General features: G+C 36.5%; 2 protein-coding genes and 1 pseudogene across 2 annotated transcripts; 1 reads left to right on the top strand and 2 right to left on the bottom strand.

Moving 5' to 3' along the window:
• Nucleotides 1-1,243: 1,243 nt before the first annotated feature.
• LOC118709361 (submaxillary gland androgen-regulated protein 3A) lies at nt 1,244-11,643 on the bottom strand. Its single transcript, XM_036421436.2, has 3 exons — nt 11,559-11,643; nt 8,488-8,555; nt 1,244-1,915 (listed from the first exon to the last, which is right to left on the bottom strand). Exons 2-3 carry the CDS (start codon nt 8,539-8,541, stop codon nt 1,328-1,330), a joined length of 642 nt encoding a protein of 213 aa, XP_036277329.1. The 5' UTR covers nt 8,542-8,555; nt 11,559-11,643; the 3' UTR covers nt 1,244-1,327.
• Nucleotides 11,644-29,675: 18,032 nt separating this feature from the next.
• On the top strand, nt 29,676-30,996 carry LOC118705628 (annotated as a pseudogene).
• Nucleotides 30,997-40,080: 9,084 nt separating this feature from the next.
• On the bottom strand, nt 40,081-41,304 carry CABS1 (calcium binding protein, spermatid associated 1). Its single transcript, XM_036421534.2, has one exon. The coding sequence runs from the start codon at nt 41,263-41,265 to the stop codon at nt 40,081-40,083; it is 1,185 nt and encodes a 394-aa protein (XP_036277427.1). The 5' UTR covers nt 41,266-41,304.
• Nucleotides 41,305-72,089: the final 30,785 nt, after the last annotated feature.

The following is a 72,089-nucleotide window of genomic DNA, read 5'->3' on the forward strand; positions in this document are numbered from 1 at the left end:
GGAAACTTAGAAAGCACAACCATCAGTCTGTTATTATTAATGTCTGAAGCCATTATCTTTTCTTTAGCTTGGAAAATGATTTTTTTCATATCAAATTCCAAGGTTTGAACTTCATATCTCATTTAGATATTTAGATTGGCTAAAAAGGCATTTCTGCTCTGGAGTTAAACAGATTGTATGAAAGCCAATCCTATATAGTAAAAACCTAGGTGGTGTCACGCAACATCGTCACAAGATGATTGCTGAAAGATGGCCACCACAAGATGGCTGCCACAAGTTGGTCACCACAAGATGGCTAGCAAAGGAGGACAGTTGTGAGTGATCAGGCCAGCAGGGGAGGGCAGTTGGGGGGCACCAGGCTGGCAGAGGGGGTGAGATCAATTCTGCAGAGGAGGGCAGTTGGGGATGACCAAGCGAGCAGGGGAGGGCAGTTGGGGGTGACCAGGCCAGCAGGGGAGGGCAGTTGGGGGTGACCAGGCCAGCAGGGGAGGGCAGTTGGAGGCAATGGGGCCAGCAGGGGAGGGCAGTTGGGGGCAATTAGGCCTGCAGGATAGGGCAGTTGGGGGGCACCAGGCTATCAGAGGAAGTCAGTTGGGGTGAGATCAGTTCTGCAGAGGAGGGCAGTTGAGGGTGACTTGGCCAGCAGGGGAAGGCAGTTGGGGGTGACCAGGCCTTTAGGGCAAGGCAGTTGGAGGTGATCAGGTTGGGAGGGGAGGGCAGTTGTGGGCAATCAGACTGGTAGACCAAAGCAGTTAGGGGCAATCAGGCAGGCAGGCAGGCAGGGGAGTGGTTAGAAGCCAACAGTTTGGGATTGTGAGAGGGATGATCAGCAGTTGGACATCCCCCAAGGGGTCCCAGATTGGAGAGGGTGCAGGCCGGGCTGAGGGACAGGGCCCCTCCCCCCTTTCCTAGTGTATGGTTTTCATGCACCAGGCCTCTAGTTTATAAGTAATGATCATGCAGTCCTCAAGAATTTTTCAGAGGACATATTGTGGGGAGAGCTTAATTTTATTATGAACTAAAATGTTATTTCATGTTTTGTAATTGTATGATGGATTTTGGTACTCAAGAGGGCACTCAAGTTCAGGTGTCTCACTTATTTTCCATAATTACATCTTTGGCCTCATAGCACAAGGCTAGGTTTCTGGCAGCATTACTCTTCATTTAGGAAGCATACCGGGGGACAATCAGATGGCTCTCATCACAACACTGACAATTTCACATTTATTGCTCAACTCTTTAATTTCAAGTTGTTTGCCTAATGTTGTTTTGGTTTCTTTCTAAGATAATTTCTCCCCACAGCTCAGAGCTATAGGAAATCTCATCCTTATCCCCAAATGTTTGCTACTTTATCAAAAAATCCCTTGGAAGTAGTAGTAGTTTCAGCTTTGGTAGTAGGAGTAGTAGTTGTAGAGCTGGTGGAGTCTGTTTTGGTGGTGGTGGGGTTTTCTTTGGTTGTAGTGGGGTTTTCTTTGGTTGTAGTGGGGTTTTCTTTGGTTGCAGTGGTGCTTGTTGTAGTAGCTTGTATTTCGGATGCAGGGGTAACGTAGGAAGGATATACTGGAGGGTATCCAGGGTTCACTGCAGGTTCGGGTACATATGGATTTGGTTGGAAAGGTGGATATGGATAACGTGGGTCATAAGGTGGAGGAGGAGGAATTCTCCCTGGGCCAAAAGGGGGAGGAGGAGGAGGAGGAGGAATTCTCCCTGGGCCAAAAGGGGGAGGAGGAGGAGGTGGAGGAATTCCCATTGGGCCAAAAGGGGGAGGTGGTGGAATTCTCCCCGGGCCAAAAGGGGGAGGAGGTGGAGGAGGTGGTGGACCAAATCTTGGGTCAAAAGGCTGTGGAGGATAAGGAGGCGGCATCTGCGGATACGGTGGATATGGTCCTCGGGGCCCTCTATGGCTCTCCCCAGGCTGTGGGGAAAAAGAAGTAAACAATTTGGAATTAAACATTTTAATGTCAAGCATAGGAATTTATACTCTCTGTGTCAGGAAGCATGCTAAGATGGCTCCCAAGATTCCTGTTTCCCGCTGGCACATCCTCGTCTAACCATATAGATTCTATAAGTCAGAGACAGAAATCAGTAAGATTTGTAGCTGCAGCAAACGCTCTTCTCTTGGCTTGGGAGCAAAGAGCCATGTTGGGGAAAGGACCACATGGAAGTAAATGGTCGATGGGTAGGAGGAGGTGGGGATATCACCTGGTGACTAGGCAGTGAGAAAATAAGGATCTCAGTCCCCCCAAACAAGGGACCCAATTCTGCCAAAAATCATGCAAATTTGAGAGGATCCTGGGTTCCAGAAAGGAACACGGTCCTTGGCAACACTCTTTCAGCCTTGCCAGGTTCTGAGCAGAAAATACAACCAAGCCAAGGCCAGAATTTTACCAAAGAATCAGTGAGATAAAAATAAAAAAAATGGATTGTTAAAACTGATTTGTAGAAATTTGTTATGCAGCAAGAGAAAACTATTATGCCGCTAAGCCACAGTCTGAAAGACAATATCAGAGCAGAGAGAATTTTTCTTTCTTTCTTTTCCCTCTGAATGCCAAGGCCAGTGGTCAGCAAACTCATTAGTCAACAGAGCCAAATATCAATGGTACAATGATTGAATTTTTTTTTTTGAGAGCCAATTTTTTTAAACTTAAATTTCTTCTAATACCACTTCCTCAAAATAGACTCGTCCAGGCCATGGTATTTTGTGGAAGAGCCACACTCAAGGGGCCAAAGAGCCGCATGTGGCTTTCGACCCGCAGTTTGCCGACCACAGGCTTAGGCTTTCAATGAAAGCTGAGATAATATTAAATGGAAAAAAAAAAGATTGTTGGTTCCGAAACCGGTTTGGCTCAGTGGTGGAACACTGGTCTGCGGACTGAAGGGTCCCAGGTTTGATTCCGGTCAAGGGCATGTACATTGGTTGTGGGCACATCTCCGGTAGGGGGTGTGCAGGAGGCAGCTGGTCGATGTTTCTCTCCCATCAACATTTCTAGCTCTTTATCTCTCTCTCTTCCTCTCTGTAAAAAAATCAATAAGATATATTAAAAAATATTGTTGGTAAAATTATATTCTTTTTTTAAATTTTTTTTTTATTGGGATGGTGTTTTTATTTTATTTTTTTAAAAAATTATCTTTATTTTTGAAACTATTACAGATGTCTCCTTTTTCCCCTAGTGGCCCCCTTCTCCTGATCCTGCTCTCTCCTCCTCCAATGCCTTCACTGCATTATTGTCTATATCCATTGGTTATGCATATATGTTCTTTGGTTCATCTCTTTTCCACAGCCTCTCCCGCCTTCCCTCTGAAATTCCTGTCTGTTTGCATGCTTCAATGTCTCTGAATCTATTTTGTTTGTCAGTTATTTTGTTCATTAGATTCCACATAGGAGTGCCATCTTTTCTCTGATAGGCTTATTTTGCTTAGCATAATACTCGCCAGGTTCTTTCATTTTGACTCAAAGGGTAAGATATCCTTCTTTTTTTATACAGAATGCCAAAAGACAGATGAAAAGATACTCAAAAATCCTCAGAAAAATGAAAATTAAAACCACAATGAGCTATCATCCCTCACCTGTCAGAATGGCTACCATCAATAAATCAACAAACAAGTTCTGATGAAGATGTGGAGAAAGGGGAGCCCTGGTGCACTATTAGGAATGTAGACTGGCGCAGCTACAGTGGAAGACAGTATAAGGTTTCCTATAAAAATTAAAAATGAAACTGCTGTTTGACTCAGTGATTCCTTTTCTAGGAATATATCCTAAGAATCCCAGAACACCAATCAGAAATCATAACCTTTGCTTATAGTACAGCCTGTCACGGGAATCAATTTCAAATGGGGAAAATGTCTCTTATAGTTCAGGATTGTTCAACTGCTTGAAAACGAATTAATTATCAAGCATACTATTGAGCACCTACTTTGTGAAATATGCTGAAGTAGGAGCTATGGGAGTGCCACCTGTGAGTCTGCAGATCAAGTAGCCACAATACTAGAAGGTCCAAAAATTACCTAACGGGAGGTAGAATGATAGTCTTTATAGTTTCCTGCCTCCGTTATGTAGAGGTTGTGTGAATGTGAAATCCTTTTTGAGATGCTTTCTTACCTCATCTGGAAAATTATGTTCTTAAAAGTGCCCATGTCCAAGGGTCATTGTCAGATTTGTGAAACATTACTAGTAGAGTGCTTAGGGGGGTGCTTGGCTCAGGTACAGTGCTCACTAAACGTTTCGTTATGTTAACATCTAGGAGAGTGGTTGCCATTTTTGGAAATAAAAATAGTCAAAAATAGTGCAGGAAACAAATACATTGGAGAATTAGAGTTATTAGTTTTGGGGAGAGGAAAGATAGTCTCACAGAGGAGACAGCCTTTGAAGGGAGGATTAGGTATTATAAACTGGGGAGAGGGCATGTCAAATGGAGGGGAAGTATGTAAGTGCTCCAGGGTAGGAAAGCACAAGTCTTCGTCTCCAGTGGGTTCATATAGGACCTACAACTGCCTTCCCTTATTATTTAAAAAAAATATATTTTATTGATTTTTTTACAGTGAGAAAGGGAGAGGAATAGAGAGTTAGAAACATCAATGAGAGAGAAACATCAATCAGCTGCCTCTTGCACACCCCCTACTGGGAATGTGCCCTGAACCCAGGTACATGCCCTTGACCTGAATCGAACTTGGAACCTTTCAGTCCCCAGGCTGATGCTCTATCCACTGAGCCAAACCGGTTTTGGCTGCCTTCCCTTCTTGTTCTCAGGTCTTTCACGTGTTTTCTGACATTGCCAATTCCAAACTGTATGGTCCCCCGGCCTAAATCATCCCTTTTCTTTATTCCTAGTTACAGGTCTTTAACCAGTGGTGGCAGATGTCAAAAGCCCTGACCCCTGACAAAAACCTGGTTCTTCAGCACTGCCCTGCATTTTTCTCAAGTGCCTTCAAATTATGTCACCACATGTCCTATAATTTCCCAAGTTGATGCCAATCGCATTAAAGCTCTCTACCTATTCTTTAGGCCTCATCCACCAAGTATTATAATACAGGCAATTCAAAATGAACTTTATCGTTTTACTGGCCACATACTATCAAGTCATAGCTATCTGGCTATTTTGTTTTTTTCTTGCAGGCATTTTCTCAGGGCTCTGTCAGCTTTCCTTTTTTATTCCTGAACTTCAATATGTGCCTTTTAACTGGCTTTGTTTCCTCAGAATAATAGCTGTCACCTACGTTATACCTTTAAACAAGTCTGCTTTCAACCATGCATTTCCTTGTTATCACACTCCCTTCACCTCTTTCCTTTCAGCAAAGCTCTATGAAAGTTTGCTGAGTGAACCCCCTGCTCATATGCTAGTCACTAGTCACCTGGCTTCCGCTCCCAGTATGCCAGTAAAACACTTTTTTTGTGTGTGTCACAATGAAACTAAATATGCCAAGGCACAGCTATGGAACTAGTCCTCAATTTGGCCCTCTCTAGCTAGTGTTAGCTTATGGAATTATGGAGGGCATTTGACCCAAGGGCTGACAATCCAAAGGCTAGGCCAAGGCGTTTGAAAAGTTCAGGACTTGATTTTTAATTGGCAAGATAAATCCAGAGTAGGAAAATATTTCACTTTTTTTTTTTTCATGTTGAGACAATGAATTCACTGAAAGTTGTCTGTTTTCTAAAGGCAGCCTGATACTGATCTAAAAATTATGTCTATTGAAAAAAATGTTCATAGTAAACATTTGTTATTTTTCTAATCTCTTAACCCAACGAAAGTGATTCATTAACTGCAACTGGACAGTGGTAATCAACTTGGTAAAAATAATGAAAATACTGTGTTAGAAATAAAAATTATCTTCTCAGTGGGGTATAATTGGAGCTAATCTCCTGTATCACTTGGTTTAAGAATAACCCAGCCAAGATATGGATACTTAGGCTTTCTTTGAGGATTAATTGTGATATTGCTGGAAAGCAGTCAGAAAATTACCCATAACAGAATAAACACTCAAAAGATGACTGGATCAATAGTACTACTTACCTGCCCATATTATTAACAATTAATCGTCATGAATCTCATATAATAAAGTTAGAAAAAAAGGCTTATTTCTACTTAAACTGCTTATGTTAAGCTGCTTATATTATTGGAATTCTCAAATTTATTTTGTAAAAAAAAATCATTTTCAGGTAATCAATACCTGATGCTTTAAAATAAGAAAGTGTTTTTCTCTTATAGTCTGGACATAGAAATGTTGAATATCAGCTTTAAGGTCAGATAAGTAAGATAAAATATGATCTTTAAAACATGTCAATATGTTTTATTGGTGTATCAAAAATCATATCACATCTCTAATGCACATAGTAATATGGCCAAGGCCTGGTTGCTTGAGAGACATAGGGAATGGCCTCCTTTTGTTCAAGTTTTAGAGAGTAGATAGATTGTTTTAGAGATTAGTAGAAGAAGAATGATTTTATGTTTCAGAATGATATAACTTTATGTTGCCTATTTGTGTAAGTCCTAGTCTCTTCTGAAAAAGGTTTTTATCTTTTTCACTTGATATATTTTATAGTTCTTTGGTAAAAATTACTCTGGAATTAATCTCCTTTTTCCAAAATTGGAATTAATCTATCACTACTTGAAATGAATTATTATTTTATTACTTAAAACACAAAAACTTGCGGCTTTTTTAAAAAAAATCCCTTGAAACTTTGAATAGTTAAAAGTGTCCGTGGTACTTAATGCAGTCCTATATACCCAGAAGGTGTTGATTGATAAAAATGTTTGTATTTTATCAAAAGTTACCCGAGTCCTTGGTAAAATATTACCAGGTCCTACTCTCAAACACTCATTTGTTCTGGGAAGAGGTTTGGCAAAAAAAAAATAATAATAATAAAAATTATATATATATATATATATATATATATATATATATATATATTCTCACTCAAGGGTATTTTCATTGATTTTTAGAGAGAGAGTGGAAGTCAAAGGGAGGGAGTGAGACAGAGAGAAACATCATGTGAGAGAGACACATGGATTGGTTGTCTCCCACATGCGCCCCAACCAGGGCTGGGCATCTAGCCTGCAACCCAGATAGGTGCCCAGGACTGGAATTGAACCTGGGCCTTCAGTCCAAGGGCCAATGCTCTATATCACATGTGTCAAACACAAGGCCCGCGGGCCAAATCCGTCCTGCCAGGCCTTGCAATGTGGCCCGCACCGCGCTGTCATCACTGCACTCCGCTGCGTTTCCATCACAATGACAGTTTATAACTGTTCAGTAAACCATTCGGCCCGAGATTTAGGCTGGATTTTAGATTTTGGCCCCTTCTCTGATTGAGTTCGACACCCCTACTCTATATTCTCTGAGCCAAATCAGCTAGAGAGGCTTACTATATTTTTAATAAGTGAATCAGGTTCTTTAGATATAGATTATCCCTGAATCCTATGTTGATAAGAAATTGTTCTATTTTAACTATCCTATATATAGATGAAGAAACACTCCTAATAAAATTAAAGAACATGCCCTAGTTGGTTTGGCTCAGTGGATAGAGCGTCAGCCTGTGGACCAAAGGGTCCCAGATTTGATTCAGCCAACATGCCTGTGTTGCAGGCTCGATCTCCAATTGGGGGTGTGTAGGAGGCAGCGGATCAATGATTCTCTCTGATTGTTGATATTTCTTTCTCTCTCTCCCCCTTCCTCTCTGAAATAAATTAAAATATTAAAAAAATTGCCGAAGCCGGTTTGGCTCAGTGGTAGAGCATCGGTCTGCGGACTGAAAGGTCCCAGGTTCTATTCCGGTCAAGGGAATGTACCTGGGTTGTGGGCACATCCCCGGTGGGGGGGTGTGCAAGAGGCAGCTGGTTGGTGTTTCTCTCTCATCGACGTTTCTAGCTCTCTATCTCTCTCCCTTCCTCTCTGTAAAAAATCAATGAAATATATTAAAAATATTAAAAAAATTAAAGAACATATTCAAATATATTTAAAAAAGTGTCATTAAGTATACTGGATAAAAAATGTACAATAAATTTGTTTAACCTACTTGTGAAATTGCTAATGTATGGGTACCCACATTTATACATGTTTGTATAATGCAGTCTGATATTATAGATTTTAACAGTTAAACATGTAAGCCATGAGCCATATGTGGAAATTTAAATTAGATTTATAATTTGTTTTTTAATATACTTTTATTTCAGAGAAGAAGGAAGAGGGAGAGAGAGATTAGAAACATCAATTATGAGAGAGAATCATTGATCAGTTACCTCATGCATGACCCCCACTGTGGATCGAGTTTGAAATCTGGGCATGTACCCTTGACCAGAATCAAACCTGGGACTCTTTAGTCCACAGTCTGATGCTCTATCCACTGAGCCAAACTGGCTAGGGCTAGATTTATAATTTAAATTAAAATTACAGCAGTAGACCAGTATTTCATCAATGATTGATAGCTACTAATACTAATGTGAAAAATGAGACTAGTCATGAGAAAAAGATAATGTGACTAATGAGACTTACCGAGAAACAGGCTTCAAGGGCCAAAAGGCCCAAGATGAAACACAGTGGTTTCATCCTTATGGTTACTCCTGAAAATAAGCACAATGGTTGGTTAATATTCCTCTTTTTACAAAAAGTGTCCTGACCAATGACAGCTATTAGTGCAGGAATAGTACTGTACCATTTTAAGAAACTTGTCTAATTTTATTTTGGACTCAATATTACAATGGAGAAATAATATTAGTCTTACTACATGTAACTATGATATGATGGAACTAGTTTTCATTTTTGACTTGGAAACTAACACTGGAAATAATGTATAATGGCAAAGATTTGTTCATAATATGTTTTATGTGATAGAAGTTTTATGAGTAGGTTTTTACTTACAAAAGTAACTACTGTATCTAGTAAGCTGATTTTTTTCTCCTTTTTTTAATTATTGAGATGTCCCTCAAATAAAATTTAAGACATATAATTTAGTTATAAGATTAATATATCAAATACAAATTTGCATAAATCTATAAATAAATGTAGTCATTATTATAAAATATTAAGATGCTCAAATTCAAATGTATCCATTTCAAAGGACAGTTGACACTTGAACAAAACAGGTTTGAATTGTGTGTCCATTTCTATATCAATTTTTTCCAGTAATTACACAGTAGGCCCTCCATATCCTCAGGTTTTGCAGAGACAATCAACTGCAGATTTAAAAGTATTTTTGATTCTCTTCTCTGTGGGTGCAGTGAGCCAACTTTATTTTATTTAAAATAATATATATTTTATTGATTTTCACAGAGAGGAAGGGAGAGGGATAGAGAGCTAGAAAATTTGATGAGAGAGAAACATCGATCAGCTGCCTCCTGCACACCCCCTGCCAGGGATGTGCCACAAGCAATGTATATGCCCTTGACCAGAATCAAACCTGGGACCTTTCAGTCCACAGACCGACACTATCCATTGAGCCAAACTGATTTCGACATTGTGGGCTAACTTTATACATTGTTCTACACTATTACTAATAAGAGATTTTAGCATCCACAGATTTTGGTATCCATGGGGGTCCTGAAACCAATTCTCCTTGTGGATACTGAAGGACAACTTGTGAGTCAAAAGTTATACTCACAAATTATAACTGTGGAGGGTCAATACCCCTACCCCCTGCATTGTTGAAGGGTCAACTGTAGTTTGAAGAAAAATTATCACATAATATATGTCCTAGTTTTAACAATATTCTACAAAGTTATTTTATTTTATGATAAGTGGTCTAAAACTATTTCAAAAAATCCATATAATATACATCAAAGACCAGGGCAGAGAAAAGAGAGATGCTTAGGGCTTATGGCTTATACTCTCAATTGGCTTTGATTTTATAGTATATTCCATTCCACCCCTTGCCCATTTTTTGGTTAACCTCACCCAAAGATATTTTCCATTGATGTTTAAAGAGAGAGAGAGGGAGAGAGAGAGAGAGAGAGAGAGAGAGAGAGAGAGAGAGAGAGAGAGAGAGAGAGAGAGAGAGAGAGAAAATGACATGTGGGAGAGACACATCAATTGGTTGCCCCCTTACACAACAAAGCAGCATGGTACTGGCATAAAAACATATAAATCAATGGAATAGAATAGAGAGTCCAGAAATAAACCCATGACTTTATAGTCAATTAATATTTGACAAAGGAGGCAAGAGCATACAATGAGGTAAACATAGTCTAGTCAATACATTTTGTTGGAAAAATTGGACAGAAATGTGCAAAAATGTATTAGACCACTTTCTTATACTATACACTTGACTAAACTAAAAATAGATTAAAGATTTAAAATAAGACACAAAACCATAAAATGATAGAAGAAAATATAGGCAGTAAGACCTTTAACATTTCTCATAGCAATATTTTTCTGATGTATCTCCTTAGGAAACAAAAGAAAAAATAAGCAAATGGGACTACATCTACCAAAAAAGATTTTTCACAGCAAAGGAAACCATCAACAAAATGAAAAAACACTCCACCGAATGTGAAAACATACTCATCAATGATACATCTGATGAGTTATTATCCTAAATTTATTAAGAACCTATAAAACTCAAAACCAAGAAAATAATCCAATTAAAAATGTACAGAGGCCCTTCTCCAAAGAGGACATAGAGAGGGCCAATAGACATGAAAAGGTGCTCAGTGTCACTAATCATCAGACAAATGCAAATTAAAATCTCAATCAGATACCTCACTTTACCCCTGTCAGAATAGTTATCATCAATAAATCAACAAATGATATGTGATAGCCAAGATGTGGCCAGGACTGATAGTGAAAATGCAGACTGGTGCAGCCACAGTGGAAAATAGTTTTGTGTTTTCTCAAAAAATAAAAATGGAACTGCCAATGACCCCACAGGTCCACTTCTGGGTCAATATCTGTAAAAACCAAAAATGAGTACCCCTATGCTCATTGTCAAGATTTGGAGTGAGTCAAAGTGCCTTCAGTAGATGAATTGGTCAGAAAGCTGTGGTACATTTGCACAATGGAATACTACTCAGCTGTAAGAAAGAAGGACATCCTATATTTTGCAACAGCATGAATGGAACTAGAATATTGTGTTAAGTGAAATAAACCAGTCAGAGAAAGACAAATACCAAATGATTTCACGCTATATTTAACCTAACGAACAAAATAAGAAACAAAATAGGAACAGGCTCAGAGATACAGAGAACAGAGAACAGACTGATAGGTGTTAAAGGAGAGAGACATTGTGGGACTGGCTTAAAAAAGTGAAGGGCTAAGCAAAAATTGATAACAACAAAAAAACAACAACACAACAACTTATAGACACGATAACAGTATAATGATTACCAGAGAGAAAGAGGGGTGAAACAAGGAAGAAGAAGGTAAATGGGGGATGAATGGTGACAAAAGGAGACTTGACTTTGAGTGGTGAACATACAATACAATATATAGATGATGTATTATAGAATTATATACCTGAAACCTATATAATTATGTTAACCAATGTCACTCCAATAAAAATAAAAATAAAATGAAAGTCCCAGAGAATTAGTATTTAAAGTAAAAACGCTTCAGTTTATATTTCCATGTACCTATCTTTGTGTGAGGATCCTTTTCAGAGCTGAGTAGTCTGCTGATCAGAATGTCTCCAGCCAGTTACCTTCCAAAGATGACAAGTGAAGGTGAGAAAGAATAATAAATCTCAGCTCTTATATATGTTGCAGTGGATTTCTAGTGATACTAAGGAAAGGCGAGTTGGAAGATACAAACTTCTAGGTTGATGCTCTTTAAACAAAGATAAGTGTTGCCAATTTGGCAATCTTTTTCCACAGTTTTTTTTTGTTTGTTTGTTTTTTTAATTTCTGAGGAGCTTTGACCCATTCAATATTTGGTGTTTCCTGAGGGAACATATATTATACAATGTCCTTTTGTCTCAGTAAAGTAATCTGGAGCTTTATTTTAAAGAAAAAGCTCAAGATGTTTTATTTCAAGTAATTTTAATGGTCCTCTTTTATTATATGTTACTATCACCATATTTTCTATTTTATCTAAAAGTTAAATACATTATACAGGAACTTAAAATGTCAAATTATTTTTAAATTGAATTCAAACACAATATAGAGACAATTTGTGGGGCTAAAACCTAGAATTCAAACTAGAAGTCATTATTAAATCAGTGTTTTTCAACCCCATGCACAGGGTAACATGGCCAGTTATGTACAGAGTATGTCATATATATATTATTATACTTGAGTTTGGACTACTGTTCTATATCTTTTGGGTTTCATGTTTCTATTCTTTTTTTTCAGTTGAAACAATGAAATTATATTATTATTTTATTATTTATTATTTTTTAAATATTTTTTATTGATTTTACACAGAGAGGAATTGAGAGGGACAGAGAGTTAAAAACGTTGATGAGAGAGGAACATCAACCAGCTGCCTCTTGCACATCCCCCACTGGGGATGTGCCCGCAACCAAGGTACATGCCCTTGACCAGAATCGAACCCGGGACCCTTCAGTCCGCAGGCTGACGCTGTATCCACTGAGCCAAACCGGTCCCGGCTATTATTTTATTCTTATGTATTTCTACATATCTGATCATACATTATGTCTCTCATTTATATAATGTTGACATAGTTGAGTAAATGTTTTTGATAAAAATGAGTGTTTGGATGAAGATTTTGACCTAAGTTTTGGAGCTAGCAAGAAAGAAAAACCTAGTGTTAGAAGAGGGAGGAGAGTCAGAAAATCCATGCAGTTTCTAAATTTTAACAATGTTTGAATTTTCTGTGTCTGTGATTGTTATAAGATATTTAGATTACTTAAGAGATACTTAAATGGACATTTAAAAAAAAAAGGAGTTTACTTTTGCCAATGCAAAACTAAAATAGTGGTATGAGATTATGTTTAAAAGTCACTTGCAGATTGCCAAAATTAACTTTAGAAATATAATTAAAGAAAAAAGGGATCATGTAAAGTTTTTAATTATTGGGACATTATATAAATATATTTTTACTTTGAAGTGAATATCTATGGGAAAGTCAGTTTTATATTTTTGATAAACTTGGGATTTGAGAGTTTCCCTATCCTAGATGATTGTATAATCTCTACTTTTTACTAAGTATTAGTAAATTAGTATATTAAGTATAATAATAATTGCTACTATTTAAAAAGCTTTCATATAACAAGATGAAGTGAGTTCTATTATCCTTGTCTAAGGAGTTTAATTATCATCATTCATTCATTCACTCATTGGTCATCTATTTTATGTTGAATGAATGTCAGACATAGTGCTAGTTGTCAGAGTCACAGAATATTTAAATGTTTGGTTTGTTAAATGCCTTTTGGGAGTCATAGGTGGTATACAATAAAGAAGCCATATTTTGAGAGTTGATCTTAATTTTAAAGTACTGTACCTAATTTCATTGGCTTTGTCGCATTTTGCTGCTTTAAAAAAATTTCTGATGACATAATCAGGTGTAATAAATTGTTTGACTAGTTTGTCAACCTTAGGCCCCAATTAATTATTTAACAATTATATGCCCTAACAGTGAAGGTGATTCTATTTTTAAGGTAGCATGCTAAGTTCAATAAAACACTCTCTTCTCCCAGAATAATTGAGGTTACCAAAAGGGGAGTATCTCTTCTTTCTGAGGATGCCAACACATTTTTCAACCAAGTGTTTTAAACTCAGGTACAATCTGCATTGTAATGGATCACTGACTCTGAAGGACTTGGGATGAACATTGGCAAAACTGAAAGATAATTTCTGAGTGACTTGTGACCAAAAAGGGATTTAGAACAACATAAGCCAACGGGAAGCCCATGTCTATTGGGAAACAGTCACTCAAGTTAATCTTTAATTAATTCATGGCTTTAAAAGATCCTGAATGAATACTGTCTAGTGTAGACCTAAACAAACTAATGCCTCCTAGTCACAGCAAGTTCAAGGTGACAGGGGCATTACACTACTGTTAGTTCAGAGACTTATGTGATAGATGTAAAAATATTTTTTATGAATAATTATATTTAACAGGATTAAACTCAGTCATGCAGCAACATATTTGCAGTTAGCTGCCCTGCTGTACAACTTTATAACTCTGTTTCTTTGGACCTATGGAAAGCATATGAATAAATTTCTTCTAGATTATGTATTTGACTCCAGCTGGTGAATGAAAAATAAGCATGCAATTGACTTTTAATAAGAATTTTGTTTAATAGATAACTAAATAGTTAACTACAGAATTTCATTTCTCATTCACGATCTCTCTCATGGAATACTGGCTTCATCTTATTATGTAAAATAGACTATTTTTCATCACAACTTTATTCTGTATTCTAAAATATCTAGTACAGACAAACTTTATCAACTAAATCCTGTACCTAAAAAAAAAAAAATTAAAATGTAAACGTTAGTTGACAAGTCATATTTATTTTTTCATTTAATTTGCAAAATAACTCTAAGATATAGTCAGGAAGAAATTAACATCCAATTTTTTTAAATGAAAAAAAAGAGAGGACCCTGGCCGGTGGCTCAGTCATTAGAGTGTTGGCCTTCAGACTGCAGAGTTGAGGTTTTATTCTGATCAAGGGCATGTACCTTAGTTGTAGGCTCGATCTCAGGCCCTGGTTGGGGAGTGTGTGGGAATCAGCGATCCATGGGTCTTTCTCACATCAGTGTTTCTCTCTCTCTCTCTCCCCCTCTAAAAATCAATGGGAAAGAAATATTCTCAAGTGAGGATTAAAAACAAAAAAAGAGGTACAGTTAGTACTAAAGTCATATCAAGCATGTTTACCAGTATTTCTAAAAAAATATTCATAGGCTACTGGTAAGAATTTGTTATTTAAAAAAATAAAGAAGGACTCTAGAAAATAAAGTCAATTTAAAAATATTAAGGTTTTACATTTATTTCCTAAAAGTTAGTACAAATGCCTTAAAAAACAACTTTACATTTTGGGTGAAAATGGTATGTTGTTCTCTGAAATGGAAATGAAAAGGCCTCAGTCTCAGAATTGACCTCGCCACCTATGAATAGCATGACCTTGGAGAAATGTTATTAACCTCCCAGAGCTTTATTTCCTTCCTTTGTGAAAAGGTCAAGTTAAATTGAATAGCTTCCTTTTGTTCTCATTAGAGGCAGATCTAGGTGTGGAGGGGCCTAAAGCTTAAAGAATTTTTAGAGCTGACTATAAGAGTACAATATTATAATTACCAACGACCTGCAGTATTGATTGATAGCAGTAGTAGAAGGGACAGAGGGACGGCTAAATGTCACAGGCTTCATTGAGGTGGGAAGTGTTTTTTAGAAGAAGATTGGGAGAGTAACGGTCTCTGTGCTAATTGGCTTTATTGCAGTAACATCAACAAAAATCTGTGACTAACTAAAGCAAACATTTATTTCTCTCATATCATATGTTGGCATCCAAAGGCAGCCTGTTTCTGCATTTTGTTGTGTGTGTTTCTCATTCCGGGATCCAGGTTGAAGTCACAATTCTGTTTAGGACGTGCAGCTCTTATAATACAAAGGGAACCAGCAAGAAAGCAGCACTGATGGAATTCCTACCTCAGAGTTGCCTATAGTGACATCAGTTCACATCTGAAGGCCAAAACAAGTCACAGTGCCATTTTAAAAAAAGTTTAAAAAATGTTTTCAATTACAGTTAAAGTTCAATATAAAGTTTCAGGTACACAGCATACCTGTTAGACAATCATATAATTTACTAAGTGATCCCCATGGAGGGGGTCTAGAGGATATTATGCCAAGTGAAATAAGTTAGACAGAGAAAGACAAATACCATATGATTTCACTTACTTGTTGAATCTAAACAAACAAACAAACAAACAAACAAAACAAACAAATCAGTAATGGACTCATAAATACAGAGAACAAAAGGATTGTTGTCAGATGGAAGAAAGATTGGGGGGAGTGAGGTAGGTAAAAAAGGTGAAGGGATTAAGAAATGCAAGCTGGCAATTACAATTACAGGAATATACAAGTACAGTATAGGGAATATAGTCAATATATTGCAACAGAGCTTCACTTTGTCAAAGAGATAGAGTAGTATACTTTGCACAGGGGGCAGGATTCTCTGAAGCCTTATGCCAATGAGTAAAAAATCTAAAATCCTCTTTTAATAAGGGCAGTGGAAGCAAATGATTAGGAAAAGCATCACCATCTACTACAGTTGGGAAGCAGCAGCCAAGAGGTGGACAAAGGCACTTCATTTTCCTGAGATTACAGATTGAGGAAGAATCCATACCTTCTGCTTCAGAGGGTCCATTTATTTCTTGTAAAGAAGTAATCTTTTGAGTTGACAAGGTGTTGGACACCAAGATGGCGGCATAGGGTAGACACCCGAATGCAGCCTACCACAACAAATTTGAAGTTAGAACTGAAAAACAGGGGAAGCATTGCCCTGAAGTGCCTGATGGCTGGCTGAGAGGAGGCTCTGCCATCTGGGAAGGCGAGAGAAGGCACGCTGAACCCCAGGAACTGTGAAGGTATGGAGAACTGTGTGCGCGAAAAGGCGCTGGCTTACTCCCAGCTCGGGGAGAGGAAGGGCCGGACCGAGATTGCTGCTGACTTACTCCTGGCGCGCAGAGAGGGCGGGCTGGGCTGAGTTCGCTACTGGCTTACTCCTGGCGCAGAGAGGGCGAACAGCTAACGCGGCTGGCTTTCTTGTCTGAGAGGAAAACAGAATCAGCCTATTGCTTTGATAAACGGCCCCAGATAGGGAGAGGCCAGACTGTCAGGCAGTGGGCAGAGATCTCTCAGAGGTGTGTGAAGCCAGAGGCCATTACTGCGGGACTTGGGGAGGAGCCCAAGGGAAAACAGTTTGTCTGCACCAACCTGAGACTCCGCCCAATCTCTGGCTGAGCACAGAAGCTCTCCCAGAGGCTGGCTTTCTCTAAGAAGGGACTGGCAGGAATCCAAAGCTTGTCTGTGCCTTTACCAAAGAGGTGCGCGCGCCTGCAACCAATCTTCCGAAACTCTCCGAGAACAGGTCTTTTCTAAGGCGAGACTGACAGGGAACCAAAGATTGTCTGCACCACCCCGAGACCCCGCCCTATCCAAGCAGAGTACAGAAGCCCTCCTAGCTGAGACTCTGCTGATCCTCACAGCCAATTGGCTTGGAGATCAAAGCTTCCCAGTGATACCAACAATAAGCAAGGCTTAACAACAAGACTGCACACACAGCCCACAAAGGGCTACACCAAGACTGTCCACCGCAGGTAACTGGGAAGGCTGTGCTACTGGGCTCTACCAGAACATCTAGAACACAAAGCTATTCCATCAAATCAGGGAAACAACTAAAATGCAGACAAGAGGAAGGAGACAAAAGAAGGAGATGGAGGAAAAGAAAAGATTGGACATTGAGTTCAAAACTACAGTTATAAGGTTATTCAACAATATCCTAAAAAAGGCCGATAAAATAAATGAGACCTACGAGGATATGAAAAGGGAGCAACTAGAAATAATAAGGGATCAACAAGAAATGAAGAAAACATTGTCTGAAATAAAAAATATTATACAAAGTCCTAAAAACAGACTGGAAGATCACAAGAATCAAGACAAAGATTTAGAACATGAAGAGCCAGAGGACACTCCTCTGCAGAAGGGAGAAGATAAGAGAATCCAGAAAGTTGAAGATAGTGTAAGAAACCTCTGGGACAATTTCAAGCGAAACAACATCAGAATTATGGGGATTCCAGAAGAAGAGAGAGAACAAGATACAGAAAGAATACTGAAAGAAATAGTGACAGAAAACTTGCCTCACCTGGGGAAAGAAATAGACTTACAAGTCCAGGAAGCCCGCAGAACCCCAAACAAAAGGAATCCAAGGAGGACCACACCAAGACACATCATAATTAAAATTCCAAGAGCAAAAGACAAAGAGAGAATATTAAAAGCAGCAAGAGAAAAGCAGGTAGTTACCTATAAAGGAACACCCATACAATTGTCAGCTGATTTCTCAACAGAAACCATGCAGGCCAGACCGGAATGGCAAGAAATATTCAAGGTGATGAATAGCAAGAACCTACAGCCAAAAATAATCTACCCAGCAAAGCTATCACTCAGAATCAAAGGACAGTTAAAGAGCTTCACAAATAAAAAAAAGCTAAAAGAGTTCATCACTGCCGAACCAGAATTATATGAATTGCTGAAGGAGGTTATTTAGGAAGAGGAAGAAGATAAAGATAAAAATTATGATCAACAAATACGTAACTATCAACAAGTGAATCTAAAAACCAAGGGAATTAAAAAAATCTGATGAACAATATTAACTGGTGAATATAATAGAATCAGAGGTATCGAAGGGGAGTAGACTGACGATTCTCGGGGAAAAGGGGAGTGAGGGTGCAGGAAGAGACTGAACAAAAACTGTGCACCTATGAATGAGGACCATGGAGGATGGGGATGAGGACAATGGGGATGGGGAACCTGGTGGAGGGGAGCAATTGAGGGGGGAAAGAGGATCACATTTGTAATAATCTGAACAATAAAGATTTATTAAAAAAAAAAAAAAAAGAAGTAATCTGCCAAAACCGGTTTGGCTCAGTGGATAGAGCGTCAGCCTGCAGACAGTAAGGTCCTAGGTTCAATTCTGGTCAAGGGCATATACCTTAGTTGTGGGCACATCTCCAGTGGAGGGGTGTGCAGGAGGCAGTTGGTTGATGATTCTCTCTCATCGACGTTTCTAACTCTCTATCCCTCTTCCTTCCTCTCTGTAAAAACTCAATAAAATGTGTTTTTAAACAAAGAAGTAATCTTCTTTGAAAGTCTAATTCCCTTTGTTTTCTCTGGGGTGCAGTTTTTTATTATCACCTTTTCAAAATGAAATATTCAATTCTCATTTTCAATGGAATATAAATTCTATTCACTTTTTCTAAAACAAAATTATGATCTTGATTGCATTGCATTACCTTCTCAAGCCATCAACCTGCTCTTTTTGGTCTCCTTAATTGTAAACTACTTTTGTTGCTATCTCACTTTTTACCCCTTAACTTTTATAATTTGGACAATTATTGAGTTTCTTATTTTTAAACATTGTGTTGTTCATGTGCTGCTATTCTTACTTTTTTCTTTACCCTCTTTTTTTATAGTGCTTAAACATTTTTAGACCTTTTTATCTTCTTGCCTTTTTTGAGAAGATTCTTGATTCTTTCATCTCTGATTGTTTCTTTTCTATCTATTTTTTTGGTCTTTTCTTTCTTCTGGTCTAAGAATAGTTTTCTGATTCAACCTTTCTCACTCTTCTTTTTTATTTTCTCCCTCCAGTTCTGCTCCAAACCTCCCAATCCTCTTTACCTCCTCCTTTTTTCTTCCTCTTTTCTCTCTTCTATACAGCAATAAATATATAGAACTCAGGTTTCTAGAAGAAATGTGCTCTAAACTGTACCTTGTGATAAAGATAATAAGAACTACATTAATGTGGGATATGTGCAGTCCTAGTTGAGCAAAACTTTTCCTTATAAAACTCCAGGAAAAGCAGTACACAAAGCTGACTAGACCATCACAATTTCTAGTTGTTGTTTTCTTATAAAATTTATCTTTATTGTTGAAAGTATTAGACATGTGCACCCTCTCCTATTTTCCCCATTGAACCCTTCTAGTCCTCATCTGTCCTCCTCCCAGGCCTTCATCACACTATTGTTTATATGGGTTATGTTTATATTCATATAAATTCTTTGGTTAATATCTTCCCATCCACCCCCATCTTCCTTCTGAAATTCAACAAATCTGTTCCATGTTTCTATGTCTCTGGATCTATTTTGTCTGTTTTTACATTCTAGGTATCCTAGGCATTTCTGTTGGGAAAAGTAAATAGTATGGGCTACACCAGCCAGGTTGGATGCTTGCTCTTCATTTACTTACTATGTGTCCTTGGGTGGTTGATGAGCCTCCATGGGCTTCAGTTTTCCGGTCTCCAGATTGTCAGTAATGATGGGAATTATACGGCAGGTTTATGGTGAGTGTAAAATAATTATATGTGAACTCTTAGAACAGAGTCTGGCACATGTAAGAAATCAAATGTTTTTATGATTTTTAAGGTATCCTACATAATAAAAAGGTAATATGCAAACTGACCCTCATGTCCTCACATCACAAGATGGCCACACCCCCATATTGTCACAAGATGGCCACCACAAGATGGCTGTGCCCACGTCATCAAATGATGGCTGCCCCCACATTGTCACAAGATGGCTGTTCAGGGGAGGGCAGTTGGGGTTGACCAGTCCTACAGGGGAGGGCAGTTGGGGGGAACCAGGCCTTTAGGAGAGGGCAGTTGAGAGTGATTGGGCCTGCAGAGGAGCAGTTAGGTGTCAATCAAGCCAGCGGGGGAGTGGTTAGGAGCTAACAGTCCTAACATCAGAGAGGGATGTCTGATTGAAGAGAGTGCAGGCTGGGCTGAGGGACAACCTTGAGTGCACGAATTTTGTGCACCAGCCCTCTAGTAGTTCTGTAATAATCTTCTGTGGTAAAACATTTATTGATTTTTCTTTCTATAGAAGTAATCTAGACTCTTAATCCTGGTCTTTGTTGATACGATTATTACCTCCTGTTCTCATATCCATTTTTTCCAGGTATTTCTGATATTCATTGACAACTTATGTTTCATGGAATTAAGAGCCACTTGAAAATGTGGTATGTAGTTTATCCTATTCCCAGAATTGCAGTCTTGGCTTAGTGTTTCACTTATTACCTGTTTGGAGGAGGTGAATATGAATGCCAAATGCTCTCCTACTTCCATGCTGTATTTTTATTTAGCAATTGGGCCTTCTACAAATTTTCTGCATCATGAAATCACTTCTTTTTTATATCTTCTATGAAATTTTATAGTACATATTGGAATATTTTATGGCCCTAGTTATGGTTATGTGCATCCTTGACCTTTAATTCTTATTTCTTCACAATTAGGTTGTGTCTTTCAGCTAGTAATTTACTTTCAATTCTTTTGTACCATCATTTGTGATCTTCTGTGTCTCCTATAGTTTTCTGTAAGTGTTTGCTCTCCCTGAAGAAAATCTTTCTCTCTTGTTTGCTTATTATTGTTTGTGCCTTGCATATAATATTTAGTAAAGATTCTGTAGTTATTTAGTTAATTGTCTTGTTTTTTATCTTTGCCACTTAAATATTTAAAGAATAGTGATTGAATTTTTATATTTGTAATATTTTGTTACCTCTTTCAGATCTATATAATTTTTTTTTCTAAATCACTTGAATGATTTAATTTATCAACTAGAAATTGACATATTTTTGGATGAAGTGATTCATGAAGATGGTACAAAATTTCAGCAGAATAATCTTTCAAGACTATATTTATTTAGGCGAAAGCATAATATTTGAAATATTTAGGAAAAGAATATCTGTAGATGGGTAGAAATTTAACTTATTTATTCTTTCTACTTTTTAAAAAAAATTGTCCTTCTAGACTATGATCTCTTTGAAGGTAGGGGTATATTGGCACCTCTCTTTGTTACTTTTATTATGTTGGCAATTTTATATATACATATCTGAATATGTAGAATTATGCTTTATTAAAATCATATATATGTAATTATTTGATTATACTAAATTCACTTTATATTAAAACAAAGTTTATTTCTAATGTTTATTTTATTGTAACTTGATGTTATATGGAGTGGCTTCAAACAATTTTATAATTTTTGCTTTGGAAACATTTATATATATATTTTTTCTGAACAAGTACTTTGTGGGTTACAGAGTCATCTGAAAGAGTGAAGGTGCCACTAATATTGCTGTTACTCTACAGAGAAATCAAGAAGAGACCAATATACATATGATCAAATGCATAAATTATCTTTGAAATTCTTTACAATATAGCAAAACTAAAGAAGTAACAAGAACTTTCATCCCTTTATTTTTATGTATTTTTCTTAAAATTAAAATGGTGAGAGAAGGTGATGACAAATACATCAATATTCAGTTTTTCATGATCTGTCAAAACAAAACGAAACACCACAAATCATTAAGAACACATAGGCTCCTTCTTCTCCAATTGTTTTAAAATAGCCAAATGCTGTGTAGGATGTTAGAAACTGAGGCCTTGGAATTGATAGATATGAATGTGAAGACTGCTCTGCCATTTATACTTTGGGGTCTTTGGAATGTCCCATAAATTCTCATAACATCAGTTTTCAAGGAGACAATGTTATCTGCTTTACAGGGTTGCTATGGGTATTATATGAGATTCAGTACAAGGAGCATTTAGTGCAGTGACAGCATCAGAACCTTTTTAAGTGTTACACAATTGGTGTCTATCATTGTGTTTTTTTATATTATATACTAGAGTCCTTCTGAATGAAATTCATGCAGGAGTAGGCCTTCCTTCCCTAGGCTGCTGGCACCGACTTCTTTCTGGCACCTGAGACCCGGGCTTCCCTCTGGCTTCCAGCAGGCACCCAGGATCTGGGCTTTTCTTATAGCCTCAGCTTCATCCTGAAGGGAAACCCAAGCCTCCTGTTTGCTCTATGGCTGCAGCCATCTTGGCTGGGTTAATTTGCATACTTGCTCCTGATTGGCTGGTGGGCAGAGGTATAGTCAATTTGCATAATATTCTTTTATTAGATAAGATTCTCAAGTCTTATTGTAATATTTGCTGAAGTATTTTTATTTTTTTCTGCCTTATTAGAGGTTAGAGGTGCTGAAATGTAGGGGAGTATTTCTGTGGGTTAAATGCACACTTTGTGGAATTTAATAAACTTCAAATAAAAACTAACTTTTATTTACTGAGACCTTAATTAAGGGTATTTTATTTCAAGAAAACAAAAAAACACATTTCAGCATTGGGAACTTAATTAAGGTAAAAATATACACGTTTGTTGAACATTTTTTAAAAAAATATGTTTTTATTGATTTCAGAGAGAGGAAGGGAAAGGGAGAGAGATAGAAACATCAACGATGGGAATCATTGATTGGCTGCTTCCTGCACGCCCCCTACTGGGGATCAAGCCTACAACCTAGGCATGTAGCCTGACCAGGGATAAAACTGTGACCTCTTGGTTAACTGGTCAACACTCAACCACCGAACCACACTGATTGGTCTGAAATTGTTTTGTTTTTTTTTCTTTTGTAGGAATCTGCCATTATTGGCTTTTTAGGTATAAGCTATCCATTCAAGGAGACCAGATTTAGTTCTTGAAATAAAAGAGGAATAAAAGCTTCTCATTCTTTGCAACGTTAGAAACTATTTGTTTGCTTTCTTCTTTGATGGGGCAAGAAACAACAACCCGGTCTGTAGTATTTAAACACGGTTTCAAGTCACTCATTTAGTCAGGAAATGTTTTGGGAAATATTGTTTATCTTGGTTTGCCTTTGTCTGAAGCTATGCTTGCTGGTTCTCAGCAGTAGAGTCGGTTGCCTCAGCCAGAGTGGTGCCTGGCACCACAGCCTTGATAGTGCCCCCCGGTTGGAAGGCGCTGGGAGCTATGGTGCTGGATGCCATGCCTGTAGTTTTGCTGGCAGGAACAGTGGAAGTGGCTCTGGTGGCAGCAGCGGTAGCAGTGGTGGGAGCTACAGTTGGAAGAGAAACTAGAAGTGGCTCCTGGTGCTTGAGAACTGAGGGTCACAGTGCTCTCATGTGAGCTGGGGTGGTGGTAGGGATGGTAGCTGTTGTGGCCTCTGAGAGATTCAGGATAACCACAGTGGCAATCAGGAATTCCAGGAGATGGTCCAAATTTTCCAAAGTAGTTTAGTAATTTCTTAGAAAGTTTTTCTTTAGATAAGTTAAACTACTCTTCGGAACTTTCACTACTAGACTAGAGAGAGAGAATACATACAGAACACTTGTTTTCATACAAATGAGATGCATAAACTAGTCTGAAATCAGGCTTTAACTATGTATCTGTATTATCATTTAAATTTTTGTAAATATTCCAACTTCATTCCATAAGTAATTTAAAGGGTGTATCCTCCAAGAAAAGGGTTTTGAATTGTGACATTTAGCGTTTCTCTGCTGTTCTCAGAGCCTAATTATATATTTATTATAGATTTCCCCAAAATGTGTTCTATAAATGCATGGTATTGAAAAAAAATGGTAGTCAAATAACTTTTTAAAATTTTATTCCAGCACTTATTGGATAATTACAATATTTCCCAAATATTGCCAAGGAAGTGTTTTTATTTATTTATTTATTTATTTATTTATTTAATATCTAGCATTTTTTCATACAAGAGTTTCAGTGTTTCACAGAGAGCTTTTTGGGATATGCTGTTCTAATTTCCATCCTGGAAAAAGCATAATGCATTTTACTACTCTCAATAAAGAGAATAAAAGGAAACTGTAGAAGATTTGCATTGCTTTCTTTTCATAGTCCCTACATATAAGATTGACAGAGCATTACAGAAATCTATGTGGCTGACTCATTTGCACAGAATCATAGATGCTAAAAGCTAAAAAGTGCCCTAGATCAGTCTGCATTTTAGCAATGCCATGGACCATTTCAATTAGCTTTAGCTACTTAGACTTTTAACATGACATCCCATTAGAATTTCCATTTAGATCTTGGTCTTTTAATTTGTCTTCACTGCCAGAAGTTAATCCTGGGATTTTAAATATGATATTCCTCCTACCTTTTCATGAAACATTAGTTCTCAAATTGAGAAATTCTAGAGTTAGATACTTGACTTTAAAATGAAGCAGAAGTAAGTTGCCAAAATTGTCATATACTTTAAGGTTGTTTGGAATTATTTTTTCCCCCTAAATTTTAGCACAATTTGGGTTACTGCACCTAGACAATATCTATTAAAAGTAGAATAATGGTAGAGTAATAAAAACAACAATAAAAAGCAGGATAACATTTGTTCTTTGGTTTTTAATGATTCATACTGAGTACTTGTCTTGGATGGGAAGAAGAAAGAGCAGAGCTATATAACAGGATGATATGACAAATGTTTTCAGGTAACACATCCTATTCTACTTCCATTGTAACATGGAGTGAGGGTTATTATGACAATGAGAAATGGTAGAGAGTGGCAACAGATTTGTAATTTTGAAAAGTCCAGATGATTCTGAATTTTGAGAAAATAAAACTAATTTTTACATCTTGGGGGGTGGGGTCATAGGAAATGTTCCCTATGAAAAAGCCATTACTATGGACAAACACCTGGACTGTGCTTCTCCTACTTGGCAGGCTTCGTGGCCTGGGAAACCATTAGCTGTAGGGCTGATGGACACCTTCAGCACCAAGAGCCCGGCTGGCCTTGCGGGTGCAGAAGCTCCTGAAGTGCTGGGGGAGCTATACCGTGGCATCAATGGTTTCACCCACAGCTGCAAGGATGCGCTTAAGTTCCTTAAGAGCCTCATCCGGGTGGAGGTAAAGCCAGGCCGTATATTCCGCAGCGTCAGCTTCCACCACATCTTCGCCCCCTTTGCCACCTGAGATTTCCTGGCTGTGCTCTCTGGGCTGGCTGAGCCCTGATGCTCCCACCTGCGCTGGGTCTGGGAGGGGCTCCTCAGGATGCTGGAAGAGGACAGCATAGGGCCTCGCCTTCAGCTTTCCTGCTGGGGCCTGGGTGTGTGTGTGGGTTTATCATATTTTATGACCTCTTTTATCCCCGGTCTGATTCTAGCCAAACTCCCCAGACAGGTGACCTGCCCCCTTTAAGAGGTTGCTCAACCCTTTAAAGCAGCAGCTTCATGGACCCTTGTCACCTCTCCCACCTCATCTCTCTGGAGAGGAACTCAGCGTGGGAATGGACACAGCCTGCGAGGCCACTGGCCTCCTCACACACCTCGGGACAGGGCTCTGCTCAGGTCCTCCTGTCCTGAAGAGTGATGGCTGATGGCACCCCTCAGCTCACTGGATGCCATCTGACAACTGGTGCTGCCCGCTGCATGTTGTAACCTGGGCTTTTTAATCCCTTCAAGAGGAGTCACACTGAACTGGAAGGAAGTAATGGGGTGAGCAGAATCCCCCCCCCCCCCCCTTTGTGGAAGTTCTAATCCCCAGGATTTATGAGTGTGACCCAAATTTGTAAAACAGGGTCGCTGATGACATAATTGGTTGAGATGAGATCACAGTGGCGCACAGTAGGCCCCTAACCCTTCAAATAAAGGGAGACATTTGAACAGAGGAGGAGAATGCCATGTGAAGGTGGGGCAGACGTTGGAGGGATGTGCTACAAAGCAAGGGACACCCAGGATGGCCAGCAACTCCCAGAGCTGGGAGGGAGGCTTGGGACAGCCTTGAGAAGGAGCTGCCTGGTTCCAGAAGCCTGGACCTCAGACTTCTGGCCTCTGTGACTGAGAGGAAACAGGTCTCCTTCTGGCCGCCCAGCCCAGGGAGTGGGCACAGGGAGCCATGAAGAGGGCTGCAGGGCGCTGGTGTGTGGGTGAGGACACCTCGATTTGCTTGGGATCCTTAGGATCTGACTCCCACACGGAGGGGACAGAGTGCATTCTCCATGCTGGGCACAAGGAAAAAGACATCCGAGAGGCATGCACATTTTCCAACAATCATTACATGTTTGAAAAACAAACTAACAAATGTTTTTCTCTGAAAGCAAAGCTCAGGCTTAGCTGGGTTTCTGAGAGAGAATCCAAATCTAGATTGGCACATGCAATTCCCCAGTTTTAAATGTTGTCATCTGGTTCCAGATGGCTCAAACACGGGGTAGGGACAAGCAAATCCATCTTCTCACTAAATACGGCCTGCAAGCTTCTGTTTGCAACCTTTGCCCTGAACAAACTAGACCGAGTTCTAATCTTGGCTTTGGGGACACCCCCAAAATGCAGTGATTCTCAACTCGGGGCATCAACAGATAGGTGGGGTGTGGTAGTGCATTTGCAAATTTTGTCAGAAGGGGGCATAGATTGCAACACAGGGCATAAACTTTCATGCCAGGAAGGTTGTTCTGGGTGCCCAAGGCAGAGGGGGAATGATCTGTGACAGGTCATAGAACTCGGTCTAGTTCGTTAGGGCCAAAGGTTGCAAACAGAAGCTTGCAGGCCGTAGTTGGTAAGAAGATGGATTTGCTTGTCCCTACCCCGTGTTTGAGCCATCTGGAACCAGTTGACATTTAAAACTGGGGAATTTCACGTGCCAATCTAGATTTGGAATTTCTCTCAGAAACGCGTGAGAGAGATTCCAAGCCTGAACTGCCTGCTGGTGAAGCTGCACAGAGGTTGTTCATCTCTGCTTTGCCACAGTCGCCACCTCTCCCTTTTGCCTCTCCCTGGCCTGTGGTGCTGGCTGATAAGATTCTGCCCCCTGATTCAGGTCAGCCTTTCTGTGGTTTGGTTTCTGCTTCCTTAAAGAAGCCAAAGCCTTTCACCTGAGAGTCAGCTGTTCCTACCTCCTACGTCATAGCTCTAAGGCCAGCTTCCCCACTTATCTCTTCAGTCAAGACAGATCTTCATATTCAACAGCAAATGTGCATTTTGAGTGTCCCGAGAAGCTCCAGATGAAAATTTTTAAAAAAAAATATATTTTATTGATTTTGTACAGAGAGGAAGGGAGAGAGATAGAAAGCTAGAAACATCGATGAGAGAGAGTCACCGATCAGCTGCCTCTTGCACACCCTCTACTGGGGATATGCCCGCAACCGAGGTACATGCCCTTGACCGGAATCGAACCCGGGTCCTTTCAGTCCCCAAGCCAATGCTCTATCCATTGAGCCAAACTGGTCTCGGCCTGTTCTGCTTCTTGACTATAAGTTTGGGATTTAAATTTGAAAAACAAAAGAGCACTACAGAACAATTTAAATAAAAGCACATGTCATTATTTGAAGAAAAAAAAAATCCAATACATTATTACTTATAAAAAGAAAGACATTTACATTGAATAAATGTAGATAGTTTTTGGTACTGAAAGCTGCGTAAACATTGCTTTCTATGTGCTAAACTGTCCTACTTTCATTGCAGATAAATACATGTCTAAGAGACTAGCAACTGAAGACAAGGCTTTGGTACTAACAGAACTATTCCCATTGGGTGACTCTGGCTCTCTCAACATTTTCTTAGGTCAGGAATAAAAACCGGTAAAATACAGATATTGTACCTTATCAACTTTTCAGACATAAATGACTTATGATTATGAATGAAAATACCAAAAGATCATCAGAAATATAGATAAAACTTACTTCTTCATGGAGTTTTCTCTTATGTGGAACAGCTGACTAAAATGAGATGAAGAATACATAAATGTTACAAAATTTTAGACTCAGAACCTATATGGCATTTTAAGAATACTGATTATAAATTATTTATTAGGATAAAATGTGGTTGGGTTAGGGTGAATGGAACTGAATACAATTTTAGAATTTTGAGTGTCTTAATAAAATGGGAGTGACCTTCCCCATTAGCACATGGGATATGGATGTACTCGGCACATGGGGTAAGAAGGATGATCAGTTTCTTTTCTGGAGATGTTTTAAGCAGAAGGGTTTCTTTCCATTCTCATTCTTATAGGTGTGTTGAACTAGTTTGCAATTTCCTGGTAGTACTAGATTTGGCTTCTTGATCATACTAACTACTATTTATTCAGGTGCTAACCCTAAAGATTATTTGGAACAACTTCTTTATGAATTGCTGTAAGGAAAAATCAGACTGCCCTTTGTAGGAGAGAAACATAAATGATCCAAGGAGCTCTAGAATAGGGATTTTCATTAGATGAAGATCCTCCTTACTACATTTTAGCATGAGATAACAGGGGAAGAGGTGGCGCTCTCAGTTAGCAGAGCCCATAAGACATGCCAATTCACCAAATAATGATGAATTATATTCACAGCAATGAGCCTTAGACAATGTAATTTATTCTTTAGACAATGTAATTTAGGTGCAAGTAGTAGGTAAATAAATCTAAAAATGTTAGAGGATACCAAACATATGCTCTTCATTGGAAATTATATATCATATCTAGAATTTCTGAATTTCTCTTATTCTGTTAAATCTTTTATATGGTTTCAAGTTGATTTTATAGTGTTCCTTATAATCAACTTCCTTCACAATGTCTTTCTTTTGGGGAAATATACAGAAATACCATAGCAGAGGTATTACTCAGAACATATAATTTAAAATCATGGCATTATAATGTTCTAATTATAAATGTTTGTAATTCTAGAAACTATAAATATGCAGAAATAAATAAAAGAAAATTATTGATTGCATCCCAAGGTCAACAAAAGATTATGAGAAAGAGTTAAATTAAGGTCTTTGGCAAAAATAAAATTAAAACAATGTGTGTACAGTATAAACCTACAATAACATAAAACAATGAACTAATTTTACTCTTAATGATTAAGAACTAAATAAGAAAATAAACATATGTAGGATATCTAATATTTACCAAGAAGCGGGTAGTGAAAGTCAAGATGATTGCAATCAAAACCAGAGCCTTCATCTAATCTTAGGGTCTTCTAAAAGTAGGCAATAGAAGGTGCTTCATTGGTGGTGGGAAAATAAAAGAAATATAATTTTGTATTTAATGAATTTTAACCAAAGGAGAAACATTTATAATGAAAAATAGGGATACTGATAATCATGAAATTTTTCTTTTCAAATTTCTACATAGTCTTCATATATAATAATTAGAAAGTTTAATACCACATTGTATGTCAATTATCCAAATAGATAAGAAAAAATAAGCAAAAATTAAAATGTGTGATATTTTAATTTATGTGTGGATTTTCTGTTATTAAAACATTTATGATTCTTCTTGTAAGAGCCACCAGGGAGAGGAGCTTGGCCTTCTCCTCCCCACACCATGGCGTGTGTTCATCCACTGACATCAGTGTACTCTGAAAAGGAGGAGTCATTTTGTGTTTAAGGCTTCCATTCAATCAGATATTGTGAACTTTCTTCATGACAACTTGTGCAAAAACAGTAGACAGCCTTATGCTCTCAGTGAATTGGCAGTTCATCAAACCAGTGCTTAGTATTGGCTGCTGGCAGTACTGTGGCTCAAATTGTCAGAGTTTGAGGTAGTGGGACTTCTCATCTGGCCAGGGGACTTTTGGGAGTATGTGTTGTGGGGGACACACATTTGCACCAACCAAAACCTGGTGCCATTGGCACCACAGAGTGAATACCACCCAGAAGTGACATGCCATCAGCTCTGTCCTGGCTGCCTTGGCCTTCCCTATCCTGGTTATGTCTAAAGATCATCATCCTATTGAGGAAGTTCTTGAAAATCCTTTGGTGGTTGAAGCTAAAGTTGAAGGATATAAGAAAACCAAGGATGCCGTTTTTGCTTCTTAAGAAATTTAAGGCCGGGAATGGTATCAACAAGGTCTATGCCTCTCAGCGCATGAGAACTGGCAAAGGCAAAATGAGAAATTGTCATCATATCCAGTACAAGGGACCTTGTATCACCTATCATGAGGACAATGTTGTTATCAAAGCCTTCAGAACATCCCTGGAATTACTCTGCGTAATGTAAGTAAAATGAACATTTTGACACTTGTTTCTGGTGGGTTGTGGGCTATGTCTGAAATTGCTTTCTGCAAGTTGGATGATTTCTATGGCACTTGCTTCCAAGAGTAACTACCACCTTCCAATGCACAAGGTGCTCAGCACAGACCTCAGCAGAATCTTGGAAAGCCCAGAGATCCAAAGAGTCCTTCGCACACCACACAAGAAGATTCTTCACAGAATCCTGAAGAAGAATCCACTGGAAAACCCAAGAATCATGTTGAAACCAAACCCATATGCAAAGACCATGCACTGCAACACTATTCTCTGCCAAGCCTAGAACCACAAGCTCCAGGAAGATAAAGCAGCAGCAGTGGTAGAAGCCTAATCAGATGAGAAGGGGCTCCAGGCAAGAAGCCTATGGTAGTGAAGGAAGGCAAGAAGGCTGTTGGCCTTACGAAGCAGAAGCCTTTGGTGGGAAAAGGCTGTGGGTATCCAGAAACCATCAGTTGAGAGGAAGCCTGAAGAAAAGAAACCCACTACAGAAGAAAAAAGCCTGCGGCATAAACTTAAATTTGTTTATTTCATAAAGATCAAATCACTTTGGAGAGCTAATTTTGAATAAAAACCTAATCAAAGGTAGTGAGAAACATGAATAAAAACCTTTTTTTGTGTTGTTTGTTTATTTAATAATTTAAACACATAAACACTAGGCAGAAACTTTTAAACATGAAGTTACAACTTAATATGTGTTTAGTTAGAAATGTGAATTTTTATTCATCTTGTCATCAGTGTTATTATCTTTTCTTTATTTAAAAATATTTTATTGATTTTTTACAAAGAGGAAGAGAGAGGGATAGAGAGTTAGAAACATCAATGAGAGAGAATAATCAATCAGCTGCCTCTTGCACACCCTCTACTGGGGATGTGCCCGCAACCAAGGTACATGCCCTTGACCGGAATCGAACCTGGGACCTTTCAGTCCGCAGACCAACGCTCTATCCACTGAGCCAAACCGGTTTCAGCATCAGTGTTATTTTCATTGTTTATGAATAATTTTTAGAAATTTAACATTTCTGCTCAACTCTTTTGATATGATCATTATTGCTGGATTCTCTCACCCAAAGAAAATGAAAGAAACAAGCAAACAAAAAATAAAAACAAACCAAACCAAAACAAACCTAAAGCTCCTTAATTGCAGTTACTATACAATTATTTTTTCTTTAAAAAAATATATTTTATTGATTTCAAAGAGGAAGGGAGAGGGAAAGAAAGATAGAAACAACAATGATGAGAGAGAATCATTGATTGGCTGCCTCTTGCATACTCCCTACTTGAGATTGAGCCCACAACCCCGGACATATGTCCTAGACCAGAATCAAACCCAGGACCCTTCAGTCCATAGGCCAATGCTTTATCTACTGAGAGACACCAGCTAGAGCTATTTTTTTCTTTATAACTTTGCAAGAAAAGTAGCTAAGTAATGGAATCAATAACTAATTATTTATGCTTATAAAATCTCAATTTCAAATCTGAATGCTTTTCCAATCTTTAAATTACAATATTAAAGACATGTTAGCCACAACGTAATTGATGAAGAATTAATATGTTTTAACAATGACTTTATTCATTAGGATATCTTGTGATTTTAAGAGAAAAACCACAGTATCAACAGTTATAGAGTTGAACTTCATTTATTGGTCAAACTCTGATCACATTACTTAACCTATCTGAGGCCCATTTTTCTAAATGTAACATTAAGTGATTAATTTATCTGATGAAATGGTCACATCACAATACCTGAAGAATACGAATAGAAAACTAAATAAGAGTACCTTCATCATGTGAAATAGTCACAACCTCAAGCAAAATATAAGACACACTCCTCTGTAATAAAATAGACAAATCAAATGGAAACATTGATTAATTAAAAAATTATGCCCAATGAGTTCTTGTATAATTTAGTACAACAGTTGTTTCTGCTACCGAAAACATTTTTATTTTTATAATTACAAAACTAAAATATAGATTTATATCTAAAAAGTTTATTTTAAAGCTATTTGGTATTTCAGAGTATAAAATATTTTTATTACTATAATTTCTAAAAGTATTAATACTTTACTAATAAAAGTGGATAAAGCTTATAGGCTGATGACTTTGTTAAAGCACTTCCATTTAAAAAAAAAGTATGGTATTTCCTTTCAAATGCATTGTTTATGAGAAGTCTGTAGAAAACCGTTTGAGATCTCATAATAATTATATTGATTAGAAACTGAATTTAATCAAAGTCTAAAGAAAATTTAAGTCTTGACATTTTAAAAATGATACCGTAATAAGGGATCCTCCCTCTGCTTGTCCAGAAGTATCAGCCTTGCCTCAGCTTCTGAAGCCTGGAAGAGTGCAGCTGATTCATGCCTTATAAAGGATTTCCCCCCACTCCTTTATCCTATTTAGTTCTTATTGTTAAGAAAAATATTATTATTATTTTAGCATTTGCTTCTGAGCTAATTCAATTATTTCCTGAAGCAAACAAGGTGTGGTATATCTTCAAAAGGTGACATTTGTCCTTTCATTTTTCTCAGAAACATCATGGCTAATTATTGGTGCATCAGAAAAATAAAAGGCTTATTACTTAACATTTGACTCACTTGAAAATTTACTTAACAAAGTGAAAATTTTGAAACTGACTACAAACTCTAGGTGTAATGAACATTTTCAGAATTAAGACTGCTATTTATAATATTTGTCTTGTTAGGTGCAAATGTTGAAGACTCTATGCTGGCAGAGAATATTTGAAGATGGTAGCATCTTTTGTGTTCGATTTTAGCTTTTTAAGGGAAAATACTTTATTCTTAAACATCAGATTTTAGAGATCACAAAATGAGCTCAATTTAAACATTATAGTTGGAAGGCAGCTGCAAATGCTATTCTTTCTTGAATTTTCAAAACAAAATTAAGAAAAAGATGACTAGCCATTCTGACACCTCCTTAATATGTTTGTTGCCACTAGACCAATAATAATTCTTTAAATAAATTGTGAAAGAAGATATGTTATGCACCACAATAATGATCTTGCTCACAAGAAATGTTCTAGTTATTGAACAATACAAAATATGAGCACTGTAGTAGTTTGACATTTGCTTTGATGTCAGTTATACTTTTCATGAAAATGTCATTGCCAGAAAGATGGGAAAACATTATGTATTTACACATAGTTAATTTGATTTATGATGCTTTTCTTTCAACTTAGCTGCTAACTATGGTGTATCTTGGCATTGCTTTACCTGGTGATGAATTGAAGATCAGATGAGGTTCTCTAGATTTTTTTATCCTGAAGGTGAATTTGAGGGCACTTGATACAGCATCTCCTTGGTAATTGTTTTTTCCCCAATTTGTTCATATATATTTTAAAACAATTTTTAGAACAACCTAAAATCTAGATCAAGATGCAGGCCTAGATTTGTGTGCTTTCACAGACAAAGTGATTTTGTACATGAAAAAATAGACTTGAACAAATAAATAATTAGCTCATGTTTCAAGAGCCAGCATTTCAACCCAACTTTATCTTCAGTTTTTCATTTCCATTGGACCAAAATATTTTAAAGTTTGCTTAATTTATGTTAAGAGAATTTTTTATTGTTATAGCGAGCAAGACAAACTCTATCTTAGGCAGTTTTGTATCCCTATCAACTAGATTTCCTGGCATAAACATAGACAATAAATGATTTTTTGACCAAATAAATATTTATGAGCTTCCTTTCCTTTTCTAACTTTGTTGTAAATTATATCTAATCCAAAATTCTATAGAATGAGAGAAAATGTGAGAATTACAACCGCAAGATCTTGGTTCTCATTAAAGAGAGACAGCCAACTTAAGTAGGAACAACTACAAATTGGGACTAATATTTGAACTTTCAAATTTTTACGTAAAATTTTCATGTCAAGGAGGTTATGTAATTGAACTTGTGCTTATCTTATTATCATTCTTGTTAATATAAATATAACTAGAGGCCCAGTGCATGAAATTGGTGCACGGGGTGTGGGGGGGTGTCTCTCAGCCCAGCCTGCACCCTTTCCAATCTGAGGGATGTTAAACTGCTGAGCAGGATTGGGTCTAACTGGGCAGTTGGACATCCCTCTCACAATCCAGGACTGCTGGCTTCCAACTGCTCGCCTGCCTGCCTTCCTGATTGCCCCTAACCACTTCTGCCTACCAGCCTGATCACCCCCTGACCTCTCTTATGCCAGCCTGATTGATGTCTAACTGCTCCACTGCCAGCCTGTTTGCCCCAACTTCCCTCCTCTGCAGGCCTGGCCACCCCTAACTGCCCTCCCCTACAGGGTTGATTACCTCCAATTGCCTTCCTTTGCAGGCCTGATCACTCTCAATTGCTCTCCTTTTCAGGCCTGGTGCCTCCCAACTGCCCTCTCTTGCTGGCCATCTTGTGGTGGACATCTTGTGTCCATATGGGGGCAGGATCTTTGACCACAATGGAGGCAGCCATCTTGTGTGTTGGAGTGATGATCAATTTGCATATTACTCTTTTATTAGATAGGATACACTAATAAGTATGAGAATATATTGATAATCATTCTTATTGGTTCATATTGTGGTTTCTTGTCTCTCTGCCTCTTGCTTTCCCTACCTTCCCAATACAACTTTTACTTTCTCATCTAAATAATCTTCCTAAACCACAATTAATATATTTACCACTTGCCTATAACTTTGGATGCCAATCATTGTCTATATCAGCATTTCCTAAACCGTGTTACAGGGTATTAGTACCTAGAATTCTGGGAGCTCCATGAAACTTCATGTACATATTCTCAATGAAATATTTCAGAAAATTTATTTCAATATTTTTATCAAAGCACTTCACATTAAAACTCCTTTTAGTTGCTATAAAACAAAATAAAACAAAGCAAAGCAAAACAAAACAAAACAAAAATGAACAATCAATCAATCAAACAAAAAACCATGTTAATTCCAGTGAAACTGGCTCAGAAAATATGAACTGTTCTGTGAAATTTTAACCCAAATTGCTACATATGATGTGATAAGTTAATTTTTTTGAGTTAATGTGGCTAGGTTAGAGTACCTAACTGTTTGGTCAAACACTAGTTTGGATGTTGTTGTGAGGTATTTTATAGATATGATTAACATTTACAATCAGTTGACTCTATGGTCAAACACTAGTTTGGATGTTGTTGTGAGGTATTTTATAGATGTGATTAACATTTACAATCAGTTGACTCTAAGTAAAGCAGTTTACTTTTCATTGTGAATAGGATCTAATCAGTTGAAGGCCTTAAGAGCAAAGACTGACATTTTCTAAAAAGGAGGAATCCTGCTTTGAGACTAAAGCATAGAAACCATGTCTAAATTTCCAGTCTACTGACTTGCCCTGCGGATTTTGTACTCAAGACTATAACTTTTTATCTGAATTTACAGCCTATCAGCCAATCTGGGGTATGGATTTTTAATTTGCCAGTCTCCAAAGTATATAGGCCAATTTTTGTTGTTGTTAATCCTCACCTGAGGATATTTTTCCATTGATTTTTAAAAAGAGTGGAAGAAAGAGGGAAAGACAGAGAGAAACATCAATGTGGGAGAAACGCATCAATTGGTTGCCTTCTACAGGATCCCTGACCAAGGCCTAGGCTAGGGAGGAGTCTGCAACCAAAATATGTGCCCTTGATGGGAATCAAACCCAGTACCAGCGCTCTATCCACTGGTTCTCAGGCTGGCTCTATCCACTGAGCCAAACTGGTTAGGACTATAAGCCAATTTCTTTCTCTTTTTTCTTCAGTTTTTTTTTTTTTTAATTTCAAGAAAAATGATTTTAAATATGATAATGTTACATGCAATAAATATCAATTATTCAAGAAAAATAATCTTACATATAACAATATTACATGCAATAAACATTAATATTTTAAGAATAAAAGGATTTTAAGTATAATATTACCCAAACTGTATTAACATAGTATGATATCACATAAGTTGTAGGAAATATTAAAAATCAGCAAATAATAGGATTACTTGTATTATATCCTCTAGTTTTTTCTCCCCCTCTGGTTCTATTTTTGTTCATCAGTTTATGTTGTTTATTATATTCCACAAATGAGTGAGGTAATATGATATTTATCTTTCTCTAACTTGCTTATTTCGCTTAGCATGCTTTTAAAGTTTATGTTGTTGGATATGAGTATTACTACTCCAGCTTATTTTTTCTTTCCCACTTGCATGGAAATTTTTTCCCATTCCTTCACTTTTATCCTGTGTGCCAATTCTTAAAAGAAATATTCCCTCCTCTCTCTATATATATCATCTACCCTGTTTCCCCGAAAATAAGACAGTGTCTTATATTAATTTTTGCTCCCAAAGATGCGTTAGGTCTTATTTTCAGGGGATGTCTAATTTTTCCATGAAGAAGAATACGGTACACATTTATTGTTAAATGAAAATAAAGGAAATTTATTACCTGTACATGGTACGGTAGTACGGTAGTTGTCAACACAAACCAGACAAACTGTGAATCCTACAGTATCAAGAATTTACTCATTTATTCAATGACAATCATGTCATCATCTTCTGGAACATCATCATAACAATCCAATTCCTGAATTTCCTGGTGAATTTCTTGTGACTCCATTTCTTTCAGAATCAGTGGACCAAATCTCTCATGTTTAGCCTACGGGGGCCTTATTTTTGGGAGATGCCTTATATTTCACTCAGAAGGAAACCTGTAAGTAGGTCTTATTTTCAGAGGATGTCTTATTTTCAGGGAAACATGGTATCTATCATCTATCTATCATCATCATCATCAATCTATTATCTATGTACCTATCTATCTATGGCTATCATCTATTTGTATCATTATTTCCCCCAACCCCTTCAAGAGAACTCTAATATACATGGTCTGGCCCAATTGGATTATTTTTTTTTGTAAGGTTATAATGTCACAATTTGATATATCTGTTACTATTCTATCTCAGATCTATTGTGCTGTAACTTCAATATTATTGAGCACACCAAGTACTTTTATGTTCTGGATCTTTGCCCCCGCTTCTCCCTCTGCTTAAAACCAGTTATCCCCTTCTTATTCTGGTAAACTCATATTCATCTTTGAGTATTCATTTTATATCATCCTTCCTCAGAGAGCATTCATTGCCTAGTAAATAGAATGATTATCCAGACTTTTTTATTCATACATTTAACATGTTTATTGAGCATCTATTATGTTCAAAATGCTCAGGATTGAGCAATGGACAAGAGGGTTATGATCCCTTTCCTCTAGAATGAAATGATTAGCTGTGTTACTCCAGACAGCCAATTTCATTCCTATTACTTTGGAGTTATTATTAATAGTGGTTCCTTTCAGTCTCAAAAGTGTTCTAGTTTTGATGATAAATCATGTGATCTTTTTTTAAAAAAAATATATTTTATTGATTTATTCACAGAGAGGAAGAGAGAGGGAAAGAGAGACAGAAACATCGATGAGAGAGAATCATCGATCAGCCGCCTCTTGCACACCCCCTACTGGTGATGTGCCCGCAACCAGGTACATGCCCTTGCCCGGAATCGAACCCAGGACCCTTCAGTCCGCAGGCCGACGCTCTATCCACTGAGCCAAACCAGTTCCAGCTCATGTGATCTTCTTAATTATGCAAACATAAAATATAGTAGGAAAGATAAATATTAAACAGATGTTATGAGTTGAATTACATCTTTTCCCTTACCACCAAATATATCGGATTCCTAACTCCAAGAACCCATGGATGTGACCTTATTCAAATATGGTGGTCTTTGCAGATGTACCCAAGTTAAGAAGTCATACTAGATTAAGGGGGGGTAACCCAATGACTGGTGTCCTTATGAATTTGCATATAAAGACACATAGAAAGGACATCATGTAATGAGGGAGGTAGAGATTGTAGTGATGAGTCTATAAGCCAAAGAATGTCAAGGATTGCCAGCAACCACTAGAAGGTAGGAGGGAGCAAGGAAAGATTCTGTCCTCAAACTTTTAGAGACCATTTGGTACTTCTGACACTGTAATTTCAGACTTATATCCTTCAGGATTTTAAGAGAATTTATATTTTTTAAGCCATCTATTTTGTAATAATTGTTAACTCAGCCTTAGGAAATTAATACAACAGACATTTTTTTTTTAAATTATGGATGTTACATATAGCAAGATATTGTGTATCATTGGGGCATTGTGATGGGAGAGACAATACAGGGGTCTATATGGTTGAAGGAAGTGACATTAGGGGAATGACTCAGGGAGAGTATAGTGTGGTTTTAAATAGTACTCTATCTTGATTTTTCTGCTCAAATACTCAATTGTTAAAGCAAGATTAATTAACCAACTCATCCCATGGTTTTGCAGTTCACTTTACCATGTTACTAAATTTTTGTTAAAATGTGTTACTAATGTTTTAACATATTACCATAAGCATTCTAGTTTATAGTCTACCCAATAGTATAAATCCTTAACCTTCCCAACTGCCCCCGTATCCCATATGTGCATACCATTTACTTTTCATCTAGTGTTTTTTCTTTTGCCTTTTTTTATATACAATAAAATTATGAGTCTATATATTGATAGAATAATTTTATTCTTGGTGTCCTGAATTAAGTTATTCTTTAAAAAAAATAATAGATTTTCATTTTACTTACATCTCTCCTAACTTGTGAATCCTGTATTAGAATATCAAACACACCTACACACAGTAAATCAGTTGCTGTCAAGATTTATTGAAGAATCAACAAAGTGAAAGCAGACTTTCAGAAATCTGTGTCAGAAAAGGACGAAGATATATGTCCTTGAATTGCTAAACAAAGCATAAGAAGAGTGTGATATCAATGCTTAAGACCTGAAAAAAATAGACAAAAATTCAGGAAAGACATTTTAAAGAAAGAAAATTAAACTAATTCATACCTTTACATAAAAATTTGTTCTTGACAAATGTACATATTTGTAAAATATCATTTTGCCTGACTCCATAGACCTTCAATACTTATGTTTCTTACACGTGGACACAAAAACAATTACTGAAGGGCCTCAGTTCTTAGATGAGTGAAGATTGCAGTTATATATTATAAAAGGTGAGAATAAAAATTTTTCTTTTCTACATTAGAAAGTTCTTGTTACATTTCTTTACTCTTAAAAATTATATTGTTTTTTTGTTGGTGATTTCATATTTTGGTCTCAAATGCTTACACAATTCCATTAATTTATAATAAAACATTGCATAGGAGTATTAAATTATCAATAAAAAATTTAGAAAGTAAAAAAGTGAGAATCATTAGTTACATACTAATGAAAAATGTTTAGAATAGGCATTTTAGATCTATTAATATTTCTTTATATCTTTAACTGACAGTAAATTATGCAATTAAGTATTAACTAAAATGTCATAAATCATTAAATGTAGCAGAAAGCGAGCTTTCTTTATTGCTCTCTTGATATCTCTGATTATTGGATAACTTACTCAAACTTTGTGATATGAGTGAAACTCTTGTACTGTCAAGTTTTTTAAGTTTCCATAAGCACATTTTGCTGCATTATTTCTATCCCTAAGCATCTACATTTCTAAGTTTAATACTTGCCTTAAATGCCCACTTTCTCTTTTTATTATTTTTTGTTGTTGGATGTACTTCTTACATATTAAAACTGAATGTCTAGGCTATTACACAATTGGACATAGCAACTCTTTTGTTGCTTTCAAATCAGGAACTTATTTGGCTCTTCTTTCAGTAGTTTAAAGACATCCATTTCAGTTGTAAAAGTGTCTTCCTTTTGGCTTGGATTATCTAGATCAAGGGTAGTTTTGGAAAATGCCTCAGTAGCCTCAGTTACAGGTTCCATTTTGTTATTTTCAGACAAATCTTCCTTCATTGTAGGAGATGAATCTTCCAAGAGGTTCAAAGGTACTGTTTTAGAAACAACGAAGTCGTATTTGGATTCAATAGCAGTAAGCAAAACAGGATGGCTATCTGCTTCACTGGCAAATTCTCTCTCCATCCAAACATCAACTCCACCCATAGACTCTTCATCAGTTAACAGAATATCTTCTGGATTATTCTGGTCTCCTTTGTCAGTGGTAGTAAATTCAAACACAGTGATGAACTTTTCTTCATCAGAATCAGCACTGGGGTCATCTTTCGGAAGAATTAAGTCAATTTCAGTTATTTTCTCTTCTGTAAAGGTACTTATGTCTGGAACGAAGTTTTTTTCAGGAGTTGGAGCAATTTTGGTGTCAGGAATAGAAGAGTCAGTCATCTGGACAACTTCATCAGCACTGACATCGGATTTCACTGAGGGACTATAATTGTGGACATCAAGTTGTCCCTTAGCTGGAAGAGCAGGGATGTCATTAACACTGGAAGTGCTTTTCTTTAGTGAAGCGGAGACTTCAGAAGTTATTGGGACATCTTTATCTCCTGGATCAATGGTATCCAAGAGAATATCTTTTTCTGCCATGCTAGTGGAAAAATCTATCAAAGAAACAGAAGTGACTGGTGATGAGATATTACCAATTTTCACTGGAATGACATTTTCAGTAATAGAGTCATTAGCCATGGAGCTTGTAGTGCTGGTCAGAGTGGCAATTTCTTTCTCCAGATTGGTTGACGAGTTAATATAGGACTCCATATTCTCTTCTGAATTTAGTCTTTCCTTTTGAGATGGAAACCAATTGCTTGTAATTGTTGAAAAATCACATTCCAGTATATAGTCACTTACTGAAGTAATGTGGTCTCCTTCTGAAGCAATAGTTGTTTCTGATCTAGGGATAGTGTCAGTCCCAAAGAGAATGGCTGCTTCAGTTATTGTCTTACTGCTTTCTGTTGGTGGATGTGAATAAATTTTTGGAAAACCATCATCAGCCATGGGACAAAGTGGCACCATGCACACTCACAGATCTTTCTCTGAGCCCAGTGATATCCCCAGGCAGGAGAGTGGTATTCATTATAGTGACTGAAGCATTGGTCATTATGGTGATTGTTGCATCAACCACAGGGCCAGTGGCTCTGGCTTCCCTTGGAGGTTGTTTTTATGCCCTGATTGGGCACCTAGTATTGATATTATAAAAAAAGACAATAGAGTCTTCCCTGATTATGGAATCCACATTTACAGTTCAATATTTCAATAGCAAGGAACTCGCAGTTTCTGTGTTAGCAGGGGTGTGCCTTCCAATACAGAGTTAGTGTCATTTGAAACAGACACAGGGAAGTCTGCCATGTACCTTAGGGGTTTAGCATCAAATGGGGAAACTCCAGGAGCCACAAGATTATCAGAATGAGCTTCAAGTTGCCTTTCTTTCAAGTAAGTAATAGGGTCTTTTGAGGTGAAGCTTCTTCTCTTGTGATTCATGTATTTAAATGTCTAAAAATTTAATGGCAGTGAATGAAGCTGCAGTGGTAATTAGGTAATAAGAGTTCTGTTTTCTTCTTCAGAGAGGGAATTCCCATGTTTCTACTTGGCATAATAAAAAATAGTTTTTTTTTCCTTTGTTGTAATTCTGACTTTTTCTTGAATTAATTTGAATAACAGTGACAATGTCATGTTTTATATTTTTAATTTTTTCAGAAATGTTTTTCTTTAGAAAATTTTATTTCAACCCCTAAGAATTTTCTGATAGGAAGTTGGAATTGTATGTCAAAAATCACCCAGAAACAGATCTGTGTGTGGAATAAAGTATATTAGCCTTGGACATTGTATCCTGGATTTCAGAGGAAGGGATTTCTCTAATGATGTTAGTTATATCAGCCATCATTTTGTTTCACTATCACCCTTAAATTTTAGATAATTAGATAAAAGGAGATTGTAGTCATGTTATTTTTTCCTCCAGTGTCATTAGAAGAATGAATTTTTAGACTTGGACACAACTAAATCTGAAAAACAACAGCAGTAGCAGACAAGTGGATTCTATCTCAAAGGCAAATGCTTATTCTTCTTAGACATGGACTCAGCCTCAAAAGGTACAGTGTCTCTTCCCTTAGTAATTGGTCGCCTATCATGATATTACCACTCTTTGTACTAATATTAGATAGATTTCAATATAAACATTTTTAATTTTAAAGATATGAGCAGATTCTCTAGAAATGTTTCTGCTTCAAGGGGATGTCACTATTGAATGCTCCAATTTCTGTTGACACAGAGAATGACAGCATCAGGGACAGGGAAAGAAGTCTCAAGTTAATGGTAGGCACAGGTTCTTTACTTCTAAGTTGAAATACTGTCAGTTCTTGTGGCAGTAAAGAAAGTATTGGCATTATTTGGGTTGATTAACTTAATGGCAAGTTTTTTAACTTTTATTTTTTTTCTCATCATCTAATGTTTGTAAATCTTAATTCAGGTAAGCCATGCTATAAAAAGAAGACTTGGTATCCTCTAGAGGGAATATTTTTGTGTACAAAAGGGTGAAAAAGATAGAGGTGTTGGCTGTATAGCTTCAGAAAGTTATCTTTGATTACTTGGTATTTACAATATGTTGAATAGAATTAGGAAAGGAACAAAATATTCATCTTTTGAGCATTTAATTCCCAGTTAGAAATGTCAGTTGAAATGATGATATCATCTTCAAAGATACTACTTTTTCAAATAGTTTTTAATTTCAGAGATTTCTTTTGTGGTCACACCAACTCTGCTTATAGTAATAGAGCCATGGGGTAGAATCACACTTATTGTAGCAAAATGAGGCATTTCTTTCTAATGGAGAATATTATTACCATTATCTATGTTTATAAAATCATTGGCTTAATAAAGGATGCTTTAGATTGAGAGTGTGTGTCTTCCATCAAAAAGCAGAAGCATTGATGAAAATCCTGATGGGATTTTAGCAATGCTCAAGATAGAATTGGAACCATCTGCTCATTGATGAAAATCCTGATGGAATTTTAGCAATGCTCAAGATAGAATTGGAACCATCTGCTCTAGGAAATATACTTACATATGACCAATAGGTCAATGCCATAAAAGATATTATCTGACTTAAGAACAGATGATCAGATTAATTTTGAATGAAATGATGAGTTTAATTTTATCTGAATAGTAGTTCCTTTCATTGTTGTTATGTACAATTTTAAAAACATCAACCGAGAGAAGTGTAGTCTCATATGGATACTAGAATTCTTATTTTAGAGTTTATATACTAGCTTTGGGATCTTGTAATTTATTGGAGGAAACAGTTATTAACCATCATTAAAGTGGTTATAATTGTTATTGGAATGTAGTTGCTAAGGAAGTTTCAGGTCCAATATCTTCATTCACAAAAGAATTCCCACCTTTAGAAACAACAAAGGAAGTAAGAGAATCAATTAATTACATTTTGAGGTTTGGTTCTACCCACGTTTTTGACCTCTCTCCTTCAGTGATTGGGATCTTGGGAATACGAGTAAGGAAACTGTAGTGGAAGGATGTATTGGCCTTTGGGGGTCAGTATTCCTTTGTTTTCAGGGAAGATGGCATTTATAGTATGGTCAGTCATGACCCTCATATCTCCGTTGTTGTTGGTAGGCTCCTTAGGGATATTATTTGGAATGATTGTTTCTATCTGTGACTGAGGGATACCAGCATAAAGAGTGTGTGTGGTTTTTTTTTTTTCAACCTTGTTAGTTTATGGTACAAAATAAAGCTCTTGAAACCTAGGAAATATTTTTTTTCTATCTCAACAATGTATTCATGTGTAGCTCTTATGCTTTCTGAAGTTTGAAATTCCTATCTGTTGCTCTGAGATTTGCTACCTTAAATTACAACTAAGAATTTACTTCTACTGCAAAAATGATCTCCATGTATGATGAAGATTTCTTCATCATTAGGAATAATGGTAATTACTTCTCTGAGCAAGGTTGAATTTTCAGTCTTATATAAAGTGGCTGTATACATCTATCTGGGAGGGAATCCTTGTGTATGTAGAAGGTTAAATAAGCAGTTGCATGACACTTTATGATCATTATTGATTGATTTATTATCAGCAATGACATCTCTACTTACAAGATAAGGCTTTGAGATAACATATATTGAACAGTTTGGATAACATTTTCTATATTTTACATATGCGAGACAATCCATTTCAAATTCAGTAGCTGTGGTTTTTTTCTGCAGAAGCTTTGGCTGTTTTCTTTGTGTAATACAAATTTGGTTTATTTACAATATTATAAAAAAAGTAGAAAACAATATGATTCTTTTTTCTGGTTCTAAATATTTTTTCATGTTCTAAATTTTGATTACTAGAGTCATCAATATAAAAAAAATTGTTCTTGGTGACAAAGGTAACAGATATTTTAGGTTTCACAATGGCCATATTGTCTGAAGAACCAGTGGACTCAGCTCAGAAAATAGTATAGATAGACTAAGACACAGGCTTTGGTGCTGCTATAATAATAACATGGTTGGGTAATACACAATTATTCCCTTTACAAGTCTGGGGCTGCAGTTTATTTACTAGGAGCATTAGAAGTTAAGATGAGAGGTTAAAGTAGTTCCAAAGATGTAAGTCTTGGAAACAATAATGACCAATGCTATTTTTATTCTTTGTGGAAATAGCAGGAGCATTGGGCACATCTTCTTCAATGGATAAAAGAAAGTAAGAGTTGTGTTGATTGCACTTTCTGTGTTTTCATTCACAGTGGAGATGTCATCCCTGGAAAGCTGAGCTAACAAAAATTACTGCAGGTATACATGTTTCATCTTCAGTAAAATCAGATATACTAGATATGGTAGTGTCTACTCTCTTTGGTGTAAATGTCTTATAAATGATAGGTGGTATTTTTTTTCCCTGAGGAAATATCACTTTATTTAAAGCATGATTAGTATCCTGCTATCAACTATAGGTTTTGTGTCTTTAAAAAGGGAATATTCAATTATTTTATTTCCTAAGTTAAGGACTTCAAAGAGAATTTTGTCATCATCACCATTTATGGTAGCTTTTCCCACAGATATTTTGACAGAAAAGCTAGAAAATTATTACCAGCATCAACTGGGAAGTGAGTTGTAGTCTGTGAGTTTGGGTATTAACGTTGGCATCAAAACATTTTAGAGCAATGGCAACAGTGTCACAATTCTTGCTTTTATGTCTAAGAATCACAGATTGGCAATTTCTTTAGCTTTAAACTCTGGGGGGGGGTGTGCTTTTTTAGACACACTAAAGCAGAAACTCTGGTATATGGTACATGAGACATATGGAGGGATATATGCATATACTCACTTTTAAAGGGAATTATGTGATCTGGTCTCTAATTCAAAGGCATGCTAACATGAGATCTATTCAGAACAACTGTTTTCAGACATAATAATCATGTGGTCCACATATAATGGGGTGATTTTACTTGCAGAAAAATTGCCATCCACCCTTTCTGAAATGTCTTCTGTAAAATAAGTGATTTCCTATTCAGCAGCTGTCTCTTTCTCTGTTATATCTTTGTAGCCACATATATTCCCTTTAAAAGTACTTGCCATGTCTTTTTCAGAGGTAATGATAATAGGTGAAAGAATAACTTTATCAGATAGAATAATTATTTTATCAGGTGGAATAATAGTATAATCAATTATTTTTTGTGGTATCTTTCCCAATAATTGTAACAGGAACAAGTTTAGAATATTTTGAAGTTCCTATGGATGTTGTGAAACCAGAAGGAGGAAATCTTGACTGCCATTATAGACCATATAAACCAGCTGGAATATTTATGATGGGTCCTTCTGTATTAGTAACTTCATCATGAAAGAGAGACCTAGTTACTTTTGGAAGAGTAAATGTGGAATCAGCTAAAAAGATTCATTTTAAATTGGAAGCCATTTGAGGTCTGAAGGAGGAAGTAGCATCAAATTATCAGTGAAATAATTATTCATAATATTGTCACCCTCAGAGAGAGGATTAGACTTATTTGCTGACAAAAAGACTTTCCTGATAGAGGGGATGAAAACTAATGTATTTGTAAAATGACTTAATTCCAATTCAGCAGCTGGATCTTCTTGATTAAAAATATTAGATATTTTCCTTCTCCTATAGACATTATTTTGAGAATCTTTTCTAGGAGAAAAGGCTTTCATCATTGCTCTTAGAGATTTGGAAAATATCTTGTCAGTCATAGTCTTATGATTATCAGGAGTAGCTCTCATCATAGAGAAAAATGAATCAACTTCACCATCTGTGGTGCTACCTGAAAAAGTTTATCCAGTTGGAGGAACATTCCATGGATATGAATTAACATCAGCCTGAGTTATTACAATTTGTCTTTCTGGAACATCACCTCCATTAATGGCATTGGCATATTCAGTTGCCTTCTCTAACTTTTCTGACCTGGTTATTAAAGATTCAGGCAAAGAGTTATCTGTCATTAGGCCAGATGTTTCAGGATTTTCAGTTAAGGAATTAGAAATAAGCATGCCAGATGTTAGTAGAAATGGGAATCTTCTAGATATAACATTATCTTCTCCAGAACCACCACCTACATAACTATCATACCTTCAGTGGTAAAAATATGAAATCACTCATAGTGCTAGCTGCCTTATTCAAAGGTGAGGAAAAGATTGAAGCAATGTTGTTTTCTTCTTCACTATTTTTACTGCTGAAGGAAAGATCATCAGGAATGATATTAAACTCAGTCAAAGGAATACTTTTCTGTGAATGAGACATATCTACCAAATTTTGTTTATGTTTAATTGCATCTAATATGGCTAATGTGGTGATTTTTGCTTCAACTGGGAAGGCATTATTATAAAAAGGAGAGGAGACACCTTTCCTATTGAATCAATCTTCAAATTCTGTAGGACTGGTGATCACAGCAGGGACAGTAGGATCAGTTATGAATATCCTGCTTTTTCCCATTCTTGTTACTAATTCCAGGTCTGGAACAAATAAGTACATTATTCTTTTGCATTTAGGAAGAATAATGATCGAGTTTACAGAGTTATTTTCCATAATTGTTTTATCTAGAAACTCAGGGGGGAAATCCAACTTGAATCAGTTAGGGAATAAGTCATGGATCTGGGAGCCTTAATATTAAAATTGCTAGTAGAATCTTTGAGAACAGTAGCATCATTGTCAGAATTAGGATTTCCTTCTTTGGGAAATAAGCTTTGGTGTTTTTTGGTAGTTTTGATATCAATTGGCAATCCTTGCAATAAGATTGTAGCACTGGCAAAGGGTGCATGAGACTCAAATACAATGGAGTCCTTAGCAAGTGTGATCTTTTCTATAAGGGGACCATTTTCTTCCTTCACTAATTCAAAAACATAGTTATCTTCAACATATTGAAGGGTATCATCAATAGGCATAATAGTTATTATATCATCATTGTTTGGAATACTTTCACCTGCCAAAGAGGTGTTAAGTGTATCTTTTGAAATATTTTCCATAAAAGAAATTTCTTCAGTGGATATATCTTTCTTTTTAAAAACCTTATCTCTAAATTTACTATTATTAATCATATTAATAGTGTTTTTCATGTCCTTTGTTGAAATAATGACATTAGGTAAAACAATGGCTTTTTTTTCAGATGGAATATCTCTTTCTTCAGGTGGAATAATATTACTACTCTTTGTTGTGTTATCTTTTCCCATTTTGATAACTGGATCAAGTTCAGAAGACTCAGAAGAAAGAAGAGTTGATTTCCATGATGCTAGGTCATATGCCCCAGCGGGAGTATTTGCAATGGTTTCTTCAGTAGTGACTTCAAATGACCTATATGCTTCTGGAAGACTTAGTGAGGAATAAATTGAAAATATTCCTTTTAAATTGAGGGGTGCTTGAAGTTTAGTAAAAGTAGCACCAAGTTTAACAGTGAAAGAATTATCTTTCAATGAACTTGCATCTTTTGGAAAAATATTGCCTGCCTTATAAATAACAATTTCTTCCACATTGTTGTCATTCTTGGACAAAGTATTAGGTTTGGTTACTGAGGGAAAGATTTTCTGCATGGATGGACTATGAATAGTTACATTTATAATGTGATTTAAGTCAAATTTAGTAGCTAGGTCTTGATCAGAAAAAATAGCTATTTTTTCTTTCATCATAAACCCCATGTTAAGAGACTTTTGTAGGAGAAAAGGCTTTCATGATTGTTCTCTGAGGTTCAGAATATGTTTGATCTGTATCAACTTTAGGAAGATCAGTAGTTTCTCTGTTTACTAAGGACAGTGAATTAAATTAACTGCTTATAGGATTGTCTGAAGAAGAAGTAGAACCAATGGGAAGTTTAGTTGAGGTCTAGAAATAAGCCTTGAGGCCGTTCTTTTTAAGGGGTCTATCACCATTATTAATAGAATTAGGGTACATTCAATTGTTGACTCAAACTTATTTGACCATAGAATTGAAGGATTAGCCAAGAAGTTACTTGTCACTGGGTCAGAGATTTCAAGATTTTTAGTTAAGTCATAAGGAATGAACATGGGCTTTTCTCGGATTTGTAGAGCTAGAAATCCTCTCAGTTTACTATTGTCTTCTGACAGTATAGAATCATCCACTCTCAGCTGAGAGAATAGTAACATCATTCACAGTGTCAACTCTATTCACTGGTGAAGAAGAAATTGAAGCCCTGTTGTTTAAAATTTCAGTTTCTTCATTGGTAAAAGGAAATTTGCCATCAGGAATGATACTGAAATCAATCAAAGGAATAATGCTGTCCCATGAGTGTTGTGACTCTGCCATATTAGTTTTACTATTAATAGTTTTACCATTAACATGGTCCACTCTGGATGATAAGATGTTTTCTGATTGACCTTGAGCATCAGTGTTATAAATAGCAGATGAAGTGTCTTTCCTGTAGCATTGATTTCTATTTTTTAATGGAGAGGTAATCACAATAGGATCAGTGGGTTTATCTGGGAACATCATTCTCTCAACCATGGTTACTGTTATTTCTGAGTCTGGAACAAGAGTATTTTCTATCTTTTTGTCTTCAGAGAGAATGATGATGGTATCATTATCTTCTAGACTAGAGTATCCCTTTTCAGAGTTGTTTTACTTATAAACTTGTGAAAATTCTCACTTTCATGAGTTTCAGAGTGACTCATGGATTTGAGAGCCCTAGAATTCATATTGTCATTAGAACTTTTGGGAACAGCAACATCAAGGTCAGAACCAATGAGTTCCTCTCTAATTATCAAATTTTGCAACATTTCTTTAGTTTTGATCTCAGTTGGGGTACCTTGAGCTAAATATTCAGAAGCATCAGCACTGGAGTAGAATGTATGTGACCCAATGATTTTGGGCTATAATTGGCAGTAGTCCTCTTGATAATACTCTGTTTCCCCGAAAATAAGACAATGTCATATTAATTTTTGCTCCCAAAGATGTGCTAGGGCTTATTTTCAGGGGATGTCTTATTTTTCCATGAAAAAGAATACGGTACACATTTATTGCTAAATGAAAATAAAGGAAATTTATTACCTCTATACAGTACAGTAGTACGGTAGTTGTCAACACAAACCAGACAAACTGTGAATTCTACAGTATCAAGAATTTACTCATTTATTCAATGATAATCATGTCATCATCTTCTGGAACATCATCATAACAATCCAATTCCTGAATTTCCTGGTGAATTTCTTGTGACTCCATTTCTTTCAGAATCAGTGGACCAAATCTCTCATGTTTAGCCTGGGGGGGGGGGGGCTTATTTTCAGGAGGATGCCTTGTATTTCACTCAGAAGGAAACCTGTAAGTAGGTCTTATTTTTGGAGGATGTCTTATTTTACAGGAAACACGATAGGATTGTTTTTTCCCTTCTGTGGTTCAAGAACATATTCATTTGCAGCATACTCAGGAACTCTGTCATCAAGAACAGTGCTTATTAAATATTTATTATTTGGAATATTTTCACCACCTAAAGCAATATCTGAAATGTTTGATGTAATGGAAACTACTTCATATACAGGGCTTATAAATTCCTTCACAAAATAACTGTGTGCAGATTTTTTATTAAAAATAGTATTCCCTATGTCTTTTATTAAAGTATTGGTGTTTGGTGAAATAATGGCTTTGTGAGATGGAGCATTTCTTTCCTCAAATGGAATGTTATTATTAGTCTTCGCTGTAGTATCTTTTTTCATTTTAACAACTGGATCAAATTCAGAATATTTAGATAAACTTACAGAAGTTGTGGAATCAGGAGAAAGGGTTGATTTCCATTGTAATTCATATGGAGCATTGTGATCCGAACCTGCTGTGCCTATGGCTTCATCAGAAGAAACAGAGTTTTTATCTTTTTGCTTTATAGTCTTTTCCAGAATAATAGGGGAATCAGCTGGATAGAGACTTTTTAAATTGGGGGAAGCTTGAAGTTTAGCAGAAATATTAAATTTATTAATAAAAATATTTTTTGATGTCCTTGAGTCTTCTAAAACAAAATTGCTTGATCCAGAAACACTGAGTTTCTCCTCCTTGTTGTTATTGCTCTTGAAGAGAACACTGGGATCAGGGGTAGAGAGAAATGTTTTTTCTAAAGGTGGAATGAGTACTGTTGTATTTATAATGGGGCCTGAATTGAATTTAGTAGCTTTGTCTTCCTCAGCAGAGAGTTTAACCATTCCCCTTACTTTAGAAGGGAAAGGGCTTATTTGTCTAGGTGAAAAGATTTTCATTATCATGCTCAGAGGTTGGGCATCTGTCTTAACTTTAAAATTATCAATGTCTCTCTCCACAGTAGATGTTGAAATAGCCTTCTCATCTGTGGAACTTCTGGTAAAAGTTATTGAGTCAATAGGTAAAATAATGGAATCCAAGGGGTGGGGCTGAAGGTTTCTTTGAATTTGAATGTTCTGATTTTCTGAAATATCAATTCCATGAATAAGATCAAGGTATTCGGCCACTGTCTCTAATTCTCCTGACTTTGAGGAATCAGTTAATAAGTTATCACTTATTAGGATGGAATCCTCATGTGAGACTTGAGGCATGAGAATGACACTTTCACTTGTTAGTAGAAATGAGAATTCTCTAGACCTAGCATTATTTTCATGAGGTTGTATAGAATCACCCCCTTCATAACTGTTCTGAAGGGAAGGAACAGGGATATCAGCCATAATCTCATCTGTCTTCACAGCTGAAGAAGAAATTGAAGGCTTGTTTTTTGTATTTTCAGAATCTTTATCAACAAAGGGAATTTCATTACCAAGATTGACATTGAATGTACCTGAAGGATCCGTGGCATCTTGTGAATGGTAATTTTCTGCTTTAAAAGTTTTGTATTTATTATATTCTGACTTGGGTGAAATAGTGGATTTCCTCTGCTCATAAAAAGCAGTGTCTGGGGCATATCTTCTATAGAGTTGGCCTTTCCATATTATTGGAGTTGCACTTATGGTGATATCAGAGATTTCATCTGAGAATGACCTGCTTTCTACTATAGTTTCCATTGATTCCACCTCTGGAGCATTGATTTTCTCAGTCCATTTGCCTTCTGGGAAAATGGTGATGATGTCATTTTCAGGTAGGGTACTACTTTCCAGAGTAAAATAACTTGGAAACTTGGAGGAAATTTTTTTATTTCCATCTGTTAAGGAGTGAATCAAGATTCTAGGTGATGTACTTTTGAACTTAGTGGTATAATCTTTGAGAAAGCGGCCATCTTTGTCAGAATCAAGGTTTTCTTTTTTTGAGATAAGAATTTGGTATTTTTGTTTAATTTTGAATTCTTCAGGATTTTCATTCAATAGATTCTCAGTGGCATGTGCAGTTGGGAAGGGAGAATGAGATTCAAATCTATGGAATCCTTGAAGGAATGTAGGTGGTTTTTTTATGGGGCTTTTTCCTTCTTGTCTAACATTAAAGGTATTTTCCTCTGATACATATTTAATAGTACTGTCATCAAGGCCAATAGTCAATAGATTCTTATTATTTGGATTATTTTCTTCTGCTGGAAAAAACACATCTGACTCTGCTGAAAAGTCTTCATCTTGATTTACATTGTCTTTTTCTGTAGAATCTACATATCTTTTTTCATTTATAATATTCCTTATGCCATCCAAAAAGATAATGTTATCAGGTGAAAGGATTTCTTTATCAGGTAGGACAATCATATCATTAGATACAATAGACTCATCAGTCATTTTTATGTTGCTCTCTCTCATATTGAATGCTGGATTAAGTTCAGAATGATTGATTTTAATAAAATCAGCAATAACATCAGTAGGAGGAAGAATTGGTTTCAAGGGCAGATGATATAAGTTATCATAAGAGTTTGTAATATACTTCTCTAAGTTATCATTATCAAGAGAAAATGAACTACCAGCCATGGCCTCTGTCAGCTTTGTTGTGCTCACTGTGGAATCAGGATAAAATATTTCTCTTAAAGTTCTAGGTGCTTTCTGTTCAGAAGAAGCAACATCAGGCTTAAGGATGAAAGAATTAATGTCCAGTGAATTTATGTCTCTCAAATTAATGGGGTTTCTGGTTTCAGAAATATGAGATTCATCTTCTAAAACAGATGTATCTTTCCTGAGGAATGCATTGGCCTCAGTTTCTGGGATAGTGGTTTCTTTTGCAGATGGATCAATAATTGCTTTTTTTTCATGGTGGCTTATAGCAAGGTCAGAAGTTTGATTTATCTGCCCTTTATTGTAGATTATAGGTTGAAGGGCTATATCAGGTGCAAAGGCTATAGTGTCAGTTTTATCATTAATGCCCACATTTTCAATAGTAGGTATATCAGTGACTATATTTATAGGATTCTCTGAAAAAGTAGTAGAATCTTCTAGAGAAACAGAGGAGACCATAGAGAAGAACTGAGGATCACTTTGCAAACTTTTAGCTTCCGTATTTTGGTCAGTAATAATAGAGTCTTCACCCAATGGCTCTGATACCTGTAGTGCCACTGATTTGTCAGCTAAAAAATAATCATTTTCACTAAGAGCAATTGCAGTTCTCAGTCTATTCTTATTTGGAATATATAAAGATTTTAACTTTATGTATGGGAAACCATCTACTGCAGATATGATTAATTCATCATTTTCATTGCTTTTCATTGAGTCAAAGGCAGTGGCACTATGTGAAACAGTGGTGGCATTTGTTGGCATTTTGTTGGCATTATCAGGATTTAGAGAAGCTATTGAAACTGCTTTTATTATACCCTTAGTGACTTCACCAACATAGGAGATATTCTCAACTTGGGAGGCAATGTCTTGAGCCAAGGGGTTAATGTAATTCTCTGAAGGTATTATTTCAGAGAAGTCCATTTTGTTTTCATTGGCTTTTGATTTTTCTGATGTGATGAAGTCTGCCAACTCAAGGGTACCTGTGTTATGAACATTAGATGAAATGATCTTCCTGTAAGAATGAACTTGACTTTTTATGGGGATGGAAATCACAGCATTGTCACTGGGGACTGTGTTAAAATTTCTGCTTTTTTCCTTGGTAATTGTTTTTCTGTATGGTGCAAAGAAATACTTCATTTTTTTATTTCCCAAATCAGAAATTTCAGGGAGAATGAGGTCACCCTCTTCACTTAGCATGCCCTTTCTTACAGATGATTTATCTTTAAACTTAAAAGCCTCATCTTCATCAATTAGAAAAGGCACCACAGTTTCCAGATGCTGAGTGTTTGAGTTTTTTATGTAATCTTTGAGAGAAGTGTCAAAGATATCAGAGTCAGCATTTTCTGCTTTGAGAATAAAGGTTTGGTAATTTTCTTCAGTTTTAATAAAATTATTGCTTTCCTTACACTTTATATAATTAAGAACAGGATTTATGGTATTAATATAGGAAATAGTATTAATAGGGTTGGTATTGGAAATAGCTTCATTGACGTTAGTGGCAATCATGATGGATTTGGAATCAGCCTTGTTATAAGTATTCAGAATAGGAATAATTTCAAAGTCATTCTTATTTTTGTCAGAGGAAATGCTCGGTGTTTTAGTATTAACTGGAGTTCTTTCATGATTTTTCATGTCCATAGCATCAATCACAATAGAATTGTCTCTCTGTAAAAGACCAGGCATGTTGATTATAGTTTTTCCATATCTTTCCAGGTAAGTAGTGTCAGTTTTAATTATGTCTTCGTCTTCCATGTCGGGAACATCAAGCAGAGTTGTATAATTTTCTAGGATATCTGTGGCATCGGTTTTTTCTGTATCACCTTTTTTCATAAAGGTTGAGGTGTCAATAAATGATATGCTTTCTGGTTCTGCTTCTTCCTCAAGAGTAGTGCTGTAAGTTCCAAGGGGGTTGTTTGTATTTGATATGGCAATGGTACCCTCATCTGCAGAAGTAGGGAACTCATTCTTAGTACTTTGGATGTATGCAGCAGATTTAGAGGCAAAGAATGGTTTAGATCTTCCAGTGGCTGGGAAGAAGGGTTCAAGACCCTGGTTTGCTTTGGAGTCTCTCTGTAAGGGGGTAATTGCAATGGAATCAGATTTATACTGGTGGGTGGTCATGGATACAGGTGCTGAGATGCTATTATCTCCAGAAACAGTTATTCTGCTCTGTGTAATTCTGGGGTTGGTTGCAAATCTGGAAATTGTGGTACTGACAGTAGAAGTATCCTGCATAGCAGCAGATAAGGGTGAAGCATTGCTCTTTGGAATCTTTGCCAGAGTAGAATTGTATACTGTACCCTGAGCATAAGCAATGCTAGCTGAAGTCTGATTAGTTGAAGGATTACTTGGTACATAATCCCATATTGGCTACCATTATATATGTTAGCTTGAAGAGACTCTGAGCAATTTCTCTTTAAAAGAGATCCAGAGAGCCTTGTTACTCTATAAATAGCCCCAGAGTAGCTATTTAAATTGTCTATAGGTGCAGATATTTATTTTGTTCTTAGGAGGGAAAAGAGTTGATTTGATATTGGCTGTCTGACAAGGACAAAGGTGGATTGGCAGACAAATACAGATTTGTCTATTTCCTAACTCCATCATACTAAAGGGAAAGAAGAACAACATTTTTGTGATGTTCCCCTTGCAAATTACATTACATTAAAAACTTGAAATTAATAGTTACTGTGTTAAATTGATCAATAAGCATTATGAAGGTCTCTTTATCCATTGGTTTTCAAGTTAATTAAGTTATAAATACACACTATTAATGTAAAAAGGAACAACTAGTATGTTAAGATTAAGTATTCTCTGTAAATATATTGTAAATCCAGGTAACTCAAAGTAAACATTCAGTAAGGAATTTCTTACAATATAAAAAATATAGAGAAAACCCATTCAAATCTTATACTATCATGCGTTATAACTTCTATTATCTTTACTTCATTATGCATATGATTAATTTTAAAAGAAGGAAATTTATAAATAGAAAATAGAATTTCAAATATACAATGATGTTTGCTTAGCAAAATATTCTCTGATGATTGGAATCTATTCTTTCTCTTCATCTAATTTTTAGTTTCATAAAGATACTGTTATACAAAAATACTGAAACTTACCGGGATGTAGGCGACAAAATTCAAGATGGTCATAGTCAGAACTGGGATCTTCATTTTGTCTTGCTACTCCTGCAATGAAGGTGCAAAATTGTCTTATGTTACCTTAACATAAAAAAAATAATTTGTATTTTATTTTAATTTTATTGACATTAACTAAAATGATGACTTACCTAATAAGATAAACATAGTGCTTAAGTAATTTTAATGCTTTATTACAAACAATAGTACTGGGATAGAAAAATTGTGAAGGTCAATATCATTTTAACCAATCAGAGCAAATAGGAAGAACTTTGACTATCTTTTATAACTTATAGGGAATCAAGGAGTAAACAATCAGACTAACAAACACATTTTGGACAGAATACTTAAGTGAGGACTTCATCATATAAATTCACCTTTGTTCTCATGTTAATAATTATCTATTTGTTACATTTTCAGGGTCATTTAGACAAAAGTTTATTTATTGAACCTCTACTCATCCAGTGTTTTAAATCTATAAAAAATATATAGATTTCTTAAAAATAGTTGTAAGAAAGAATAGACATTTGATGAAAGAATGAATGGCTCCAAACTCAGTTTATTCAAACATTTACCTTGCAAAGGATCTCTTCTTCCCACTATCTTCTAGCTTGGTTCAGCAACAGCATGAAGATGAAATCCTTGCCAAAAACGTCTAAATCTAAGAAACAGGCTCTGCGCTCTTCCGTTTTTATTTCAATGGAGAGAGAAAAAGCTTCACATATAAGGGATTTCTTCTGAGCTAATCCCAAAACAAAAGAAAGGAGAAGGCGTGGCTGTTGGCTTTTGTAAAGCATCTCTCAAGCTAATATGGTAGTGACTCTATTAGCTTATCTACTTGAAAGGGGAAAGGCTCATGTTTTAAATAATATCAAGCCTTTTAAAAATTAACTCTCTAGCCTCTACTGCCATGTCCTCCCAATTTTCCTGTTACTTTTTAGAAAAACTGATTCTTCTTCTGCTTCCATAGCAAAAGTTGGATTCACTATAATATCATTTAACATGTATTGCCATTTAATAGCTTACATTGGGGTTCATCCTATGAGGTCTTGGTTTTGGTAAAAACAGAATTCTATTTTTGTTGAGTGACAATTATGTTTATAATACAGAAGAAGAATACATTTTAAAAATATCAGGCTTATGCCAATGTCACTAATCATCAGAGAGATGCAAATTCAAAAAAAAAATGAGATTTTGACTCACACCTGCCAGAATGGCTACCATCAATAAATCAACAAACAAGTGCTGGTGAGGATGTGGAGAAAAGGGACTCCTAGTCCTAGTACACTGCTGGTGGGAATGCAGACTGGTACAGCCACTATGAAAAACAGTATGGGATTTCTTCAAAAAAATTAAAAATAGAAGTGCCTTTGGACCCTGCAATCCCACTTCTTGGAATATCCTCAAGAATCCCAAAAAATAAATTAGAAAGAATATATGCACCTCTATGTTCTTAGCAGCATTATCCATAATAGTAAAGATCTGGAAACAGTCCAGGTGTCCATCACTAGATGAGTGGATAAAAAATCTGTGGTACATTTATACAGTGAAATACTACTACATGGCTGTAAAAAACAAGGAAATATTACCCTTTGCAACAGCATAGGTAAACCTATGTTATTTTTATGTTAAGTAAGCCTATGATCTTATTATGTTAAGCAAAATAAGCCAGTCAGAGAAGGACAAGTACCACATGATCTCACTTATATGTAGAACCTAATGAGAAATGGATGAACTAAATAGAAACAGAGGCATGGATGCATAGAACAGACTGACAGCTGTCAGATGGGAAGGAGGAGTGGGGACTGGATGAAAGAGGTGAAGGGATAAGCCAAAGAACATATATACATGACACAGACAATGGTGTGGTGATGGCCAGAGGGAAGTGGGGGTTTGGGCTGGATAGAGGTGGGCAAAGGTGGAGGGAATGGGGACATCTGTAATAGTGTCAACAATAAAAGTAAAGTAAAAATAATAAAAAATAAAAATATTTAAAAAATAACAACCTTTTTTTTCTTTGTACATGATTTATATAATTGCCATGCTGACCTCTCAGCCATCTGCTTCCTTTGATAAGCTTAACACTGGTTAACAGAACAATTAACTCCAGTTTCTGAAGCGAATTTTCTATTTATGTGGACTCCACCAAAATGCAATATCTCTTTTGTGTCTTTTGCTATTAAGGTAAGTCAGTGGTATATATTTGAAAGCCTCTATAAAAAATCTGCACTTGAATTGTTATTGACTTTCAGTTTGTGCTAAGCAATAATACCTTTATAAAATATATATAGAGTCCTTTTGAACTTAATTGGCTTTTTATCACCTTTCATCTGAAGATATCTTAAAGTTTACTTACTGGCAATTACAAGTGTTTTTAAAAAAACATATATCTTATTGATTTTTTTTTTTTACAGAGAGGAAGGGAGAGGGATAGAGAGTTAGAAACATTGATGAGAGAGAAACATCAATCAGCTGCCTTCTGTACACACCCCCTATTGGAGATGTGCCTGCAACCAAGGTATTATACATGCCCTCTATTAGAATCGAATCTGGGACCCTTAAGTCTGCAGGCCGATGTTCCATCCTGAGCCAAATTGGCTTGGACTACAGCTGTTTTTTTACCCTGCATATTTCTTTCATATTATGTGACCCTGAAAATCAATAATGGTTATTATATGTGGGTTTTACTAGGTAGAAAGACAAAGTCAAATTTTTTGTAGTTTTTATTTTTTTAAGTTTCTTTATTCTCTGGCTCATTCTAATACTTTTTTGTAGTTGACATTCTTCTATTATGCATTGGAACAAGTACTGAATTTCCAAAGTGATGTCCAAGACTGTCACTGAATTATTCTTTTTATCAGCAGACTATTGCTGCACAAAAAAATATATTTATATTATAAATTACCTTCAAGACAAAAGCAATGTGCCATGAGTTGAACAATTATAATGTTATCATTTTAGCAGCTTGAAAATACCATTCCCGTGACATTGAGTATCTGTCTTTAAGGAAACTGAATTGTTGGAAAGCTTGTGCAATAATACATACGTAAGGATGAAATGTTCATTCAATTAAAGTTGACATTTGCAGGTCTTTTCATTTCAAGTAAGCCTCCAGACTCTCACTCAAAATCCCAGGTTGGCACTAATACATCTAAGATCTAAGTTAGCTAAGATTTCTGCCTCATAGATTTCCAAATGTGAACCTGGAACAATGAGATCAAAGCTTTGTTAGGAAACTTTATCTTTTTCTGTATTCTAAGTAGTCCTAATTCATTGTCCCCCTTCATCCAGGTGAATACTTCATTTGTTTTTTCACATACTATCTAGTTAACAACCTACTCACTGTTTCTGGAATTCATTCTCTATAATGAATAAGTAGGCTAACACCAGTGCTACTGTATTATGCTAAAATAATCACATTGAAGCAGGAGCTACAGATTAGAAAACAGGTTATTAGTGTCCACATGTAATTATGATCCTAACATGACAAAAATAAAGCCTAAAAGCCCTAATTTATTTTTATAGAATGCTTGTTTTGTTTTATTGACTCCCCAAGTTTATCAGTAGCATATATTTAGTGGATGAGAATATTTTGGTTCAACAAGTTCTTAGTGTCTGTGAAAGGCACTGGTGGAAAAATAGAAATAGATAGATATGATACATTCTCAAAGAACTTATAATCTATGTCAGGAGGAAACAAATGTATATGATAACCATGTCCATATCCATTTGTTTATTTATTCATTCAAGTATTAATTGAGTGCCTGTTAGCTTTAAGGCCATGATTTAACATTTATATACTTTACAGAGTGATCACCACAATGTCTAGTAACCTTCCCTGAACATTGTTATTATGATTGTCTATGCTGTATATAATATCACCATTAAATTTTCTTTTAATCTTTTAGACTCAAGAGTGTACTGCACATTGTTTCTAATTTTTATCAGTGATCAATTTTTTTTTTGTTTCAATTTGAAGGATGTGGCTTTCTGAAAGTCCTAGATTTATGTGGAGACACTTAGTTCAACTGCTTTTCTGCAGTATGCTCAATGCTCATTGTTATGCCATCTTCTGATTTTTAAAATTTAAATCCTGAATTATCAAGACCAACCATGTTCTTCAGGGCAGCCGAAGAGTCCATGCACATCTCTTCTTCCTAAATTTCATTTCCATTTGTATTGCATGGTTTTTCTTTAGTATTATTTTCTTCTGAAGTCAGCTATAGATTTAAAAGTATGTTGATTAGACTTAATTCAAAATTTCTTAGTATCAAACATTTAATATATATTTTATATGGTCTTAGAAGTAGGTAAAATGGAAAGGACATTTCATTTTATGTTAGTATGACCCTTTGTTTTCGTTTCTCTAATGTCTTCTTGTGGAGCTTGGCGGATAGGAATTTTCACCCAAACTTTATTTGTTTATAGTTGTTACATTCCATACATCTACCTTGTCAAAGCAAAAATTGCAAGACAAATTTAAACATATAAGAAATACTTCATTCAAGACTATTGCAATGACCAAGTCTGCTGAAACAAAAGGAGAGAGGTTTTTAAGTGCTGGAATGAGCTAGTGGAAAGTACTAGAGGATGTTATCAGAATGTTGATAAATAGGATGGGATGTGTTGAACACTGTAATTCTTGAGTTTGTAAATATTTTTAATCTGTGACTAGATCATTTGCATTTGCTTATTGGTGCCTATCAAACTTAGGCTTCTACCTTTCTATAGAGGCTGAGAGATAGAGGCATTATCTTTCTTGGCTTTCCAAGTCCTTAAGAAAGACATTTTCCCTCTTACCCTTTGAGACAGTATGGAGGGACCTGGAAAGTATATATTATGCTAAGCAAAATAAGCCAGTCAGAGAACGACAAATAGTACATAATCTCATTCACATGTGAAATCTAGTGAAAAAAATAAACTGACAAAAGAGATATAGCCGAAACCGGTTTGGCTCAGTGGTAGAGCGTCGGTCTGTGGACTGAAAGGTCCCAGGTTCGATTCGATTCCAGTCAAGGGCATGCACATTGGTTGTGGGCACATCCCCAGTAGGGGGTGTGCAAGAGGCAGCTGGTCGATGTTTCTCTCTCATTGACGTTACTAGCTCTCTATCCCTGTCTCCTCCTCTCTGTAAAAAATCATTAAAATATATTTTTAAAAAATCTTTATAAAAAGAAATAGATCCAAAGGCCTGAAAACATGGAACAGACTGACAAATCTCAGAGGGAATGGGGGAGGGGAGCGTGGGAAGAGATTAACCAAAAAATGTATATGCATAAGCATAACCCATGGTGAAGGCCCGAGGAAGCAGGAATGGGATGGAGGGGTCAATGAGGAAAAGGAGGATATTTGTAATACTTTAAACAATAAAAATAAATAAGTATTAAAAAAGAAAAGAAAGACATTCCTGGGTTGTAAAGTTGAAAAGGCTTTTAGAAAGATGGCAGTATCTCAAAGTGACAGAGAAAGAATTTAGAATTGCTAGTTTTCTACAGAAATGTTCTAAGGCTGCAGGGATCTAGAATCAGGAAGAAACCTGTCTAAAGTTAAGTTAAGCTTGGTAATCTTTAAGTATTGCACATATTGGGAGCTTTTTAGAGGGAAAACCATATTTTGAACTCATTTCCAAGTATGTGAAAGTAATACAAATGCATACAGGAACAAATGATTTTCAAAATGATTTATTGAACAAGAGCTGAATAAGTAAAATTGACCACATTTAAGAGGTGAGAATGAAAAGCAAAACTAGAAAGGTCATTTCTGAAATGCGATTACAGTCAATTTCTTGAGGCACTATTGGCAAAAGCAAAGGTCAGAAGTTTAATATTTAGGTAAATCAGAACTTACAAAAGAATCTTGAGAAATATCAAATTAATTCCTATAGTTCTACAAAAATAAATTCCCACAGTCCTATAAACTAGCTCCTAGTTGTTTTTCAACTACTTTCTATTTCTTAGATGAAATTAATTCCATTCTTCTTGCCCTCCCCTGCCCCTAGCACCACTTCATTATTTCCTAACAGCTTACAATTCTACTTTCGACTAAAACATGCCCACGTATATGGTTTATGTTAAGAGTAAAGCATAGTTAGCTAGCTATGTTTAAGGCCTAGTCCCTTATTACTATGAGCTAGAATGTTTTTATCTACCTTAAAAAATAGAACCTTATAAAAAATTTGATGATTATATGTGCCAGCACTCTTATCTCTTAAGTAGTCTCAGATCTGCTCCTTCTACCTTAGTTTTATATTGTGGTTCTATAAATTAGACTAGCTTCCAGTTCTGCAAGCTATAATCATGGTAAGTGCCTTGTACATTTTTTATCTTTTATAATGTATTTTTATTGTGTTATTTCTATGCTTAGGTATGTTTAGATACACAAATACTTTTGTGCTACAATTGCATGCAGTATTAAGTACAGTAACATGATGTACAGGTTTATAGTCTAGGAGTGTATCTATAATTTAGGTGTGTAACTAGTCTATACCATCTAGGTTTGTATAAGTGCACTCTATGATGTTTGCAAAATAACCTAAATATACATTTCTCAAGACATATCTCCATAATTAAACAGTGGCTGATGTAGTCTAGTCAAGCACAACTGCTTACAATTTATTGATTATGATACTTATATTGTTTTTGAGCTTGTATCCTGCCAATTCCCTTTCTGAATTACCATCTAGATGTTTTCACACCTGTAGCTTCAGACTCTTCTATACCACCCAAATATTTTGTTTAAAAATATATAGTTTCTAGAGTAAAGCTCAGTAATCTTTATTTTGAAAAAAGAAGCCAAGTGATTGTAATTCAACTGTCTATTAAGCTACCTTTTGGGGTTACTATTCTAGAATTCTAAGCTTTCTGATTGTTGATAGAGTACTAACACATTTGAATTCTAGTCCTGGTTTTGCCATTATGTGTTCTGAATTTGAACAAACCCCATACCTCTGTATCCTATAGGTAAAATGGGAGAATATCTGCTCTATTTCACAGGATTGCAAAAAGTCGTAATTTATGCCAATGAGGAGTAACTAGCTACTATGCTTGGAGACATCCAGAGCACTGTTGAATTCCCCATCTAATTCTTTGCACATTGTCATTTACCTGCCACTGAGTTGCTTGAGATGTGCCTTTGCATTGCTTTCACTACGAAGAATTGTTAGTGCCAGTTGTAGGTCTATTGGCTGTGGCTGCGGTGGTGGATGGTGGTTGTGTGCTGCTCTTGGCAACAGAAGTGGCTCCAAATGGATTTGTGGTGCTTGCAGGGGCAGTGGTAAAAATACCGGTGATGGTTTTAACTTTGTTAGTGATAGTTGGTGGGGCAGTGGTGGTTCCTAAAGAGTTGCAGTAGCAGAATCTGCTTCACGTGTGGAAACTGAAGTGGATTCTGTAGATTCTGCAGGAGTTGTGATAGCTGCAGCATTTTGTGTAGGGGGGATACTGTCATCTGCTGAGGAACTACTGACCTCATCAGAGGAGGCAGAGGTTTTAGATATTGGGGTGATAGTAGAAGCTGCAGAAGTATTGGCATTTACAGATGTACTAATGACCCTATTCATGGGAGTGATACCTTTGGAAGAACCAGGTCCAGTGGAGACAGAAGTAACTGGGATGGTGGTAGCAGTACCTGGTATACTCGTACTGGCACCTATTGTGGCACCTGAGGCTGATGGTGTGGTTGCAAGACTTGTGGAGGCTGCGGTTATTGCTGTGGTGGCTGCTGTAAGAATTGTGGATGTGGCTGCAGAAGCTGTTAAAGTCGTAATTACAAGTGTGGTGCCTGTTTCTAAGATTGTGGAATCAGCTGAAGAGGCTGTGGTCTTGATGGGTGCAGCTGTGGCACCTTCAGCGGGAGTGGTGGCAGCTTCAGTGGTTGCATCATTTGGTGCTACAGTGGTAGTCTCTTCCCCCAGATTTGTAGCTCCTGAAGGCTGGGTGGTGGTTTCACCCAGACTGGTCAACAAACTAGGTTCAGCAGTAGAGGCTGACATCCCAGGGGTTGAAGTAGCAGCACCTACTACAGTTGTGCTGGCATCAGCAGCAGTAGCAGCAGCAAAAGTATCACTGCTGGCTGAGGTTGTGGCCGTACCATTGGTGGTTGTATCCAGCTGTAGGCTTGAAGTGGCTGCTGCTATGGTGGTGATTTTTTCCACAGGTGCTGGGGTTGAGGGGCCAGTGGGTGTAGTAGCACTGGATGTGAAGTCTGTTTCTAAGGTTGTGAAGTCTGTTGCACCAGTTGTGATCCCATCAAATGAAGCTGTGGTGGCCATTACAGTGGTGGTGTCATTGACTGACTCAGTAGTTTCTTTATTCACTGGGGTAGCAGTCTTAGTGGTTGTGTCCACGGCTGTTTCAGTGGCGGTCTCATCCGCTGGTGTGACACCAGAACTGGATGCAGCTGTGGTGGCAGTACCAGGGATGCTGGTGGTTATAGAACTTGTTGCAACTGGGGTACTGAGACCCAAAGCAACTGTGTTTGTGGTGGCAGGAGCAAGAGTGGTGGCCACACCAGCTGATAATGAGGTAGCCTCAGAGCTGGTGGCACCGATCCCTAGGCTTGTGGAAGGTGCTATAGTTGTGACTCCAACACTTGAGGAGGGTGTGGATGTAACAGTGGTGGCAGTCAGCGCAGGGGATGGAGCACCTGTGTTTGCTGATGTTGTAATGGCAGCTTGAGCAGTGGAATCATCTGGGGCAGTAGCATCATCTTCTGTGTTTGCTTCAGTTTCTGAGGCCCCTGTGCTAAAATCAGGTGTAATAGTGGAGGCAAAGGTTGAGGGAGTGGTGGAACTGGCTTCTGGGTTTACGGAAGTTGTAGCAATAGAAACAGCAGATTCTTGGGTTGTGGATTCCACTGAAGGTGTCCCCGAAGCCACCAGAGATGTTGGGGCAATTGTAGTGGAGGCAGCACCTATTGCTGAGCTAGTAATAGGTGCTGAGGTCACTTGGACTGTAGTAGCTGCCATTGGGGATACAGTTTCAGGGATTCTGGTGGCTGCATCTGATCCCTGAGTGACAGTGGTTGGGCCTTTAGTTGTAGTACTTTCAGTGCCTGTCGGTCCTTTTGGAGGTCTTGGTTTAGTAGAGGGTGGCTTCTGAGGCAAATGAGGTTGGAGATGCTGCTGCTGGTGTGGGAAGTATGGGAAATTTGGCCATGGTCCTGGTGGAGGTGCAAGAGGTGGATAGAATTGAGGAGTCTTCAATGGGCACTTACGCGATTGGTTTGGTCGTGGACAAGGAAATTTAGCCTGATGATACAGAGATGGCACATGTGATGGAAATGGTATTATAAACTTATGTGGAAGCCTTTTTTGTGCAGCTTGAAGAGACTTGGGTCTTTTGGGGTTAATTAATTTCAATCTCTTTTTTATAGGCATAGATTTCCTTTTTTTAGATCGCTTTACAGTTTTGTCTGCTAGACGGGATGGTCTTTTTACTCTTTGAAGGGATTTAAGCTGATTCACATCTTTCTTAAGAGGTTTATACAGTCTCTTTTTTAATTTACTTGGTCTTTTCTTTACTCTTAGAGCTGTAGGCTGCCCCCCTTTAGGTTGTTTGATAGATTTACTCCTTACAAGAGCTGTTTTTGCAGTCTTTTTACATGCTGTGGGCTGTTTCTGTGTCGGTTTCTTTTGAAATTTTTTCTTGCCTAGAGATTTTTTTGGTCCTACTTGAGAAGATTTAGACAGATTGTGCAGGTTTTTGGCAGCAGGTTTAGATTTTTTCAGGGGTTTCTTTTTGCTGGGATTTTCTTTGGGGGCTGGAGGTTTGCCTTCTTTGGCTTTATTTGACTGATTCCTGGCAATTTGAGACAAGGTGCTTTTAGATTGATTGGGTCTCTTCTTCAAGGCTGGCTGTGTTTTTCGTACTGATTTAAGTGCTTTAGGCTGATTCACTTGTGTTTTAGCAGGTGCAGTAGTGTTTTTGGGTTTCTTTGATGCTTTACTTTTGGCTCTAGATGTTTTCTCCCTTGTTACAACTTTTCTTGGCTGAATGAGTTTTTTGTTGGCATATGTAGACACTTTCTTTTTAGATTCAGTTAAATTTTTCTTTTTAGATTTGGAATCTGCTCCTGTTGCAATTGCCTTAGTTGGATCTTTTTTGACTGGAGTTAATGATTTAGTTTTTTGTTTTGTTAAAGTTTTCTTTTTGGCTAGATTTTTTTGGGGGACTTCTTTAACTGCTTTTGCTCTATCCTGTTCTTTCTTAGCAGATGAAGATGGAATGTTGTGAAATTTTCTTGTTCTTTTATTTAGGGTTAAAGATGTTTTGGGAGAAGCTTTTAGTGCTGTGGGCTTACGTGATTGTTTTTTGGGTAATATAGATGAGGCTCTTTTGAAAGCATTTGGAACTTTCTTTTTAGGTAGAGATGTTTTTGAAGTTGTCCTAGTTGTGGGTTGTTTTAACTGTTTCTTAGCAGGTGTAGATTGGATATTGTTAAATATTTGTGAACTTTTCTTTGAAACTGATATTGTTTTTAATGGTACCTTAGCAGCTCTTGGCAAATTCAAATTCTTCTTGCCCGAGGTAGACAGAGGCTTTTCAGATTTTCGACTTTTCTTTATGACTGAAGATGGTTTCGGTGCTGCTGCAGTCCATTTTGACTGTTTCTTGACAGTTGTCTTTTGACTTTTTTTAGGTTGTGCTAGAGTTTTGCTTGCTCTTAGTGGAGTATTTTGTCTTGTCAAACCATATGAATGGGAGGTCAATTTTTTCCTGGTAGAAATAAGTGTATTTTTTTTAGGGCTGAATTGTATACTTTGTCTTTTTGATCCCCGGACAGAATTTTTATTTTTATTTGATGTCCGATAATTTGGAGCCAATCGGCTAGCTGCTTTGTTAGTTGGTACAGGAGAGGCAGAGGCATGAGGACGAGCTTGAGATTTCCTAATGACCTGGGTGGATAGAGATCTCCTTTGTGATGTCCTGGCTGGGGAACTTTGCACTGGTCGACTGTTTATTGCTTTTCCTATTGCCCACCGTCGTGATTGCTGACTCTCACTGAACTGCAGGGGGACAGAATAAAAGTGAAATATTTAATCCATTATTATTTTCTCTTTGCATTTCAGTTACAGAAACTGGTCTGATTTTTAGGTTGTGAGGTGCTATGGCTTTGAGTATACTATAAATTTAGAATTAATTGTACCATAAATTCAAAACAAGACACAATAAGGGGTGATTAGAGAAAGCACCTGAGCAGTACTTTCAGTGCTTGAGTGTTTACTAAGAAAATCTAACCAAATACAAAAATGTGATTAGATGAAATCCAATTAGTTGGTTTCCTAAAATACCACCAGTAAATCTAATGAAACTTGTTTTTTTCCTTTAAAGACTACAGAGTGAAAATCACTGTCATGTCTTTTAGGAATTAACAAGAAAAATTGTATAGGCAACCATATTACATAAATTTCAGTGAAAGTACAACTTATAAATTTACATAAATGACAAATATTTGAATGCATAAAGTTAGATATTAAACATATATTTTATAACACACAGCTGAATTTCTCTTGCCAATAAAAGCTTTGAGTCATTGAATGCTGTGGGAAGAATTCTACAAAAAGTAATGGTGATGGCAGGGAAGGAAAGGATCCTTGAAGTGAACCATGGCTGGTTAAATAGAATTGAACTGACACTTGAAGCTCACCTATAATTCTAAAAATACTGGATACAATGCTCCCTGTTCAAAGAGAGATATAAGGAACTGGTGAATAGTACATGATTAAATCAGAAGAGCAGAATATGGTATTTAAAAAAACCCCACAAAACTGCAAGAGATATAAAAGGGAAAGGCAGAGACCATAAAATTCAAGACAACTAAGATCCTTCAGAAGAGTATGCAAACCTATTTGAACATGTCACTTTTCAGATAAATCAAAGATAAGAAATATAACACTAAACATTTTAGATACCAATAAAAGAGACTATCTTTCTTTTCACTGTATTATCTCTCTTTTTAAAAAAAATATATATTTTATTGATTTTATACAGAGAGGAAGGGAGAGAGATAGAGAGCTAGAAACATCGATGAGAGAGTCATCGATCAGCTGCCTCTTGCACACCCCCTACTGGGGATATGCCCGCAACCAAGGCACATGCCCCTGACCGGAATTGAACCCGGGACCTTTCAGTCCCCAAGCTGACGCTCTATCCATTAAGCCAAACCGGTCTCGGCTCACTGTATTATCTCTTAAGTGGGAGAACATATTACAGCTTTTGACTGTGAGAGCATAATAATAAGACTCAGAGGCTGAGTAGAAAATAAACTTGAGAGATGCATAAACTCACCCTCATATTTCTACCATCAGAAGGAAATGTCCTTAAATCAAAGGCAGTGGGCCTGGCTGGCATGAATCAGTGGCTGAGTGTTGACCTATGAACCAGGAGGTTACGGTTCAATTCCGGGTCAGGGGCATATGCCTGGTTTGCTGGCTCGATCCCCACTGTGGGGCATGCAGAAGGTAGCCAATGGATGATTCTCTCTTATCATTGATGTTTCTATCTTTCTTTCCCTCTTCCTTCCTCTCTGACATCATTAAAAAAGATTAAAATAGAGGTGGTGGAACATGGACATTAAGAAGTCAGGTTTAGTTTATTCCTCCAAATTTATTTGGAAGTTTTGTCAAGCTTTACCCTCCTCAACTAATAGTCATTCTCTTCTGCTTCTCTTTACTACCTTTCCATGTCTCCCTTTATTTTGCTCCTTCTCAAATTCTGAATAGACATATTTCCATAGGTATTAGAAGTAGAAGGTAATTGTTTATCTTTCTTTCCATCTTATGTGTCTCTGTTCTGATTTTAGAAATACAATGCCATAATCTTATTCCAAACCCCATCCCAGTGTTATGTAGCTCTCAATTTAGGTAGTTCTTCTAGGTTCCAAGTGTATGGAATCTTACCGGGAAACAAATGGCAAAGACCACGATAAATCCATTCAGGACTAAAGTCTTCATCCTGTCCTCTTAACCCCTGTAAGTAAAGAAACAAGAGAAAATACTTGTTATGTGCTTGATGGCGAGAGAATGAGTTTTACTTAACTTCTCAGTGATGCAAAATTAAAATTTTGATAGCAATTTTAAGAATATATGCTATATATACAAAATGGAATACTACTCAGCCATAAGAAAGGATGAACTAGCCATTTGCAAAAACATTGATGGAATTTGAGAACATTATGGTAAGCATAATAAGTCACACAGAAAAAAACTAAGAATGGTATGATTTCACTTATATGTGGAATATAAAAGTGAAACTTATGAACACAAACAGCAGAGTGTTGGCTGCCAGAGGGAACATGGTGGAGGAAAAAAGGGGTCCTAATATGAGATAACAGGAGAAGTTTTGACTTTGGATGGTGGGTACACGGTGCAATATACAGATTTTGTAACATAGAATCCACACACAAAGCCTATATGTTCATGTTGAACAATGTCACTCCAATCAATTTAATTAAAAATATTAAAGAAAAATTCTTTTTAGCATTGGCTGTGTAGATCAGTTTATTAGAGTATCATTCTGATATGCAAGGTTATAGTTTTGATTTCTGGTCAGGCACATCTAAGAAGCAACCAATGAATGCATATATAAGTGGAACAAGAAGTCAATGTCTCTCTGTCTCTCTCTTTCTCTCTCTCTGTCTCTTCCCTTTCTTTCCTCTATCTTTCTCAAATGAATAAAAAACAACAAGAAAACGTTTTTCCTGAAGTTAAACTTAAAAAGTGGATGTGAACTGAAAAGATACATATGTAATTTTAAAGATACCATATTATTTAAAAACAGTAAAAAAAAATAGTTTTTTTTTTAAATTTGGTTTGCAAATGAGACTTCTTTAAATTATTACTACAAGGAGAGCATTATCTTCATTGGGAATGATAATAAATACGTCACCTACCTATTATTCACTCACTGTATACGTATGTGCATGCATGTGTATGCATGTATATGCAGACACACAAAACTACTTGCCTTACCAGCCTTCCCCAACTTCCACCATTTAGGAAAACTGTAGTAGTTATGACATAAAGAGAGTTCTAAGAAGGCTTATGGTATGTAATTATTAAATTGCATGGTCAACTTGTAGAACTCAGCTCCTATATGTATGATGGGGTGACATAGTGTACTATACATATTACTGTGTTGCAAGGACAGGTTTCATGAAGTCCTGAGATGATACTATTTGTCTTTTTCTCTTCTTCATCCTCCAATTTATATTTTTAGTCTATAGGATTCTATACATTTTCTTCTGAAAATATTTTAAGAAATATCCTGCACTTTGCCTTTTGATAATTCATGTTATCATTTTATTCATTTTATTAAATAATCAAATCTATTTTTTACTTTAATGGTCTAAGTTTGAAGAAACCTATGCTATTCTTTCTGATATATATATATATATATATATATATATATATATATATAGATGCAAGTGCATGATGGTTCCATGATGCCAGTTTATTAGGATGAAAAAAAGACTTTTGATACCAGAATCTTATGAAAGAAAAATAAAGGCAGCCTGTACCTATGTTAGGAGCTACCTTAGGGAATCTCAGTAGAAATGAACTACTTCTAGTAGCATGTGGCTTGTGAGAATTATGGCAGGAACTTCAGCTATAATTGTCATCAATGCCAACAGATCAACTTCTACAATACATCATCATAAAAAAAAAAAAAAAAAACACTTGTGAAACCACAGGGTGTTTCAGTCTGAGTCTGAACTAAATTAGTTTACATCATCATCTTTTCTCATAAAACAGTCTCTTCCAAGTGTTTTCCATTGTAGAGAATGGCACATTATTTGGCAGTAGTTTGTATAAGCTCGAGTTAGTCTCGAGTCTCCTCATTCTCCCATGTCCAACAATCTCTAAATCATCTCTATAGTTTACTTCTTAGACAGTGTTTTGAACCAATTCATTTCTCTTACCTTTACCAACAGCACCCTATCTAAGTAAGCATCATATCCTCTTGAGGCACATTTTAACTCAACAAATATTGTTATTTTGTTGGCACTATTCTAGAAGATGAAAATATAGTGTTCCTTACCTATTGGAGTTTTCATTTTCATGATTACCAAAATAGTCCCATAACTGACTCACATTTCTACTTTTAATTAACTACAGTCATTGTTATATTTCTAATATTTTATTATGCTTGTTCTTTGGTTAAAACTTTCACTGGTTTCTTATAGCTCTTTACTATAAGAAGCTTTTAAAGTGGATTATAAGGCCGTTTGCAGTCCTGCCTCTCATTGGTCTTTAGTCACACCTTTCTTAGTCTCACATTATGTGTGTGTTTGTGTGTACATGTGCATGTATGCTTGGGAAACTCCTTTTTTTTTCTCAAGGGCCTTCACATACATTTTCTATTACACAATTCAGTGAAATAAGGGCTTTTGTTCCACTTACATAAGGAAACATACAATCAAGTTAGCTAAAGTTTTGTTAATTGTCAATATAATTCTCATCTTACAGAAGGGAATTCCCTTTAGTTTATGAATCATTAATACATATAGTCTATAGGACTCTATACATTTTCTCTGAAAATATTTTAAGAAATATCCTGCACTTTGCCTTATATTAATGGAATTTTTTAGAGGGTATTTTAGTGGTGACATTGGTTAACAAAATTATGCATATTTCAAGTGCTCAATTCCACAACAAATTATCTGTACACGGTATTGTGTGTTCACCACTCCAAGTCAAGTCTCCTTCCATCACCATTTATCCCTCCTATATCTCCTTTATCTCCACCCAACAATCACTATTGTCCATGTCCATGATTTTTCCCTTCTCTTTTGCTTAATCACTTCACTAGACATGTTTTTGAAAAAGTTCATTTTTCTTATCTTCACCAACAGCACCCTATCCAAGTTAGCATCTTATCAACCTGGGCCACATTTTAACTCAGCAAATATTGTTATGTTGTTGGCAACCTCCCCAGAAGCTATCAACTTGCTCTATATTTATGAGTCTGTCTCTATTTTTCTTGTTAGTTCATTAGATTCCACATATGGATCTATTCCTCTTCTCTTGGATTTTGTGAAACTATCTTATACTGGCTTCCTTTATACCTCTCAAGTTCTTTTTATTTTTATTTATTTTTATTTTTTAAAAAAATATATTTTATTGATTTTTCACAGAGAGGAAGAGAGAGTTAGAAACATCGATGAGAGAGAATCATCGATTAGCTGCCTCTTGCACGCCCCTCACCGGGGATGTGCCCGCAACCAATGTACATGCCCTTGACCGGAATCGAACCCGGGACCTTTCAGTCCGCAGGCTGACGCTCTATCCACTGAGCCAAACCGGTCCCGGCTCAAGTTCTTTTTAAAGTTTGTTTGTGAATTTTC

The sequence above is a fragment of the Pipistrellus kuhlii genome, unplaced genomic scaffold (genome assembly GCF_014108245.1).
Source record: "Pipistrellus kuhlii isolate mPipKuh1 unplaced genomic scaffold, mPipKuh1.p scaffold_m20_p_1, whole genome shotgun sequence".
In the NCBI taxonomy this organism is placed as follows: domain Eukaryota; kingdom Metazoa; phylum Chordata; class Mammalia; order Chiroptera; family Vespertilionidae; genus Pipistrellus; species Pipistrellus kuhlii.

What these genes read in the sequence shown, in the direction of transcription:
- LOC118709361 (XM_036421436.2), bottom strand. Translation starts at nt 8,541, where the DNA reads ATGAAACCACTGTGTTTCATCTTGGGCCTTTTGGCCCTTGAAGCCTGT. An exon ending in CCCTTGAAGCCTGTTTCTCG is followed by an intron (nt 1,916 to 8,487) that starts GTAAGTCTCATT and finishes TTTTCCCCACAG; the next exon opens with CCTGGGGAGAGCCATAGAGG.
- CABS1 (XM_036421534.2), bottom strand. Translation starts at nt 41,265, where the DNA reads ATGGTGCCACTTTGTCCCATGGCTGATGATGGTTTTCCAAAAATTTAT.